Here is a 72,089-nt window from a genome sequence, read left to right as displayed (position 1 = left end):
CATATACCTGCCTTCTCACCATATTCTTCAATGCCCTGATCAATCAGGAATCCATCAACTTCTGTTTTAAATATACCGATGAATGTAGCCTTCACTGTGGTCTGCGACCGGTCATTCCACAGATTCATTTCTCTCTGCCTTAAATAAAGTCTGAGTTTGTTGACAACCTACACTTGGTGGTGTTGCATTGCAACTGGCACCTTAGCCCTTCTTGTAGAATTGTGGGTTTGGGGGTAGGAGAGGGATGTGGCTGTTTGGATGTTGTTGTCAGAGTAGTCTAGGCCAATAACTTCAAAATATAGAGCGGGAGAACACACTGTGAGATGGTTGTGGAAATAATGAATAGAATAGAATGCTGTTGAATTTGTATTCACTGAGAGTACTATATCATGCCTTACACAAGATAGTAAGGATTTGGCACATCAGGAGGAGATTCGTTCATGCGAGATACCCAGCTTCTAGTCTTCTTTTGTAGGTGTGATATTTATGAACTGGTCACATTGATTTTCTGGTTAATGGTGTCTCCATGATGTTGATAGTGGGTGACTTGCAAATTAAATATCAAGGGCTGCTGGTTAGATTGTCTCCTTGATGAAGGGGATCATTGACTGGTACATTGGGCATGAAAATGCCACTGATCTGTCCATGGCTGACTGTTGTTTAGTTGGAGCCTTAACTGATTCATTTATTGAGGAGGTGTAAAAACCGTGGAAAGGAGGTTTCTGATGAAGCCACTGACAATGGTTAACCCTGGGACACAACCTGAAGAACTTTCTGAAGAATCATTCTGGACTGGGACGATTAACCTCCAACATCACAAAGAACTTGCTTTGTATTAGATATTACCCTAGGCGTTGGCACCCAACAACCCCTCCCCTTGATTCCCAGTGACTTCAGTGGTTGGCACTGCTGTGGGGCCCCCTAAAAGGACTCAAAATTCAACAGCTTCAGAGTGTTGAATATACAAAATGCTGACTTCAATGTCTCCCAAAAATGAAAAGGACCGTGGCAAAGTGTGTGATAGGTGTAGTTCAGCATAAGAATCTGAAATATGAATTAGAGAGGCTGTTGGGTTAATCAAAATTAATCAAACAAGAAAGAGATCTGCCCATGTCAGAAATCTCTTCCTCATACCTTGAAATCTGTTCAAGCACATTTGCCAGGTGTTCAACCACTAACAAACACTCGTTCATACATAATGGTCTCATTCCTCCCTTAACATCTCAGCCCTGACATCTCCCTCACAGCCATTCATCTTATTTATCTGTAGGTACTCAATCCAAGCTCTATTTCTGCCCTTTGTTGGATCACTTGTTCTACATTTTTTCAAAGAATTGAAAGTAAATTTGAAAAGATTATTAAGCGGATGATGTGACAGGTCTGACAAGAACTGTTCTGATGAAGGGTCTTAGACATGAAACATCAACTCTGTTTCTCTTTCCACAGATGCTGCCTGATTTGCAGAGTATCTCCAGCATTTTCTATATTTATTTCAGATTTCCTGCATCTGCAGCTTTTTAAAATTTTGATTCAGTAATCAGATCACTTTTGCTACCCTGAGATTTACCAATATCTCCAGTCTTTTGAAGTATCCCAGTAAACCAGTAACAGACATCCTATGTTAGAGATTTACCCAGATGACAATCTCTGGGAAAGCTTTTTGATGGCTGTGTGCTCTCTTTAGTTAGCCTTACTGGACTCAACTAGGACCCAAGCATTAAAACAACCTGGACCTCATTACTCTATTTGTCACTTTCTGACTGCAAGCCTGCTGACATAAAGCCTATACCATTGATTGTTTTTCCACAGCAATGTTTACATTTCTAAAATCACAAAATCTCTCTTCATGCTCCTGTGCATCTATAAATTCTGTGGCAACACACAAAGGCTTACTTCCCACTGGTCAGTGAACTTCCAAATGCATGTTTTCCCAGGCCCTGCAGCTAACTTGCAAGATACCATCGCACATTCTTCACAAAAACAAGTGGCAGCTAATTTGAGGAACTCCAAATGCCCATTACCCTCCTACCACGCTTGGGAATGACAATTTTCTGCAGAATTTTACATCTGCTTAATGGCAAAACAGTGCTCTTGAATTATTTTCTTTTAAGAGCCAGAGGCCTTTTAACGATTGGTGGATGTTATTAGCTTTTCACTGTGGTGACATACAATGACTTCTAACATACCACGTGCAGATGAGGTTCTGTTTGTGCTATCCTTTCCTTTAATGAAACAGCGTCTGTGTACAAAACAAATTAATTAGAAGAAGCAGCAGACACTGTGGACTCTTGGGCCCAGCTTCAGCAGAAGACATGATCAATTTACCTAACATGTTCAGGGGAGTATCTACTTAAACTGACAGGGAGTGGTTTTTTTTGCACACCTACAATGGTGGTTCTGTGGCAGCTGTGGGCACAGGTGATTGAGTTGACAAATCTTGCTGGGAATAGACTTGGTGTCTTCGTGGCTCAAAAGCCTGGTGGCGTATTATTGCACCAATTTTTCTGTGTCGGTGGGGGTGGGGGAGTTGGAAACAGCAGTGATCTGAGCATGCATTGCCTCCCAGGGGATTGGGTAGATAAAGATTCAACAACGACTGGCGCTCAGATTGCTCGACCATCCTTTCAGCCTCCAGCCCTGAAGCTGAACGGGGTGCCAGAATCCTAATCCCAGGTATTTATTGCTTTTGACCCAGCCTTCTGCATAATCTGAGCAAGGCTCTGGAAATAGAAGCCAGACTTCCATTACCTGCTGAACCTGTTTGCTAGCATTATGTGTTCTGTGTACAAGCACCTTCAAATCTCCTTGTCCTGCAGTTTCCTGCTGATTTTTTAATCCAATTCCAATTCCACCATTTAAATTGAAAAAATATTTCATCATTTTTCCTTCTTTCCTACCTCCCTTCTTTAACAGGATCCCTGACTTCCTCATTGGGAGACCACCATGTCGATTAGTAATAACGTTTCCTCTTAGCTGACAATGAACACCAGTGCACCTTAAGAATGCACGCATAGCCCATTGCTCTACTCTCTCTCCACTCATAACTGCGTGGCTAGGCACAGCTCAAAGACCATCTATAAATTTGCCGATGACAACACTGTTGTCGGCAGAATCTCAGTTGGCAACCAGCAGGAGTAGAGGAGTGAGATAGATCGCTGGTTGAGTGATGTCACAACAACAGCCTTCTACTTACTGTCAGCAAGACCAGGGAACAGGTTATGGAAGGAGAATTTGGGAGAACATACACAAATCCTCATTGAGGAGACAGCCATGGAGAGGATGAGCAACTTCAAGTTCCTGGGTGTCATCATCTCAAGAGGGTCTATCCTGGGCCCAACATATTGAAACAATCACAAAGAACGCACAAGAACAGCCATACTTCATCAGGGGTTTGAGGAGACTTGGTGTGTCATCAACTGGCAAATTTCTACAGATGTACCCTGAAGAGCATTCTGACTGGTTGCATCATCACCCAGGACTGAAAGAGGCTGAAAAGAGTTGTGCTCTCACCCAGCTCCGTCACGGGTACCCCGTCACTGAGTCCATATTCAAAAGGCAGTATCCATCATGAGGACTTGCAGAATCCGGGACATGCCCTCTACTCATTCCTACCATCAGGAAGCAGGTACAGGAACCTGAAGACGCACACTCAACATTTTAGGAACAGCTTTTTCCCTTCCACCATCAGATTTCTGAATGGTCCATGAACCCATGAACACTCTCTCACTATTCCTCCTATGCACTGCTTATTTAGGTTATTTGTTATTGAAATTTATGATGACTTATGGTGACAAATGAGGGTAGATGAAAACCAGCTGTTTATTACCCTGAGATTACACAAACTACCATTGTGCATGGAAGTTACAAGCAAGAGCAGGTCTGGAGCAAACTATTTCCATTGAATGAGCTGTTCAGGGTTACAGAGCACAGTTCAAAAATTAGAACCATATTATTTTGAGTGTGACAGTAGGGGAGAGTTAATTATGGCAGAATGGATAAAGATCAGCTTCATTTGTCACATGTACAGTCCATTGAAACATCGAATCATTCAGTGAAATGTGTTATTTGCATCAACAACCTCTACAGTCCGAGGATGTGCTGGGGGAAGCCCACCAGTGTTGCCACGCTTCCAGTGCCAACATAGCATGCCCACAATTTACTAACCCTAATCCGTACAACTTTGGAATGTGGGTGGAAACCAGGGAACCCAGAGGAAACCCAAGCAGTCACAGGGAGAACATACAGACAGCGGCAGAAATTGAACCCTGGTCACTGTAAAGCATTGCACTATTCGCTACGCTACCTGTGCTGCCTGAGGTTCTTTTGCTCCAAGCTAGAAGACTCTGGGGCACAAATCTCAAATCAGTGATATGAAAGTGGAAACGAGGCTGGTACTCCAGCACTGAGGCAGAGGTGCCATATCTTTCTTTTGTAACCCACTGGTGCTTGTGTGAGCAACACACATCAAAGTTGTTGGTGAATGCAGCAGGCCAGGCAGCATCTCTAGGAAGAGGTACAGTCGACGTTTCAGGCCGAGACCCTTCGTCAGGACTAACTGAAGGAAGAGTTAGTAAGAGATTTGAAAGTGGGGGGGTGGGGAGATCCAAAATGATAGGAGAAGACAGGAGGGAGAGGGATGGAGCCAAGAGCTGGACAGGTGATTGGCAAAAGGGATATGAGAGGATCATGGGACAGGAGGCCCAGGGAGAAAGATAAGTGGGGGGGGAACAAGGAGGGTGCTTGTGTGAGCTTGCTGTTTGCAAATTGGTGATAATTCTCTTATATTACTTCACTGGTTGTAGAACATAAGACCATAAGACAAAGGAGCAGAAGTCGGCCATTCGGCCCATTGAGCCTGCTCCGCCATTTTATCATGAGTTCCCACTCCCCCGCCTTCTCACCATAACCTTTGATGCCCTGGCTACTCAGATACCTATCAATCTCTGCCTTAAATACACCCAATGACTTGGCCTCCACTGCTGCCCGTAGCAACAAATTCCATAGATTCACCACCTTTTTTTGAGATAAATCCAAGTTTTTCTTTCCACCTGCAGAAGGTGATAGATAATTGGACACCTTCATTGCAAAACTACTGGATAAATTGTTCATTCTAAATCGGAGATACATTTCTTTTAGTTAAGGGAAATGTACAAATCATGGAAGGAGTTCGGTCTGATCATCCGTGATCTCACTGAATAGCGGAATGGCAGAGTGTCCTACTCCCATTGCTAGTCACCCTAGCAAGAAAGCTGAAGACATCAGGTGTGGATTCGACCAGATTATGGGTGAAAAACTTGCAAACATTCACCATTATTCTTACTCATGAAAAATAGCTAGAGGCTAAAATGTTGCTGGCACCTGTGGATCTGTAACTCAGAAAGTTGGAACCATTCTCAAAAGAGAAGAGGGGAAGACAGCGTTGGGGCATTTGTTTTCAAATAGTTTGTCCAGCTGAATACATTAGATAATTCATATAATTTAGGTCAGTACATGTTAGTGAAGGCATTTTGAATATTAACATTCCTTTCCGTTCTGATCACATCTTTTTCAGATGATGAACGAAGAGTGCATGAGGAATAAATTCTTCATGAGTGGCTAGACAGTGAGAGACAGTAGGTTATTTAACTGTGATGCTTAACCTAGCCCCAGAGATCCAGCTGCAGACTTGGCTGAAAGTTTACATCTTATGTGGAACTGTCCCATCATTTCTCGACCACCTTAAAAAAAGCCATCTGGTCTAATCCAACTTTCACCTCTTGTTGCATAGGCTTGGAGATTAGAGCATTTACACTCATACATTCACAACATGGAAACAGGACCTTTGACCCAACCAAGAGGTCCATCTACACATTTGTGTAGATCATAACCCTCTATGTTTGACCCATAAACCTCTTAACCTTTCATGTCCATGTACCTGTGCAAACGGCCTTTAAATGTTGTAATTTTACCTGTCCCTGCAAGTAAATAAAATTTAGCTTTTAAATGTCTTTTGTGGAACCATTTGCCCCAGTTATGTGGTTTATTGCAAAATCAGACCTGCAATAACCAATTGCCTCTTGAAGGCCAATGAAATGACAAGCAAATCATACATTTCCAGGTGAATTAGAGATGGACAACAAAAATTGTTCCTCCCTCCAATATCCTTAACCCATGACTTAATGAAGAAACTCTTAATCATTTATAAAATATATGGATAAAATATGCATCCATTTCAAAAGAAAAGTTATCTGAGTATATTTCATAATGGTTAGGAAGAACTTTATTTTTAGCATGGTACAAAAGGCAGCATATTGTGTGTATTTATTACTATTTGTCCTTGGAACAAAGACAATTACCATATGATACATTTTCACTTTCAAGAAATGCTGAGTAAAAATTGAAGCAAACGGATGCCGTCTATTTTCTATGACCCTAATTTTGTTGTAATTCTGGTACGTGCCCTTTAGATTTTGATACAGAAGGCTTGTTTTATGATGAGTAATCACTTTCATCTCTCATAAATATCCTTATCTTCATTTTATTGGTTGTATTATGGTCTGTCATTGCTGCTCTGAGTTGCAATCCTAGGCTATACCATCATCTATACACTAGTCCATGCATCTTCAGAATGAAATCAAACCTTGCTGTACAGTAGTCTGCTCATTCTCATCCAAATCGCTAATATCTATGACAAAACAACAAAGGAGCCAGCACTGAATCCTGACAACACACCACTGATCACAGGACTCATTGCTCACAATCTTGTTGTGATATTCAGTTCCTGGATGAGCTTCTGACAACACAACCACACTTTGCAGTTTCTCCAGTTCTCCTGCATTACTTCAGCTCAGCCAATTTGTTGCTGTAGCTTCCCTGGAGTTTGTAACTCAAATCCAGCCTATCTTCCATGTTTAACTATCAGAAAATCTGGGCAATATATTCACGTGTACTGTTCATACTCACTGGAAATCCAAGCAACACAATCAAAATGCTGGAGGAACTCAGCAGGCCAGGCAGCACCTATGGAGAAGAGTACAGTCGATGTTTCAGGCAGAAACCCTTCGGCAGGATTGGAGTCTCTTCAGCTTTTTGTCTCCAGGACTAGGACTGCTCAAAATGGACCCTTTTTGACTTTGGGAATCTCACATGATGTTTTGATCTGCAGGTCCGTGTCTCAGCCTTATACAAGCCTCCACAGATGCTTCTGTAATGGCCGCCTTTGGTCACAGTAACCGGATGCATTCTAATGCAGTAACTGCTGAGCCACGGTGAAGTAAACCACGTGCACCCTTGCTGCAAACGTTTAAATGGCATTCTCAACAGCCTTGCAGAATTTGCACACACAAGACTGACTCATTTCTCACTGAATTTGCTTGTAACCTCCCCATAATATAATAGTGTGGAAGACCACACCACCACTACCAATGCTGCCTCTCCCAAGCATTATGTTCTGAAAGAGCATAATATTTTTAAACACCATTTAGATGTTATGATTTCTCTCTGCAGTCTCCCTCAAGAATTAGACCCAGCACACAAAACTGCTTTGTCTGATTTCTCTCATTTGCCAGACTACAGACAGAGCCTGAATGAGAGAGTCCAGCTTCGACACTATCTGAGTCTTCAGCAAGACCCTGCGTTCTCCAGCTGTTTCCTCTGGTGACAGGTTGCACATGTTAAACTTGCAACTCTTGAAAATCTCTGAAACTGTTATATTAAAATGTTCCTTCGAGACTTTTGCAACGTTCTTGTAAGAGACCACAGCTGCAGTTTCTGGCACATGTGTAGGCTCATCAATATCACACGTCTCTGCTGCACCACCACCAGCAATAAATATTACTTTTCTCTTCTTACAAATGTCTCAATTTCAATGATATTGTTTACAACCTTGTGATGCAGGAGGAGTCCAGGCCATTCAGCCCATCAAATCAATGCTGACTCCCATTACTCCTCTAGTTTCCCCTTTAGTTTCTTGTGGCCCTGGAACTTATTTCCACTCACATACCCATCAATTACCCCTGGATTCTTTTTTGCCACTTACCTACTCTGAAGGATAATACTTCTGTAGCCACTTAACTTACCAGCATGTCTTTGGGAGACTGGAGGAGACCTATATTACCAGCAGAAATCCACACAAGTACAGAGAGAACAAGTAAACTCCACAGTGGCAGTGCCTTTGGTCAGGACTGAACTCCCGACCATTGAGCTGTGAGACATCAGCCGCCCAGCTGCGGCCCTCAACAACGTTTGTCCTCAGGGATGTTCCCTCTTGTTTCACGTATGGGGCAAATTCCGGACCCTGACCATATTTCTGCAGTGATATTCACGCTTCCATTACCTGCCATGACAACCGGACTTCCTGGAGAACCCTGTTCTTCATAACCTCACACTTCATCGCTGCCTCATGTCGCGACATCCTAAGTGCAGCACTGGTGAAGACTATGAAGGCTTGTTGTTACAGAGGAAAGGATCAAAGATAAAGCCATCCAAAATACACCTTATATTGAAGACAATCAACTCTGAATTGATGGAATTTGCTGATGCAATAAGTTATCAAAGGTGATACTCTGCACGGTACACTCCTTCTCTTCTTGAAGAGATAAAGCTGTTGTACTCCATTTCTCAGGTTTGGTCCGACGGCAATGGAATGATATTTCAGAAGCAGAGCAGCTGCACGGAATAAATTTCTACCCACCTTGCTAATACTGATTGAAGGATAAATATAGGGCAGGACACCGGAGGTTGATCACATCAAAAGAGTGTCATGGGAGTTTTATGTATAACTGAGAAATCATACTGGACTTCATTAAGCCATTCCATCTAAAAGCTCAAACAGTGCAGTTTTTCATGAATCGAGATTCATCGTCACCGAGGAGGACGTTAGAAGGGCCTTCCTGAAGATAAATCCAAGGAAGGCGACAGGCCCAGATGCCGTCCCAGGACGGGTTCTCCGGGCCTGTGCAAGCGAGCTAGCTGGAGTGTTTGCTGACATCTTCAACTGCTCCTTGCTTCAGTCTAAGATCCCCTCATGTTTTATGAAGGCAACGATAATCCCAGTGCCAAAGAAGAGCAAGGTGGCACGCCTGAATGACTATCAACCTGTGGCTCTGACATCAATTGCTATGAAGTGCTTCGAGAGATTGGTTATGGCACACATCAACCACAGCCTACCGGTCAACCTCGACGCTTTGCAATTCACCTACCGGAGCAACAGGTCAACAGCAGATGCCATCCCTCTGGCCCTACATTCCTCCTTAGAACACCTGGAGAATAAAGACGTATACGTAAGACTCCTTTTCATTGACTACAGCTCTGCCTTTAATACCATCATTCCAAGTAAACTGATTCCTAAGCTCCGGAACCTGGGCCTTAGCACTCAGATCTGCAGCTGGATCTTCAACTTCCTCACAGACAGGACCCAGGCTGTAAAAGTAGGGGACAAGCTCTCCTCTACAATCACTCTGAGCACTGGTGCCCCACAAGGCTGTGTACTCAGCCCCCTGCTGTACTTACTGTACACCCTTGATTGTGTAGCCAAGTTTCCATCAAACTCAATATATTAAGTTTGCCGATGACACAAATGTGGGCTGTATCTTGGGTAATGATGAATTTGAGTACAGAGAGGAAATTAAGAACCTGGTGGCATGGTGCGAAGACAATAACCTATCCCTCAATGTCAGCAAGACGAAGGAATTGATTGTTGACTTCAGAAGGAGTAGCGGACCGCACGACCCAATTTACATCGGTGGTGTGCAAGTGGAACAGGTCAAAAGCTTTAAGTTCCTCGGGGTCAATATCACAAATGACCTGACTTGGTCCAACCAAGCAGAGTTCACTACCAAGAAGGCCCACCAGCACCTTTATTTCCTGAGAAAACCAAAGAAATTTGGCCTGTCCCCTAAAACCCTCACTAATTTTTACAGATGCACCATAGAAAGCATTCTTCTAGGGTGCATCACAACCTGGTACGGAAGTTGTCCTGTCCAAGACTGAAAGAAGCTGCAGAAGATCGTGAACACAGCGCAGCACATCACATAAACCAATCTTCCATCCTTGAACTCACTTTACACTGCACGCTGAAGGAACAGTACTGCCAGGATAATCAAGGACACGACCCACCCAGCCAACACACTTTTTGTCCCTCTTCCCTCCGGGATAAGGCTTAGGAGCTTGAAGACTTGTAAGGCCAAATTTGGGAATAGCTTCTTTCCAACTGTGATAAGACTGCTGAACGGATTCTGACCCAGATCTGGGTCGTACCCTCCAAATATCCGGACCTGCCTCTCGGTTTTTTTTGCACTACCTTACTTCCCATTTTTCTATTTTCTATTTATGATTTATAATTTAAATTTTTAATATTAACTAATTTTAACTATTTTAAATATTTTTAATATTTAATAGAGTGGGAAGCGCAGAATCAAATATCGCTGTGATGATTGTACATTCTAGTACCAATTGTTTGGCGACAATAAAGTATAAGGTATAAAGAATTTCTGGACAGGACTTAAATCCAAAATTCATTTACTCAAAATACTACTATAGGGTCGCAGTTTACCAATACAAAGCCCAGAGACTATTTTCCAGCTTTTGACAATTTTGTATGTTTAATCCTGTATTTGGTTACCTTATATTCCCTCACAGTTAGCATGTGGAGCATTCTCTGCTGTGAACCACCCAGCTCAGATACATCCTGCATCAATCCTGCACCGACGCAGCGCGCGCAGCCTCTCTGGTGAAATGATATCGTATTTGTTAAATAGGGTACCGTGCACAATTCTGATTTGATGGAGACAGCCGTGAGAACCACGGAGGAACATCTGGAGAAATTTCTGAAATGCCCGGTTCACTGCTGCTGCTACTGTGTGATCGAGAATCTCCGGAGGGAAGGCTCCAAATCCTCGGCTTTGCCTGCTGCTGGTGGCCGGGGCTGGGGTCGAAGTGCTCGGCAGAGATGGTGCTCGGTGCTCGGTGTTGGAGGGCTGGTCGGAGACTCAAAGTTTTCGGGTGACACAGAGTCGGACTGTGGTTGGGCATGGCAGGGAGAGTTTTCTTCCTTCTCCCGTCTGCGTGAGGTGTGGGACTTTCGAGAGACTTTGAACTCTTTTTTACCGTGCCCATGGCCTGTTCTTCATCAAGTTACGGTATTGCTTGCACTGTTGTAACTATATGTTATAATTATGTGGTTTTTGTCAGTTTTTCAGTCTTGGTCTGTCCTGTGTTTCTGTGATATCACACCGGAGAAATATTGTATCATTTCTTAATGCATGCATTACTAAATGGCAATAAAAGAGGACTGTGTGTCCTCATAACCTAATGTAATCTGCTGTCAGGAAACCCAATGTGCTAGAGTGCCTTCCCACTGATCTCACTCCTGGTACTTATCCTTGCAACGGGAACAAGTGCCACACCTGCCCCTACACCTCCTCCCTCACTACCATTCAGAGCCCCGAACAGTCCTTCCAGGTGAGGTGACACTTCGTCTGTGAGTCTTTTGGGGTCATGTACTGTGTCTGGTGCTCCCAGTGGGCACTCTTGTATATTGGTGAGACCTGATGTAGATTGGAAGACTGCTTCGCCGAGCACCTACTCTCCTCCTGCCAGAAAAAGGGGGATCTCCTGGTAGCCACCCATTTCAATTTTTCTTCCCAATTCCATTTCAACATGTCAGTCCACAGCCTCCTCTACTGCCGCAATGAGGCCACACTCAGGCTGGAGGAGCAACACCTTATATTCCACATGGGTAGCTTCTAACCTGATGGCATGAACATCGACTTCTCGAACTTCCAATAATTGCCACTTCCCCTCCACCATGCCTCCATTACCGTTTCCCTCTCACACCTTCTCTTGTTACTTGCCCATCACCTCCCTCTGGTGCTCCTTCTGCTTCCCTTTCTTTCATGGTCTTCTGTTCTCTCCTACAGATTCCCCTTCTCCAGCCCTTTATCTCTTTCACCTATCAACTTCCCAGCTCTTTACTTCACACCCTCCCCCTCTCTTGGTTTTACCTATCACCTACCACCTTGTACTTCTTCCTCCCCTCTCCCCAACTCCTCCACCTTCTTACTCTGAATTTTCATATTTTGTTCAAGTCCTGATGAAGGGACTAGGCCCAAAACATCAACTGTACTCTTTTCCATAGATGCTGCCTGGCCTGCTGAGTTTCTCCAGCATTCTGTGTGTGTTGCTTAGATTTCCAGCATCTGCAGATTTTCTCTTGTCTGTACAGAAGTGATAAATGCCCCTGAAATAATTCTTGTGAAATTGAATTTTAAGTGCTTTATACCTTAGGAACTGATGAGTTACAGTGAAGTATAACTACGATTTGTACTGTAAACTGATCAATAAAGGGAGCAACTGATGGCGCTACACAGTACTTACAGGAACAAAGTAAATGGTTGGAAACCGCTTCACAGAAGATCAAAATGAACTCTGACTGGATGGTGAAAAGAAGCTCATTTTATTAACCCTACAAGAAATGTAGAGTAATGAATACATTGGAAGAGACACATATTATATCATTTAGACATGTTATATTTATTCAAATATTATATCATTCAGACGCATCCAGACATGACAGATTATATCATTCGCACACTCTATCATTCAGACAAAAAATTCTGATGTCCCAAGCAATAGAGGCTAAAGTGTTGAAGTATATTAGAATAATTTTCATGATTGAACAGAAGAGTGAAGTAGGCTTTATTTTTAAATGCTCAAGACCTTTCGCAAAGACAGAAGGAAAAGGTTTGTGACAAGTGCTGCTAAAATAGTTGATTATGGTAGCTCATTATTTGCAATATGATATCACTGATTCACAAGGGAATTGAATTTATCATTTTAATTTGGCATACGTTTCAAAGGATTTTATTTAACATTACAATAAAGCATGTCATAACTACAAACGTAGCTACTCTTAGTAATATTGATCACAAAATTGATCCGGTTTAATAATGTGTTCTTCAGGGAAGGAAATTACCCAGTATGGCCATAATGCTACGTGCGAGCCATAGAAATGTGGTTGACTATGAAAGGACTAAGCAAGCCATTCTGTTCATAAACAATTCAGGGTGGGATGCACATGTTGGCTTTGCTAGTGACATGCAAATCCTGAAAAAAAATTAAGAAACTTTAAAAAGCTGCTAGTTGCAGGGCACCCAGCATTCTGCCTGTTTGAGGGCACAAAATTGACACCTATTAGACACTATGAGTAATGCACTGATTAACTTTTGTTTTAAGAAAGATGTCAACATCATTCTTTGACAATACTTGATAGAAGAACAACCTACCAGCTGTGCTTACTTACATCGATTTTCGCAAAGCTTTTGACTCCATTCACAGAGGGAAAAATGCTGAAGATCCTGAAAGCTTACGGAGTGCCAGGCCATCTACTGAGAGCAATAGAGTCCAGCTATACCAAAACCATGGCGAAAGTTGTATCACCAGACAGAGAAACAGCAGTGTTTGAGCTCCTAGCTGGTGTGCTGCAAGGAGACACTCTGGCACCCTACATCTTTATAATCGTCCTTGATTACGCTCTGTGTCAAGCTACCAAAGATCATGACAAGCTTGGTTTTACCATAAAACCAGGATGAACCAAAAAGGTCAGACCAGTTACACTCACAGATCTCAATTTTGCAGATGACATAGTCCTGTTCTCTGACCAGATGGAGGAAGCACAGCAGCTACTGACAAAAGTGGAAATAGAATGCAATAAAGTTTGACGTCACCTAAACGCTAAAAAGACAGAGCACATGGCGTTTAACTGCGACGAAGGTACTCTCAAGACCGTAGAGAATAATACCATTTATAAAGTCTTTGACTACAAGTACCTCGGGTCAAGAATGATGAGTTCAGAGAAGGACAAAAAGATACGGAAGATGCTGGCGTGGAGGGCTATGAACGACATGAAGGAAATCTGGAAGTCGAACCTGACCAGAGGGCTTAAAGAGAGGATTTTCATAGCAGCTATAGAGTCCATTCTCACAGACGGATGCGAGACGTGGACACTCACCAAGACGATGCGAAAGTCTCTAGACAGTTGCTATACACGAATGCTCAGGATGGCTCTTGATGTGAGTTGACAACAGCACATGACGAACGTTGAGCTCTATAACAACCTACCGATGCTCTCCACTAAAATTGAGGTGAGAAGACTGCAAATAGTGGGGCACTGTCTACACCACCCCGAGCTACCTGCCAGCCTAGTCATCATATGGGAGCCCAAGCACGGGAGGATGAACTCTGGGCGCCCTCCCAAGACTATGGTCAACACGCTCCTAGAAGACAGCGGCACGGCTAATGTAGATGAACTGAACACACTGATGAGGGAGAGGGAGAAGTGGAGAGTCTGTCATCTTGTCCGATGCTGGCCCCCTAGGCCTGAGTTGACATAGTAGTAGTAGATAGACTTTTAGTTTGAGCCAGCTGCAGCGGATCAAGGACATGGAAGCGAATTCTAACCTTGCCAGTACTGATGCCTGCATGAAAAAAACTAACGGGCAAGAATATAGAAGCTTACATTGAACAGAATCATAGGATCATCTCCTTGAATGGATATTGTAAAATTCAGACCACTGATATTAGAAAATTATTTTTGTAAATTATTATTTATTTTGTAATCATGGTTTCCTTGAATTGAATGGGAATTCATGACTCAACTAGGAAATAAGTTCACATTATAATTATGCCATGGACTTACTTATGAAACTATGATACAAAAATAAACAAAAACAACCATGTACATTCCTGATATCCGTTAGGCAAATATATTTATTTTACTTGTCAAAGAACAATTCAGTAACCTTTGCATCACTTTAACCATAAAAAGCTTTCAAAAGCTTTCTTACAACTCTTTCCTTTCATATTCTTTAAATTGCAGTGTGAATTAGCCTTTCTTCCCTTCAGAATCCTCCCCATGCAACGACAAATGCAGCTTGGCAATGTCATTCGAGATCTATCACATTATATATGACAAGGCAGCTGGAATTGATTCAAATATTATTATGGCTGTAGGGTATACAATGATATTTTTTTCCAAATGCATTTAGGTATTAATTATGAAGTAGCTTGTTTTGTTCACAGAAGGATGGTAATGTGATAATGGGAGAAGACTCATCAGTGTTAGTGAAGAAGACAAGAGTGGCTTTCGGAGGGAATGCAGCATCAAGGGTTAGAAACCATAGAAACCATAGAAACTACAGCACAGAAACAGGCCTTTTGGCCCTTCTTGGCTGTGCCGAACCATTTTCTGCCTAATCCCACTGACCTGCACACGGACCATATCCCTCCATACACCTCCTATCCATGTATCTGTCCAATTTATTCTTAAATGTTAAAAAGGAACCCGCATTTACCACCTCGTCTGGCAGCTCATTCCATACTCCCACCACTCTCTGTGTGAAGAAGCCCCCACTAATGTTCCCTTTAAACTTTTCCCTCCTCACCCTTAACCCATGTCCTCTGGTTTTTTTCTCCCCTTGCCTCAGTGGAAAAAGCCTGCTTGCATTCACTCTATCTATACCCATCATAATTTTATATACCTCTATCAAATCTCCCCTCATTCTTCTACGCTCCAGGGAATAAAGTCCTAACCTATTCAACCTTTCTCTGTAACTGAGTTTCTCAAGTCCAGGCAACAGCCTTGTAAACCTTCTCTGCACTGTTTCAACCTTAGTTATATCCTTCCTGTAATTTGGTGACCAAAACTGAACACAGTACTCCGGATTCGGCCTCACCAATGCCTTATACAACCTCATCATAACATTCCAGCTCTTATACTCAATACTTTGATTAATAAAGGCCAATGTACCAAAAGTTCTCTTTACGACCCTATCTACCTGTGACGCCACTTTTAGGGAATATTCCCAGATCCTTCTGTTCCACTGCACTCCTCAGTGCCTTACCATTAACCCCATATGCTCTACCTTGGTTTGTCCTTCCAACGTGCAATACCTCACACTTGTCTGTATTAAACTCCATCTGCCATTTTTCAGCCCATTTTTCCAGCTGGTCCAAGTCCCTCTGCAAGCTCTGAAAACCTTCCTCTCTATCCACTACACCTCCAATCTTTGTATTATCAGCAAATTTGCTGATCCGATTTACTACATTATCATCCAGATCATTGATATTGATGACAAATAACAATGGAGCCAGCACTGATCCCTGTGGCACACCACTAGTCACAGGCCTCCACTCAGAGAAGCAATTCCCTACTACCACTCTTTGGCTTCTTCCATTGAGCCAATGTCTAATCCAATTTACCACCTCTCCATGTATACCTAGCGACTGAATTTTCCTAACTAACCTCCCATGCGGGACCTTGTCAAAGGCCTTACTGAAGTCCATGTAGACAATATCCACTGCCTTCCCTTCATCCACTTTCCTGGTAACCTCCTTGAAAAACTCCAACAGATTGGTCAAACATGACCTACCACGCACAAAGCCATGTTGACTCTCCCTAATAAGTCCCTGTCTATCCAAATGCTTGTAGATTCTGTCTCTTAGTACTCCCTCCAATAACTTACCTACTACCGACGTTAAACTCACCGGCCTATAATTTCCCGGATTACCTTTCGATCCTTTTTTAAATAACGGAACAACATGAGCCACTCTCCAATCCTCCGGCACCTCACCTGCAGACAGCGACGTTTTAAATATTTCTGCTAGGGTCCCTGCAATTTCAACACTAGTCTCCTTCAAGGTCTGAGGGAACACTCTGTCAGGTCCCGGGGATTTCTCCACTTTAATTTTCCTCAAGCCAGCAAGGACCTCCTCCTTTTCAATCTGTACAGTTTCCATGATCTCACTACGTGTTTCCCTCAATTCCATAGACTTCATGCCAGTTTCCTTAGTAAATACAGACGCAAAAAACCTATTTAAGATCTCTCCCCCATTTCCTTTGGTTTCGCACATAGCCGACCACTCTGATCTTCAAGAGGACCAATTTTATCCCTTACAATCCTTTTGCTCTTAATATACCTGTAAAAGCTCTTTGGATTATCCTTCACTTTGACTGCCAAGGCAATCTCATGTCTTCTTTTAGCCCTCCTGATTTCTTTCTTAAGTATTTTCTTGCACTTCTTATACTCCTCAAGCACCTTATTTACTCCCTGCTTCCTATACATGTCATACAACTCCCTCTTCTTCTTTATCAGAGTTGCAATATCCCTTGAGAACCAAGGTTCCTTATTCCTATTCACTTTGCCTTTAATCCTGACAGGAACATACAAATTCTGCACCCTCAAAATTTCTCCTTTGAAGGCTTCCCACCTACCGATCACATCCTTGCCAGAGAACAACCTGTCCCAATCCACGCTTTTTAGATCCTTTCTCATTTCTTCAAATTTGGCCTTCTTCCAGTTAAGAACCTCAACCCTAGGACCAGATCTATCCTTGTCCATGATCAAGTTGAAACTAATGGTGTTATGATCACCGGAACCAAAGTGCTCCCCTACACAGACTTCTGTCATTTGTCCTAACTCGTTTCCTAACAGGAAATCCAATATTGCAACCCCTCTAGTTGGTCCCTCTATATATTGATTTAGAAAACTTTCCTGAACACATTTTACAAACTCTAAACCATCTAGACCTCTAACAGTATGGGAGTCCCAATCAATATATGGAAAATTAAAATCCCCTACCACCACAACTTTATGTTTCCTGCAGTTGCCTGCTATCTCTCTGCAGATTTGCTCTTCCAATTCTTGTTGATTATTGGGTGGTCTGTAATACAATCCCACTAATGTGGCCATACCTTTCCTGTTTCTCAGCTCCACCCATAAGGACTCAGTAGACAAGCCCTCTAATCTGTCCGGCCTGAGCACTGCTGTAATATTTTCCCTAACAAGCAATGCTACTCCCCCACCTTTCATTTCTCTGCTTTGATCACATCTGAAACATTGGAACCCTGGAATATTAAGCTGCCAGTCCTGCCCCTCCTGTAGCCAAGTTTCACTAATTTCTATAACATCATAATTCCACGTGTCAATCCATGCCCTCAACTCATCCGCCTTCCCCGCAATACTCCTAGCATTGAAATATATACACCTCAGAAGATTTTTACCACCACTCATAACCTTTCTATCAGCGGATTTGCTTGAACTTTTAACATCATTTATTTTCACCCCAGCCACACTGTCAGCTCTGGCACTCTGGTTCCCATCCCCCTGCAAATCTAGTTTAAAGCCTCCCCAATAGCATTAACAAACCTCCCTGAAAGGATATTGGTCCCCCTGTAGTTCAAGTGTAACCCGTCTCTCTTGTACAGGTCCCACCTGCCCCAGAAGAGGTCCCAATTATCCTGAAATCTGAAACCCTGCCCCCTACACCAGTTCCTCAGCCATTTGTCCTCCAGAGCATCCTATTCCTACCCTCACTGGCACGTAGCACAGGTAGCAATCCTGAGATTACCACCCTCGAGGTCCTGCTTTTCAACTTCCTACCAAGCTCTCTATACTCACTCTCCAGGTTGCCTTTATTCATCATGTACACTTACATGTTCCAGGGGTTTGCTGTGGCGTAGCGGTGCAACATGCAACAGAAAACAACATTCAACAATTATAAGGATTAAAGAATTACATAAAAATAAAGTTAAAAGTTTAAGTACAGATATTGAGTAAAATGTGCATAAATAGATGTATATTTTTACAATGCAAGCAGAATTATAAAAGTTTCGTGTTTACAGTGCAATGCAGTGGCTGGGGTGTGGAGTGGCTAACTAAGATGGTTGAGCAGATTGACTGCCTGGGGGAAAAACTTTTAAGATGGGTGAAGTTTTAGTTTTAATGGCCCAGTAGCGATTTCCAGAAGGCAGATTTTACAAAAGGCAGTTTGCAGGGTGGGTAGTGTCCACAATGAGTTTTTGCTGCCCCCTTTGTCCAGGACACATGCAGCTTATGACCTTTTCTGCTGACCTGATATTTCACTGTAGTCTTCATACATTGTAAGAGGACACTCACCAAAGCAGGATGATGTGAGGGTGTACTCTATGATGGCAGTGTAGAATGGCACCACTATGTTCGGGGGGGTGGGGGTGGGGGGAGACTGCTGCAAGAAGAATCCTTTGCTGAGCAGTTTTGTTGATGAAGGAGGTATGGTTCTTCCACATGATGTCCTGTGAAATAACACTGCCTAGGAACCTGAATGTTGAAACAGTGCTTCACGAGAGCGCATCAGCAAGGAAGAGTGGTGCATGATAGTATCACACACAAAAAATTGCTGGTGAACGCAGCAGGCCAGGCAGCATCTCTAGGAAGAGGTACAGTCGATGTTTCAGGTCGAGACCCTTCGTCAGGACTAACTGAAAGAAGAGATAGTAAGAGATTTGAAATTGGGAGGGGGAGGGGGAGGGGGAGATCCGAAATGATAGGAGAAGAGCTGGAAAGTTGATTGGCAAAAGGAATACGAGGCTGGAGAAGGGAGAGGATCATGGGACGGGAGACTTAGGGAGAAAGAAAGGGGGAGGGGGGAAGCCCAGAGGACGGGCAAGGAGTATAGTGAGGGGGACAGAGGGAGAAAAAAGAGAGAGAGAAAAAGAATGTGTGTATATAAATAAATAACAGATGGGGTACAACGGGGAGGTGGGGCATTAACGGAAGTTCGAGAAGTCAATGTTCATGCCATCAGGTTGGAGGCTACCCAGACGGAATATCAGGTGTTGTTCCTCCAACCTGAGTGTGGCTTCATCTTGACAGTAGAGGAGGTCGTGGATAGACACATCAGAATGGGAATGGGGCGTGGAATTAAAATGTGTGGCCACTGGGAGATCCTGCTTTCTCTGGCTGACAGAGCATAGGTGTTCAGCGAAACAGTCTCAAGCCTGCATCGGGTCTCGCCAATGTATAGAAGGCCGCATCAGGAGCACCGGACGCAGTATATCACCCCAGCCGACTCACAGGTGAAGTGTCACCTCATCTGGAAGGACTGTCTGGAGCCCTGAATGGTGGTAAGGGAGGAAGTGTAAGGGCATGTGTAGCACTTGTTCTGCTTACAAGGATAAGTGCCGGGAGGGAGATCGGTGGGAAGGGATAAGGGGGATGAATGGACAGGGGAGTCGCATAGGGAGCGATTGCTGCGGAAAGCGGGGGGGGGGGGAAAGAGGGAAAGATGTGCTTAGTGCTGGGATCCCGTTGGAGGTGGTGGAAGTTACGGAGAATTATATGTTGGACTCGGAGGCTGGTGGGGTGGTAGGTGAAGACAAGGGGAACCCTATTCCTAGTCGGGTGGCGGGAGGATGGGGTGAGAGCAGATATGTGTGAAATGGGAGAGATGCATTTGAGAGCAGAGTTGATGGTGGAGGAAGGGAAGCCCCTTTCCTTCGTCCTGGAATGAAGAGCCTCATCCTGAGAGCAGATACGGCGGAGACGGAAGAATTGCGAGAAGGGATTTTTGCAAGAGACAGGGTGGGAAGAGGAATAGTCCAGATAGCTGTGAGAGTCCGTAGGCTTATAGTAGACATCAGTAGATAAGCTGTCTCCAGAGATAGAGACAGAAAGATCAAGAAAGGGAAGGGAGGTGTCAGAAATGGACCAGGTAAACTTGAGGGTGAAAGTTGGAGGCAAAGTTAATGAAGTCAAAGAGCTCAGCATGCGTGCAGGAAGCAGCGCCAATGCAGTCATCAATGTAGCGAAGGAAAAGTGGGGGACGGATACCAGTATAGGCTTGGAACATGGATTGTTTCACAAAGCCAACAAAAAGGCAGGCATAGCTGGGACCCATACAGGTGCCCATGGCTACACCTTTAGTTTGGAGGAAGTGGGGGGAGCCAAAGGAGAGATTATTAAGAGTAAGGACTAATTCCGCTAGACGGAGCAGAATGGTGGTAGAGGGGAACTGGTTAGGTCTGGAATCCAAAAAGAAGCAGAGAGTTTTGAGACCTTCCTGGTGGGGGATGGAGGTATATAGGGACTGGACATTCATGGTGAAAATAAAGTGGTGGGGGCCAGGGAACTTAAAATCATCGAAAAAATTCAGAGCGTGAGAAGTGTCACGAACATAGGTAGGAAGGGATTGAACAAGGGGGGATAAAACCATGTCGAGGTATGCAGAAACGAGTTCGGTGGGGCAGGAGCAAGCTGAGACAGTAGGTCTGCCAGAACAGGCAGGTTTGTGGATCTTGGGTAGGAGGTAGAAATGGGAAGTGCGAGGTGTGGGAACTATAAGGTTGGTAGCAATGGATGGGAGATCCCCTGAGCGGATAAAGTCGGTGGTGGTGTGGGAGACAATGGCCTGGTGCTCCTTAGTGGGATCATGATCGAGGGGTAAATAAGAGGAGGTATCCACGAGTTGTCGCTGTGCCTCGACAAGGTAGAGGTCAGTGCGCCAGACTACAACAGCACCCCCCTTATCGTCGGGTTTTATAGTAAGGGTAGGGTCAGTGCGGAGGGAGTGGAGAGCAGAGCGCTCGGAAGGAGTGAGGTTGGAATGGGGACAAGGTGTGGTGAATTCAAGACGGTTGATGTCCCGTCTCTCTTTTGAGGAAAAAAAGTGTAGTAGAATTGAGAGTGTTAGATATAACCAAAGTTTGACCTAATAAAATGACTTCACTACTGCAACTTGTTTAAGCATGTTACCTCTGTACCCTTCTTGGATTGGAGAGTGAGGAGGTCACACTTACTTGGCTGGTGGCTTTTCAAATGTAGGAGTTTGTAAGCTGTATGACTGTACAGAAAGGTTGTTCTGCAAAAATTCATTGATAAATCTTAACAAAACAGAAGATCCTCATGCATTTACTATGTAATTAATCATTTCTATTATCTAAAGCTAGGGTTTGTCAGAGTATGCTATTACTCATTTCCTGCAACATTCTGTGCAATACTTCCTGCACTATTTCTACTTCATTCTTAACCATAGGTAAATTTATTTTAACCTATGCAAATCTTGTAGTTAAATTATTTCCACCATCAAAATAAGCTAAGATAATTATGTTCTTCAAACTAGGTGCAGATATAAGAAAGCTTACATTTATCTTAGCACTGGGACAATTTACTTTACGTGCTTGCAGATGCTATACTTTCCTGCTCCCTCTGAACAGGACATAGACTATTGTATGTGTTAACCAGAATGTTAATTAGGAAAAGGTTCTAATCTACAATCTGATTTGTAGATGACCAAAGTACATTTCAAGAATTTTCAGACTTAAAGGAAATAACATGCACACGTTGCTATATATGGTATAATATGCTGCCTTTATACACTGTGCATCCTGTGACTTACTGTGGAAGGTATCGCAGGAAATTCACTAGTGTTTTACTAAAAGATGCTGCATTAACTCATCCCTGTGAAAATGTATTAATGTTTCTCACATGATTCACCTGAAAGATCATCTCAATAACAAATATCCATGTTGTTGTGAACCAAGTTTATTTCTTAAACATGATTCACTTCTGTGCATATTTTTAGTGAAGGAAAGATAAGCAATTAGGTCACTAAAAATACTGAGATGTCTTTGCTCAACTTTCACCTACATGGTGTAGAGTTAGATAGGGTGAAGGTAACAAATGACAAAGAAGGGAGTGGTTCTTAGGGCCCCAAAAACCAACAACTATATTGGAGCAACATACACAAAATGCTCAGCAGGCCAGGCAGCGTCCATGGAAAAGAGGTCAGTCAACATTTCGTCAAGAGACCCTTCATCAGGACTGGAGAAAAAGAACAACTTTGGAGAGGTAAATTAATCAGGAAGTAAGAAAAGATGGCAGTGAAGATAAAGCATTAATCATGAGGGTTTAAATCTCCATTTAGGCTTGGCAAGTAACTGGTAGAAGTTGTCTGGGAGACAAATTCATAGAGTTCAAGAACAATATATCATGGAATCAACTGGGCAACTGGTTGTTTTGGGTTTTACCCTTTAGATACAAAGACAGACTTTTTCCCTTCTCCTTCATAGTGGAAAGTTCAAAAGGCAAGTGTAGTGGTTATCGTAATGTTATTACAGTGCCAGTGACCCGAGTTCAATTCTATCTCCCCCCCCCCCACCATTCCCACCCGTGACTGCATGGGTTTCCTCCCATGTTCCAAAGACGCATGAGTTAGTCACGTGAGTGTAATTGGTTGCCGTGGATTCGTCGAGCCAGATGGGCCTGTTACCATGCTGTATCTTTAATAAAAAAAATAACAAATTCAAAATAAATATATTATCAAAGTGTGTGTCTGTTCCTGCAAGCGTCCATAATCTTGCTGTTGGCTTTGGAGGCTTGTGTGCCTCAATGACCCGGAGAGCTCTGTTGGCCGGAGTCAGGGCATTCTGCTTTGGCTCTTGGTAGGGTCACACATGTCAAACAGTTCAAAGAGCAGAGGCTAGACTAAGAGTGGTCCACCGGTCCACCAGGTTTGTGGGCTCAGCTTAGAGCTAACAACCGTGAATGGTAAATCAAAATTGTTACAGAAACAGCAATGAATAATCCTTCTATAACTGTGTGCGACAGTATGGACAGACACGTAACTGGCAGTCAGTCAGTATATGGTTCATACCTCATTGATCATTTTCTTGCAGGCACTTGTAGGAAAAAAATAATTTTACAAAAAATCTATGCATAAACAGACACTGACAAACAACCAATGTGCAAGACTATTGTGTAAATAAAAACAATACTTAGAACACAAGATGTAAAGAATCTTTGAAAGTGAGTCTGTGGATCATAGTATCAGTTCAGAGTAGTGCTGAATGAGGTTATCCATGCCAGTTCAGGAGACTGATGGTTGTAGGGCAATACAGTAGTTGTTTCTGAACCTGCTGCTGTGGGACCTGAGCTTTTTGTGCCTGCTACCTGATGGCAGTCGTGAGAAAACCTCAATATCTGGATTTTTTAATATATTAAAAAATCTGTATGATGAGAGTCTTTGATGATGGACGCTGCTTTCTTGTGGCAGCCCTCCATGTAGATATACTCAATGGTGGGGAGGCTTTACCTGTGATGGACTAGAATGCATCCACCACTTTCAGTCGACTTTTCCATTCCAGGGCGTTGGTGTTTCTATGCCAGGCCATAATGCAACCATACTTTTCACTGTGCATCTATAGAAGTTTGTCTAAGTTTTCGCTGACACACTGAACCTACACAAGCTTCTGAAAGTAAAACTGCTGTCTTCTTTGTGATGACACCTATGTGCTGGGCCCAGAACAAATCCTCTGATATGTTAATGCCAAAGAATTTAAAGTGACTGACCCTCTCCATCTCTGTTCACCTAATCAAGACTGGCTCCTGGACTTTCGACTTCTTCCTCCTGCATTCGATAATCAGCTCTTCACTCTTACTGATGATGAGTGAGAGGTTGTCGTGGCAATGAAAAACGTACTTGCAGCAGCAAAGGTATATAGCATTATATAACATTATTTTTTTTAATTATGAGAACACTCAGTCCTCTTTTATTGTCATTTAGAAATGCATACATGCATTAAGAAATGATACAATGTTTCTCCGGAGTGATATCACAGAAAACAGGACAAACCAAAGACTAACACTGACAGAACCACATAATTATAAGATATAGTTACAGCAGTGCAAAGCAATACCATAATTTGATGAACAAACCATGGGCACGGTAAATAAGGTCTCAAAAGTCCCCGAGTCGATCGACTCCCGAGTCCTTGATAGCAGGCGGCAAAAGGGAGAAACTCCCTGCCATAAACCTCCAGGCACCGTCAACTTGCCGATGCCTTGGAAGCAGCCGACACTGAGTCCATCCGTCCGAAAACTTCGAGCTTCCGACCAGCCTCTCCAATACAGCCTCCTGAGTGCCATCCTCTGCTGAGTGCCTTTGACCTCGCCCCGGGTGGTGAAGCAAGCAAAGCCAAGGATTTCGGGGCCTTCTGCTCCGGAGACTCCGGTTACCACACAGTAGCAGCGGCAGGGAAGCGGGCATTTCAGAAGTTTTCCAGATGTTCCTCTGTACTGTCACATCCATCTCCATCAAATCAGAATTGTGCACGGTCCCCTACTTGACAGATAACAGACATCACCACCGAAGTGGCCACGCGCACTGCCATCTTCTCCTCCTCCTAATGCTATATAGCATTATATAAGCAGCATTCACATGAAAATAAAATTAAATAAAAATTATACACAATTTTTACAAGAAAGATCACAATTAAAACAAACAAGACACAAGGTTCAAAGTGATCAAACTATTGTTAACCTGTAGTGATTAGATTGCACCAGTTGGTCAAGAACTGAAGGGAGGTAGCTGTTCTTGAACCTGGTGGTGTGGTATGTCTGGCTTCTGTATCTTCTGCCCAATGGTAGTTGCAAGATGGCGAGGGCTGGATGGTGGGGATCTTTGATGATGGATATTTCCTTCTTGAGATAGATACTACCAATGGTGGGGAGGGACATGCCTGTGAGGTTTTGGACTGAGTTCATGAGTCTCTGCAGCTTCTTACTGAAAACAATTAAGGGTACTAAAACTAGAAGTGTTCTGATACCTGATATCTGTGAGGGGAAGAAATGTAAATGTAAGTGTATCTGGAAATTGAAAGTTTTGTTATGCTGAGCAAAAAAATAAATTTAATTAAATTTAAAAAAAACTAGAAAACTCCATTTAAAATAGGCACATTCCGGTATTGCAAAAGAACTAACATTGGAAATAGTGGATGCAGAAGGGATGTTTTTACAAGATTGCCTAGGCTTCAGAACAGTCTAGCAGACTTGTAGGTAGCAAATGAAACATTGCTATTTAAGAAAGGAGGGAGAGATAAGTATAAGGAACTCTAACTAAGTCAGACTAACATTAGTTGATGAAATCATAGAATTCTTCATTAGTATTCTGGCAGCAGAACATTTAGAAAATCAAACTTTGTTTATGCATAGTCAGCGTGATTTATAAAGGTATAATAATTGTTATTGATATATCTGAGTTTTTTAAAAAATAAAACAGGTTGGATACGTAATTGGAACAATTGGATTTAGCATCTTTGGACTTTCAAAAGAAACCTAATTAAGTGCTTCAGAGTCTGTTATTTGAAATAAAGCCTCATGAGATTGAGGGCAACATGTTAGTTTACACAAAGGATTGGTTAAAGAACAGAAAGCTGATAACATAAATCAATGAGTCAAGTTCAATTGTTATTAGTGAGAGTCCACAGGAAAAATATCTGAGCCCTCAACTGTTCACATGTAAAGAGCACGGTGTGTGCAAGAGGAGAATTGAGCTGTGGGGAAGTTGCAACATACTTGCAAAGGGATAATTCACCATTTCATTCCCACTCTAACCATTCTGCCTGTGACCGACAGCACCTACAACAAGGCCCAATACAAGGTCGAAGAACAACATCTCATCTTCCATCTGGGCACATTGCAGCCTGCCGAACTCAATTCTGAATTCTGCACTCTATGTATAATTCTGTCTATATCAACACCCTCCATTTCGGCTTGTGATAATTTTTCCTCATTATTTCTTATTCTGTTAGTACCATCTGGCTTGCTGGGCATGTCTCACATCCTTGCCATGAACAAAACATTAGACAGAGAACTTCTATCTACCTGCATCTGGGCTCATTTATTCACTGGCGTTCTGTTCAGCATTTCCTCACAAACAGCATTTGAACACAAGAGCATCCTATATGTATAAAATAGAACCGAAACCGGGTTTGAGAAGATCAATGGTGCCAAATTGCACAGCAAAGAAGCGGGCCCTTTGACCCACGGTGTCCATACTGACCTTCCTACCCATCCACATCTTTCACTTACCTTCATTACGTTCTATCCTTCTATGCCTTGCCGATTTAAGTGCCAGCCTCAACGCCTCTTGAATGAGCCTATTGTATCTGATTCTACCAACTCTGGCTGTCAGAATGGGGTGCTGTGAACGGACCCAAATGCGAGACACAGACACTGAAGTACAACGAACAGGACTTGACTGGCATAGAGATGTGACAGGATAGTACATAGACATGGAGCCGGGACTTATACTTAGACAAGCTTAGACAACTTCTCCACACCAAGGTGGGACAGGACCATCCGTCGCGTAACGGAAGAACGGCCAGACTTACCCAACAGAGGCAAAGACAAGACAGGTCCCCCGCAGGGCAACGGCAAAACAGCCTGACTTACCCCACAGAGGCGAGGACAAGACAAGACCCCCTGCAGGGCAATGGCAGATTGAGTATATGGCAAGTATTGAGTATAAGAGCTGGAATGTTATGATGAGGTTGTATAAGGCATTGGTGAGGCCGAATCTGGAGTATTGTGTTCAGTTTTCGTCACCAAATTACAGGAAGGATATAAATAAGGTTGAAAGAGTGCAGAGAAGGTTTACAAGGATGTTGCCGGGACTTGAGAAACTCAGTTACAGAGAAAGGTTGAATAGATTAGGACTTTATTCCCTGGAGTGTAGAAGAACGAGGGGAGATTTGATAGAGGTATATAAAATTATGATGGGTATAGATAGAGTGAATGCAAGCTGGCTTTTTCCACTGAGGCAAGGGGAGAAAAAAACCAGAGGACATGGGTTAAGGCTGAGGGGGGGACAAGTTTAAAGGGAACATTAGGGGGGACTTCTTCACACAGAGAGTGGTGGGAGTATGGAATGAGCTGCCAGAAGAGGTGGTAAATGCGGGTTCTTTTTTAACATTTAAGAATAAATTGGACAGATACATGGATGGGAGGTGTATGGAGGGATATGGTCTGTGTGCAGGTCAGTGGGACTAGGCAGAAAATGGTTCGGCACAGCCAAGAAGGACCAAAGGGCCTGTTTCTGTGCTGTAGTTTCTATGGGATAGCATTTTTACAGGACACAGGGTGGGAAGAGGTATACTGTAGTCAAGATGGTTATGGGAATTGGTAGGTTTATACATGATGTCGGTAAACAGTTTATCTCCAGAAATGGAAAAAAAAGCTAATTTTCCTGCCCCCAATACCTTGTTCCCAATATAAAAAGTCTATCCAAACTGAGCTACAATTAATTTTATTATTTCAACATACTCAACCTGGGCAAAAGACTTCCACTGGAAAATCAGAACGAAAAGACGATATGCTTCCAGCAGCTGAAAAGCAGTAGACGGAAAGCTGTAAGAACCAGTGAGCACATCTGAACAAAATGCACTTCCCAAGGGAAACTTAGGTCCCCTGAAGTCTGCTGCCGACTCACCAGACACTGCAGAGGTTGTGGGACAGTTGTATATCTTAGTTTTAATAGAGAAATATACTGCAGATCTTTGACCCTTCTCTGTTTGCTCCAGATTTATAGTGCTAGCATTCCCATCTCACAGTCCAGTCCAAACAGTATGGCATTTAGGAATAACATCATAAGTCTGTCTGTTCCTTATGGATGATCATGTGTTGCCACACCCACCATTGATCAGAGAAGGTGAGGCTCTGAGCTTGATTGTAGCCCTTGTAGCCAAAGGACGGCAATGGAAACTGCCACCTCAGGAAGGGAGGAGTGAAGAATCAACTACCTTATATTATGGAGGAAGGGTTAGTGTAAATAACTTCACTCACTATGACTTTAAACAGATTCTACAACCTACAGACTCACTTTCAAGGACTTCTTACAACTTAGATTCTCAGTATTAATTTATTTGCACAATTTGTTTTCTTTTCCACATTGGTCTGTTAATATAGTTCTTTTCATAAAATCTATTGTATTTATCTTCCTATAGATGCCTGCAAGAAAATTAATCTCAATGTCGCATATGGTAAACATATGTACTTTCATAACAAATTTTATTTTGAACTTTGATACTCTCCAAGATAAAGAATAATGGAAATAACACATTGTCTTCTGCTTTTAAAACCTCTGTTATACAATGCGAGTATAATGAAAAATATGTCAAGTGATTTAATGTTTAATCTCGATGGCAAGGATAATGGAAATAAGACCATGAGACACAGGAGAGGGATCAGGCCATTTGGACCATCGAGTCTGTTCCAGCATTCAATCACGGCTGATTCTTTTTTCTCCTCCTCGGCCTCTCCCCGTAACCTTTGATGCCATGTCCAGTCCAGAACCTATAGAGTTCTGCCTTAAATACATCCAATGACCTGGCCTCCACAGCTGCCTGTTGCAATAAATTCCACAAATTCACCTTCCTCTGGCTGAAGAAATTTCTCCGTATCTCTGTTTTAATGGATGCCCCTCTATCCTGAGGCTGTGCCCTCTTGTCCTAGACTCCCTATTCATGGAAACCATCATTTCCACATTTACTCTGTCTAGGCCTTTCAACATTCGGAAGGTTTCAATGAGATTCCCCTCATCCTTCTAAATTCCAGCGAGTACGGACCCAGAGCTATCAAATGTTCCTCGCATGATAACCCTTTAATTCCCGGAATCATCCTTGTGAACCTCCTCTGAACCCTCTCCAATGTCAGAACATCTTTTCTTAGATGAGGAGCCCAAGAACATTCACAATATTCAAGTTGAGGCCTCACTAGTGCCTTATAAACCCTCAGCATCACATCCCTGCTCTTGTATTATAGACCTCTTGAAATGAATGCTAACATTACATTTGCCTTCCTCACCACCGACTCTATCTGCAAGTTAACCTTCAGGGTGTTCTGCACAAGGACTCCCAAGTCCCTTTGCATCTCAGATTTTTGGATTTTCTCCCCGTTTGTAAAATAGTCCACACATTTATTTCTTCCACCAAAGTGCATGACCATGCATTTTCCAACATTGTATTTCATTTGCCACTTGCTTGCCCATTCTCCTAATCTGTCTAAGTCCTTCTGCAGCCTACCTGTTTGCTCAACACTACCTGCCCTTCCACCAATCTTCATATCATCTGCAAACTTGACAACAAAGCCATCTATTCCATCATCTAAATCATTGATATACAGCATAAAAAGAATCAGTCCCAACACCTACCCCTGTGGAACACCACTATTCAGCTCCAGCCAACCAGAAAAGGATCCTTTTATTCCCACTCGCTGCCTCCTATCAACCAGTCAATGCTCTAATCATGCCAGTAACTTTCCTGTAATACCATGGGCTCTTAACTTGGTAAGCATATGTGGCACCTTGTCAAAGGCTTTCTTAAAGTCCAAATATACAACATTCACTGCATCCTACTTGTAATCTCCTTAAAGAACTCCAACAGGTTTGTCAGGCAAGATTTTCCCTTAACTAAACCATGTTGACTTTGTCCTATCTTGTCCTATGTCACCAAGTACTCCATAACTTCATCTTTAACAATTGACTCCAACATCTCCCCAACACTGAGGTCAGGCTAACTGGTCTATAATTTCTTTTCTGCTGTCTTCCTTTCTTTAAGAGTGGAGTGAGTGATATTTACAGTTTTCCAGTACTCTGGCACCATGCCAGTGTCCAATGATTTTTGGAAGATTGTTACTAATGCCTCCACAATCTCTAACGCTACCTCTTCCAGAATCCCTAGGGTACAGTTCATCTGGCCCAGGTGACTTACGTACCCTTAGGTCTTTCAGCTTTTTGAATACCTTCTCCCTTGTAATGGCAACCGCACTCACTTCTCTTCCCTCACACCCTTTAACCTTTGGCACACGGCTAGTGTCCTCCACAGTGAAAACTGACGCAGTTAGAGATGGAGTGAGTGAATGCCTATGGATAGGAGTGTCTATCCTCCAGTTAGTGATGGCGTGAGTGAATGCTTATGGATAGGAGTGTTATCTTGCAGTTAGTGATGGAGTGAGTGAATGCCTATGGATAGGAGTGTTATCCTCCAGTTAGTGATGGAGTGAGTGAATGCTTATGGAGGTGAGTGTTATCCTGCAGTTAGTGATGGAGTGAGTGAATGCTTATGGAGGTGAGTGTTATCCTGCAGTTAGAGATGGAGTGAGTGAATGCTTATGGATAGGAGTGTCTATCCTGCAGTTAGAGATGGAGTGAGTGAATGCTTATGGATAGGAGTGTCTATCCTGCAGTTAGTGATGGAGTGAGTGGATGCTTATGGATAGGAGTGTCTATCCTCCAGTTAGTGATGGAGTGAGTGAATTGACTTTAGTTCAGCATTCAATACATCCCCTCCAAGCTGATTGCCAAACTTCACCAGCTTGGTATCAGCTCATCCCTCTGCAATTGGACCTTGGACTCTCTGACTAACAGACCTCAATCAGTTAAGTTAGACAACCTCTCCTCCTCCACTCTCACCCTGAACACCGGCGTGCCTCAAGGCTGTGTGCTGAGCCCTCTTCTGTACTCCCTTTTCACCTATGACTGCGTTTCTGTACATGGCTCTAACTCCATAATCAAGTTCGCAGACGACACCACGGTGGTTGGCCTGATCAGAGGGGATGACGGGACGGCCTACAGGGACGAGGTCCAGCACCTGGCCACATGGTGTACCACAACAAGCTGGCCCTTAACACCCAGAAGACCAAGGCAATCATTGTCGACTTCAGGCATGCTAGGAGCCACACTCACATCCCCACCTACATCAACGGAGTTGTAGTGGAGCGTGTATTAAGCTTCAAATTCCTTGGTGTCCACATTTCCGAGAATCTCACCTGGTCCCTGAACTCCTCCATCTTGATCAAAAAGGCGCAATAGGGGTGTCTATCCTGCAGTTACTGATGGAGTGAGAGAATGCTTAAGGATAGGAGTGTCTGTCCTGTAGTTAGTAGTGGAGTGAGTGAATGCTTATAGATAGGAGTGTCTATCAAGCAAGCAATATCCTATAAGATGTCAAACTTGAGCGTTGTTGAAACTGCACTCGTCTAGGCAAGTGGAGAGTATTCTAATACACTCCCGACTTGGGCCTTGTAGATGGACAGGTTTTGGTAAGTTAGGAAGTGAGTTACTTGCCACAGGATTCATAGCCTCTGGCTTACTCTTGAAGACACTCAAAAGGCCAGATGGCCTGCAACTTATACCTCTTACTTCTTAGAGTAACATTAAGCCAATTAAACAATAAATTCTTAAACACACATATCAGTAAAGCTCTTCACCTTTTGAGATATAGGTGGTATGGTTTTCTTTTTGATGATGTTTTCGAGAGCTTTGAAAGAAGACATATTCTTCTCCACATGAGCTAAGGTTAGTGGATTCAGGCTAGCGGGGGTCAACCGTGCCCTTGACTGTGATTCTGATGTACTGGAGCTCCCTTTGCCCTTTCTTTCAAAATTAAATGTTCGTTTCACTGGATTTAGTAGTCCCTCTTGAGTATAAAGTTTTGTGAAAAGTCTTCCAGAGAATGGCATCTCCTGCAAGCAAAAAAAGTATTAGGTGTATTGAAGTTATCAACATAGGAATTTGTGATAAAGATCTAAACTAGATTTTTAAAACTCCATGTGGGAAATTTGACATTGAAGCAGCTTGTGTTGCTATTCAGAGAAAAGTAATTAATATTTTAGCTGGAATTTTACATCAGAACTAAATCTTACAAGACAGACATACTTGTTGGTATAATATGTATACCTAAATTAATAATTAATGTTTAATTTATTTTAATCACAATTAGTTTAAAAACTTCACCTGCTTTGTATGGTCAAATTGATAATCCTACACTAAAGTCCCAAGGGTGCTAGATTATCAGAATTTTACTTTACATTTTAAAACTTTGGCGAATGACATTGAAGTCCACAGAAAAAAAAATGCTTTACAGAATATACGTTGTTACTGCTGAGACAGATCTCACGCAATGAAAGGGGCACATGCCCTTTTGAAAGCTGGTTAAATTGCATACAGAAGTCATCAATGCTGCAGTATCTTGGGCCACCTGAAGAAATATTCTCCAAGAATATTGATGCTTCGACTTCCCAGTTGTCAACATCTCAGAGGATCTATTTTGGGCCAAACACATTGATACAAGCACCCCAGTGCCACTATTTCATGAGGAGAGTTGGTAAGTCACCAAAAACACAAATTTCTACAGGTGTACAGTGGAGAGTACGCTGACTGGCTTCATCACTGCCTGGTATGGAGGCCCCAACGAGCAGGATTGAAAGAGACTGAAGAGGGTTATACGCTCAGCTAGCTCCATCACTTGCACAATGCTCCTCATCACTGAGGATGTCACAAGAAGATAGCATCCATCACCATCCAGGACATGCCCTCTTCTCGTTAGATGGTATAGGAGCCATAAGACTCACACTAAACATTTTAGGAACAGATTTATCCCCTCCTACATCACATTGCTGAATGGTCAACCCATAAACACTACCTCATTATTCCTCATTTAGTCTATTTATTTTTGCAGGTTATCACATTTTTTTGTTTTGCACTGTACTGCTGCAGCAAAACAGCTAATTTTATGACGTCAGTGTTAATAAATCTTACTCTGATTCACATCAAACTTGTTACTGAAACCACTAAATCCATCAAAGTCCCAGGCAATTTTTGTCAGCCATAACTGTACAGACTACATTTCATTCACTGATCCTTTCTTCACTGTTAGATATCAGGAAAAACATTGAGGAATGTGGACTCAAAGTTCCAGTGTGGCCAGATCTTCTGCTTAGAATATAGTTTAGTGAATAAACTTCAAATTCTAGTGTTTTTGCTTGAATGTGGATGATGTAATACTTGCTAATGAAAAAATACTAACATACCCCATGATCTCATGAAATTTTAACTGTATAAAGAAGTTCCATTAACAAATATATAAAATATCTACGTATACCTAAGTTAAAATAGGCAAGAGTACTGATGGCTAAAGGAACAATGGGCTATCACAACCATTAAATGTTTTTCTGCTGTTGCAAAGCCAGACATATAAGAAAATCAAGCACTAGGATTCATTTCCAGAGGGATATATAAATGAAAAACAGTTAAGGTATGCTAAATCTGCAACAAAACTTGGTTAAAACACACTTATGAGTGTTGTGGTTACTTTAATAAAAGAATAAAGGGGCATTGGAGACAAGGCAGGGAGGATGTACGTTAACAGTATCATTTCTATGTGGTGTATGTATCTGGAAAGAATGAACAGATTTTCCTGAAAAGAAAGCTGAACACACAGTTGCCTCTGAAATTATTAAAGGTTTTGATGAAGTGGATTCTGAGAGAATGTTTCCATTTATGGAGAACAACATAACTGCAAAAAAAAAATCGCCAAGAAACCAACCGGGAATTCAGAAGGAATTTCTTTACCTAAGGAAAAGTGAAAATATGGAACTTGCTTCCAGGAATGGTTGAGATAAACAGTAGAGATGCATTTAAGGGGAGGCTGACTTATCAGACACAAGGGGTCCTGTTGACAAATGTAGATGGTAAAAGATGTGAAGAAGTTCATCTACTGCATAAATCACGGGCAGAGATTAGGTTCAATTTTTGTGCCAAAAATTATATTAAATGACATTCGAGATAGGTAGGTGCTTATTTTTCTACCATGCAGGTGTGATTATGATCTTGTAACATGTCGTTAGATTTAGTTCTAAGCTTTCTACACTTACATCGACAGTTTTTTGCCACCATTCTCCTTTAGATGATTCTTGATCTTCCGTGCCCGAATTACTTTTTTGCTGGAATGATCAGTGAAAATAATTTGACAATTATTGTATTTCTCAATAAATGTGGCATTACAATCTACCAGAAATGTTAGAACTTCCCATTTACTACCTTGTAATTACGATTGATTTTAACATTATTGACATAATTGGTTCTGGGTTTTATGTTCAATGTGTTGCTTGGCCCGCTTTTCCACTTCGATGTTTTTTCAGGTGGGCTGGAAGACGCTGTGTCCATGCTTATGACATTACCGCGACCGTATTTACCAGCACAGTACGACTGGTTGAGTTTCCCTTATCCTCAGACCTTAGCAGCATTGCATTTGGGTTACTGACCACTGCCCCTGTTCAAACCAAAATAATCGCAAAAATATTCAGATTAAAATCAAACGTTACGATGAATGAACAGCCCTTTAGCATCGGTTCATAATAATTAAATTAAGAGTTGCTTTTAATACGGCTGAGAAAACCCCCGCGGTCAGTGATGCACCCATATCACGCACTTTTACTTCATGGATACAATTAATTACTTCTGCTGGTAGTCTACTCCCTTACGCCGCAAAGCAGCCAAGATCTCCGTCGCTTGTCGGATTTGCAATTTGTTTTTTTTTAATGAGTTGACTACAAGCGGCTACCTAGCACGTTAGGAATCTGGTTAGATGTGATCATTAAAATATGAATGCTTAAGAAACGATCTTTGTTGTGTTAATAGACGCCCCTTCTAGGAGTCCCTTTCACGACCTCCACGAATAACTTGGCGCCAATGAAGTTGTAAAGGATTTCCGGTCTGTGAAACTAAAACGCCCACTTCCTCATCGCTATGAAATCAGTAAGTGACCCGAAGCACGGATAAGACCAGGAAAATGTTCGGCTACATTAACATTGCTGGTAACTGACATCAAGTGATCTGAATCACTGTTAAAAGCTATCAGCAGGAAAGAAAGGAATGTGCTGGGGTCAATTCATTTATCTGAATAGTCACAAACGCGGAAGGAATCATAGTTCACAACGTTTCCACATTCCGTATAATTTGGAAACTGAGCGCTCTGCACCCAAAGATCTCGCCAGCTCTTCGCCTCCCTCTGGCGCTCCTCCCCCTTTTCTTTCTTCCGCGGCCTTCTGTCCACTCCAATCAGATTCCCCCTTCTCCAGCCCTGGATCGCTGCCACCAATCAACATCCCAGCTCGTTACTTCACCCGCCCCCCTCTCCCGGATTCACCTATCACCTTGTGTTTCTCCCCCTCCCCTCCCCCACCTTCTAACGCCGACGCCTCATCGTTTTCCCTCCAGTCCGGCTGAGGGGTCTCAGTTGAAACCCCGGCAGCGCTTTTTTCCCGTGGATGCTGCCTGGTCTGCTGAGTTCCTCCTGCATTTTGTCGGTGTTTCTCTGCACCCAGGGTGAAATAATAAGAGAATCAGTAATCCTGTTGATTCAGAGAACGCCATTGTACACTTACTTTCAGTTTGGGAAAGGAACGTTCGCTGCTATTGTATTATTTTGGCCAATTTTCTGCCTCTATGCTGCTGCAGTCCTTTATTCCATCAGATTTGCTGATAAGCTTGTAACACCTTGACCAAATGCTATTTTTACAAGTCCATATAACCCACGTTTCTCTCACTGATTCACTAAATAGAGCTAGCCTCCATCAATTTTTAAAAACTAACATCTCAACTACATGTTCTTTTGCTGCACGTCTTCCCTGAAGAAAGATGTAGTTAGTCAATACCTCAGTCGTGCACACTGCCTCCATAGGAATCCCGTATAACCAATCTGATGGAAATGTTTGAAGAGCTATCAGAGTTTATTGATTAGAGCAGTGCATTCGATGTAGTTTACATGGGTCTCAGGCCTTTGCCAACCAGTCCAAAGGGTTAGGGTCCATAGAATCCAAGACAAATTGGACTGAAAATGATCTTGATAAGAAGTGACAGAAGGTGAAAGGTTTTTGTGAGTGGATGTCTGTGAATAATAGTGTTCCACAGCAACCAGTGCTGGGACTCTTGCTGTGCAATAGTTGCAAATGATTCAGGTCCAGATGTTAGAGGCACGATCAGTAAATTTGCAGATGCTGTAGAGATTGGTGGAGTTGTTGCTACGTGAAAGGTAGCCTTAGGCAACAAGTACAAGTTCAGTTTATTGTCACACATGGGGCTGCTTAACAAGATACTAGAATGGATCAGCCAGCCGGTGTTATAGTGGCACCCGCACTGGACTTTGAGGCAAGTGGTCCCAGGTTCAGATCTGGCTGGCTCTTTGCACACTTTCCATCCGTGCTGGATTGAGCTTTGAGCTAACAATTCAGCCATGTAAAAGACAAACAAACACTAAGATTGCTGCCCACAAGGCGCAGAGAGGAACAACAACTAGAATGGATAGAAGTTTGGCTGACTGACAGGAGGTTGGCTGCCAGTGACGAGCAGTGTTCTGCAGGGGGTCAGTGTTGAAACACCTTATTTTCACGTTGTATGTGAATGATTTGGGTGACGGAATTGATAGCTTTATGGCCAAGGTTGCGTATGATAGGTGGAGGGGCAGATAGTGGCCGAGGAAGCAGGGATTCTGCAGAAGGACTAGACTGATTGGGAGAATAGGTAAAGGGGTGGCAGATGGAATATAGTGCAAGAAGTGTATGGTTATGTACTTTGGTGGAATGAATTAAGGCATAGACTATTTTCTAAACAGGGCGAAAAAAAGTCAAAGATCAGAGGTGCAAAGGGACTTGAGAGTCCTTGTGCAGGATTCCAAAAGGTTAACTTGCAGTTTGAGTCAGAGGTAAGGAAGGCAAATCCGATGTTAGCAGTTATTTGAGGACTACAATATAAAAGCAAGGGTGTAATGCTGAGGCTTCATAAGGCACTGCTCAGATTGCACTTGGAAGATCATGAGCAGCTTGCCCCTATTTCAAAGATATGCTTGTATTGGAGAGGGTCCAGCAGAAGCTCACAAGAATGATTCCAGGAACAGAAGGGTTAATAAGGAGTTTTTGATGGCCTGTCCTCTGTAGAGTTTGGAAACACGAGGGGGCATCTCATTGAAACCTATTGAATATTGAAAGGCCTAGATAGAGTGGATTTGGACAGTATGTTTCCTGTAGAAAGGGTTCTTGAACCAGAGGGCACAACATAATAGAGTGACATCCATTTAAAAAAAGAGATGGGGAGGAATTTCTTTAACCAAAGGTTAGTGTATCTGTGTAACTCATGGCCACAGACAGCTGTAGAGGTGAAGTCACTGAGTATATTTAAAGCAGAGATTGAGAGGTTCCTGATCAGTCAGTGCATCAAAGGTTACAGGGAGAAGACAGGAGAATGGGGTTGGGGGGGATAGTAAATCAGCCATGATGGAAAGGCAGACCAGACTCGAAGGAGCAGAATTAGTCCAATGTCTGATGGTCTCTAGAGATTTGTGCACAACTTATGTCAACACTTAGATATTACCCAAGATGGATATGATTCCATACAAATTGATAGCCATTACTGAAGTTGTTCATCATCATATATGCACATTTATGCACAGGTGCAATGAGAAACCTACTGGCAGCATCACACAGGCACATCAAGAAGCGGTATTCAAAAAGAAAAACATTTTAAAACTATGCAATTTTTACAAACAAATTTTTAAAGTTCATTTTGGTGCAGTGTTGATAGTGTTGCTAAACTGTTGTGAGTAGGGTTTTCCCAGTTGGTTTAGAAATCAAATGATTGAAGGGAAGTAGCTGGTTCTCTACCTGGACTCTGCTGTCGCTTTAAAAATGCCATCCCCTCTCTCAATTCCTGTTTCCATCGCATCTGTTCTCAGGATGAGGCTTTTCATTCAGGAACTAATGAGATATCTTTTTTTTAAAGTGGTGGGGGGCTTTCCTTCCTCCACCATCAATGCTGCCCTCACCTGCATCTCTTCCATTTTCTGCAAGTACATCCTCACCCCATCCTCCCACTGTTATACCAAGGATAGGGTTCCTCTTGTCCTCACCTACCTAGCCTCCATGTTGAGCTCACAATTCTCCATAGCTTCCGCCATCTCCGACAGGATTCCACCCTCCTCCAATTTTTCTGCTTTGCACAGGAATTACTCCATACACAACTCCCTTATCCAATCATCCCTCCTGGCACTCCTCTTTGCAAGCCAAACAAGTGCCATACCTGTCCCTACACCACTTCCTTCACTACCATTCAGGGCCCCAAACACTTCATCAGCAGTCTGTTGGGGTCATCTACTGTATCCTGTGCTCCTAGTGTGGGCTCCTGTATATCAATGAGACCTGATGCAAAGCACCTATGCTCTGCCTGCCAGAAAAAGCAGGATCTCCCAATGGCCATCCATTTCAATTCTATTTCCCATTCTGAAGTGTCAGTCCACAGCCTCCTCTACTGTTGCAATGATGTCACTCTCAGATTGGAGGAGCAACCTTGTATTCCATCTGAATAGCCTCCACCTGATCACACGAACATCGATTTCTCAAAATTCCAGTAAATGTCTCCTTCACCATTCTCGTTTCCCTTTCTCACCTTTCCTTACCTGCTCATAATCCCCATCTGGTGCTCCTCCTCCTCCACTTTCTTCCATGCTCTTCTACCCTCTTCTATCAGATTCCCCCTCCTCCAGCCCTTTATCTTTCACCAATCAACTTCCCAGCTCTTTACCTCCCACTTCCCACCCTTTCCCAGTTTCTCCTATGACCTGTACTTCCTCTCATCCCCCCACCTTCTTGCACTGGCAGAAACATTGTTTATACATTTTCATAGATTCTGCCTGACTTGCTGAGGTACTCCCCCATTGTGCACATGTTGCCCTGGATTTCCAGCATCTACAGATTTTCTCATGTTTGATTGTTTCTGCCTCCATGGGCACTGCCTGAATTGCTCACTTTCTCCACCATGTTATGCTTTTATTTTAAGAAATCGTTGATGGTTAAGAGTCATTGTGACTCTTTACTATAATGGTATTTAATGATGGAAGGGTAGCAGTTAGCATAATACTTTACAAAGCTAACAACCCAGAATACAGCATCACTATGTAGAAGTTAAGGATTGCAACACAAAGATTCAGCTATCAGTTTTGGGGAAGGTAGGATTAAATTGTGTTACGTCTTGCCTGTCTTAATTTTGTAAGAAATGAAAAAAGTATAATTGTTTATTTAAAATTTGAGCTTAATTTATCATTCCTTTCACTCCAAATTAAAAGTTTATCAAAATTTAAAACCGTATTCAATTCAGTTGCTACCTTGTGGTAGCAGGATAATGATACAAATCACTAACGTGAGTCATCTTCATTAGAAGTTGTTTTCTTTACAGTATTGATGCAGTCAATGATACTATACTAATTTTCAAGTCTGAGAAACAAATGTGGTAAAGGAAGTAGTTAAATATAGTCAGGCTAGTTTAAAATTTTAATCAGCTGAGAAATTCTTCCACATACAAATGAAGTGCTATTGAACATCTAAGAATCAAGCTGAACACTGTCATGTTTTTAAATTGTACATTATACAGCAAATACTACTTAAAATGAGCCTTTTAAATCCGATAGCCAAATTGTTAGAGAAAACCAGATTTTTGCATCATGTAATTTCTAGGTGAGGCTGTCCCATGCACTGATAATTAGGGACTTTTGGTTTCTTGAAATTCTTTGTGATTTGACTGAAATCTGACTGAAACATCCAAGTGGTAGAAGTTTGAAATGAATCAGTTTGCAAAGAAAATACATCTTCATGGCAGATGTATCTTTATGCAGAGGTACTGGTAACCAGAAAACAACTGAAAAAGTATTAGTTTAAAAAAAAAGGGAGCCTTGAGTAATTGGCATTCTAGAACAGGTGCAAGATTTGTTGGAAGTTAGTTGCATGGTGCAACTTGACACTTAAATACTTAATTTTGAATTCAGTTCAAAACTTCAGTGGCAAGAGTTAGCCTGGGAATAGTGGCAGTGTTTAGTTCCAGACAAATAAAGGCTGGACAAAATTCAAATTTAAACCCCATGGTTTGAATTTAAAAAATTTGACTTTGCAATCTTGAGATAAAATGGTTAAGTCAAGTTATGTAAAGAAAAATGCAGTCACTTCCTGATGAGCTTTATGCAACTCTATATGGACAATTTTGAATCTTAAATGCTCTTCTACATGTCCTAGCACACTAGTTACATTAAACACTTGGAGTCTGCATCAAGCTACATAGGATTCAGACATGCAAAGTTGCTTACCTAGTCTTCACAACCCTCAAATAGCTGAGAACCAGTGTATTAGGAAGGCTGATATGACAATTCTTCGACAGTTTATGTTAATGAAATATGCCAAAAATTGCAATTCAGCTCCACAAAAATGATTGGGAATAAAAAAAAACAGTAAAACTGGTCATGCCCAATAACATATTACTGCCAGAATACTCCATAAACCCACCAGAATGGCCAATGTTGTAGACAGGGACGGTCGGCTTTGAAACCCTTGGCTCCAGACCCCATGTAATGTCAATCCCAAGTAAATAAACTGATTACTTATTTTGAACATTAAAATGTAACCATGGTTATGAAGTACACTCTACATGAAAAACAAGTTACCAAATTTTAGGCCCTCCATTTGGTCAGGATGAATCATGGACATTGCATCCTAGCTATCAATGATAGGCAAGCAGAACAGTACAATATAGACAGCAAGCTGTTGGCCATGAAGCAGACTCTCCCTCTCCATACAGAGGGTGAATCTAAAGGAACAAACAGCAGACTGATACAGTTTGGCACCAGCAGCATTGCAGGAGCTGCCAGAGTTGAACTCAATGAAAGATTGCCTTAGGGACTTTAGCTCCAGATTTTTCCCACTGGGGTTTACTCCTGAAGCCTTCATCATGAGTGGGTATAGCTGCAAGGCAGTAGAGGTTTGAGGTACACTTTGTGTCCAAGATGGCTGCTTACCACGGCTGATGAGCCCCTTTTGTCAGTAGAGATGATTTTGTTGGGCTTAGTAGCTAAGCCACACGTGAAAGCCAAGAGCTAGACTTGGCCAGAGTCTATGAGACACACACCATTGGGGGTACTTAATAGGTGGTGGGAGCTTATCCCCACTATGTCTACGACAAACTTACGGAACCAGCTAGTAAAGAGAACTTACAACTTATTCGTATGCTTAATTTTTTTTTATATATAAAAAAACAGGGGAAAAAAGCTGGAAGACAATTAAAGGCTTTCCATGCTAAACAAAGCATCTAATCTGAGGCTCCTGGTATCAAGGAATTATTTGAAGTACAATATTAAGACACCACACAAAACACAAATTATAACTTGGACCAGGGAAATACAAGGTAGAAGTTAGAGGCAAGTCATTCCAGTAACATTCCCATGGAATATTGTTCAGGGCAATATCCTAGGCCCTGCGATCTAGTTTCCTGCCATAGGTCAATGAGAACATAATTTGCAACTGGTATCTTAATGCAACAAAACCCAAATGTACAGCCTAAGTGTGACTTGTCATTTAAAATTAAAGCAACTCATTCTCCCTCAGTGCACAAGGACATTCAATCCATGGACTATGCCAGCTGTGCAATCCCATCAGTTTCCCTCTACTCCACTTGCCACCAACTTATTTCTGCTCAATTCCAGGTTCTTCTGTAACTCGCCTATAACAGACTATAATTTACCTCTAAAGTAGTCTTTGGGATGGAAGAAACCAGAGTACATCTCTGGTCAAGACCAAACACAAGTCATTCAAATTCTACAACAGTAATGTGTCCCTATGGCACTCACTTTCAGTTTAAACCATTCTTTAATAGTTTGCATCATTTTGCCAAACCCCCAAGAAATCATCGACCCAGACTTAGCCAGACCACCGTGTAAATAATGCTATTGGTTGTCATAACCTGGGAATCTGCAGAAAGTGACACCTTAGCACCACCTCCAACTCAAAGTGTGCTCTATTTAAGAACACTTAAAGACACCAAGCTTGACAACAGAAACCATTTAACCTAACCATTCACACCCATCACCAATGTACTGCAGCACTATAGATATTCATTTATACCCAAGCACAATCCTTCACACAAAATCAAGTCCAGAATTTAAAAGCTTTAAACTACCCCACTATTGTTAATGCTAAACTAAAAATCTACAGGATCATAGGTCATTCCTATGCCATTATTAAATAAGAACCATTCCAAATTGTGAATACTTTAACTACAGAATAAACTGAAGGCAAATTAATATGAGCATTTAATTTTGGCATCACCATTAAGATTACAGCATCACTTCCTCAAGACAGTCTTTCCCAATTACCATGAACATTAAAGCAGACCAACTTTTACAGAAAGCATGTGGTAACATCCAGAAAAACTTGTTGCATGGAAATTGATGTAAAGCACTGGCATCAGGCTTTTTCAGTTCCTTATGAGAACTTTTTTTTTTTTTAAAAATCATCCATCTTCCCCAAAGTAGACTTCAAATTGTTCAACATTGACAGTTAATTTCAACATACAAGACTAAAACAAGCATGCCTGTCTTTAACAGCGAGTAATTTACAGAAAGCCAACACTAATCAACGTAGCAAATTCCTATGTTTTCTGTACCACCAAGTTTTGGGGAATAAATGTCAATCACAAAAGTGGTATTTTGGGTAAATTGTAGTTTTATTGGAAAAAAATATACAACTTGGAATGGATTTCAGGCATGTATTGTGCCAAAGCAGATTTCAGAGAGAACTCAATGGCTAAACAAAATTATGAAAGCACAGTAAGAAAACATGAATGCTTCATCGTATGGAACAGCAAATACAAAAAAGGTTTTAGTGTACGAGTACCTGGATGATACACCCGTTTTGCTATAGTGCAATGCTGAGAAAATTTAAGCGTTGCCCTCATTCCATGCAGAGTGATAACTCTGCATATTAACAGCAATGCATTACATGTCAGCCACTTCCTCATAGCAACATATCCAGATGATCCCTCATTAAACCACAAGTCCTTATTGTAGCTCTTAATGTGTAGAAGAGCTTAGATGCACTTCAAGTTAAAGCCACATGCATCTTTTGTTACACCAATAGTCTTCTCAATTGCAAAGGAAAACAATGACAAGATAAAGGAAAGTAACAGACTAACTACCCACTATACATGCAAATGTTTTACAGTTAGGGCAGGGAAGAAACATTACAGAAATTACAAACAAAGGAAGGCAAATAAACAATGTTTTTTTTACAAGAAAATTAAAACAATTGTCTGTACAAGATCTTCACTTCGCAGTCATCATTTGTACGAACTCTGTAAAGAAAGGAGGAAATGTTTGAGTTTCTAAAACAGTAAATGTAACTGATTTAATTATCACCATACTCAACTTTCAACCTGCTTGCTGCCACCTCAAAGCCATCGGAAAAAGATTGGGCAGGACTTGTGATTCAAAAACACATACACACACCAAGTCAGCTGTTTTAGTACTGGTGCTTTCACAGCAGTTTGCAAGCTTTATTCTCTGAACTAAGATTAAATTGCTGGAAATTTAAACTCTGTTTGAAATAAAATTGCAAGACATTCAAACAGTGCCATCCTTAGTTTCCAACATAAAGCAATACAATTGTATTGGCTTGTAGGTGTTGAACGGTTCAACAAATCCAAAGAAAAACAGTTCAATAACTTACATAAAATAACAAACATCCAAGTTTTTCCATTAAAGCAACGTAGCTTCACCACATAATCAATTTTACTAGATAGTTATTTAATGATATATTACTGTTGAGCCCAAGTTAAAATATTCCAGTCAAAACCTCATCAGGATTATTAACTGATCCAACAATTAAATTTATTCATTTTATCATAGCTCACATGTTATGCAAGTGTCAAACACTCAATTGACCATTCTACAGCCCACATCATGGCATGGAAGGGTTTCCATCCTATTCTAAGACATTCTAAGCATTGAATTCCTATCTGGCTGCTGGAGACAAGTGATGTTCCACAGGAACTGGTATGGAACCACTTTTCACATTATATGTTATGATTTGGATGACAGAACTGGTGGCCTTCTGTTTGCAGGCAATGCAAAGATGGGGGTTATGGGGCAGGTTGATGAAGCAGAGTTTGCAGAAGGACTTAGAATAGGAGAAGTGGCATCTGGAACAGTGTAGAGAAGTACGTGATCATGCTCTCTGATAGAAGGAATAAAGGCATAAACTATTTTCTAAATGGGGAAAATTCAAAAATCAGGTACAAGGCACTTGTGCAGGATTCTCTACAGGTTAACTTACAAGTTGGGTCAGTGGTAAGGAAAGCAAATGCAATGTTAGCATACATTTCAAGACTAGAAAAAAGAACATGCGTTGCTGAGACTTTGTAAGGCATTGGTTAGACCGCAAAGATTATTGAGCGGTTTTAGGCCCTTTACCAAGAAAGTGTGTGTTGACATTAGAGGGCACAGAGGTTTGAGAGAATCATTCTTGAAATGAAAGAGTTAACATACAGTATGAAGTGCACTTGATAGCTCTGGGCCTATACTTGGAGTTTAGAAGAGGGGATCGTATTGAAACCCATCCAATATTGAAAAGCCTAGATAGAGTGGATATATCCAATAATACATGAGTCTAGGACCAGAGGGCACAGCCTCAGAATAGAGGGACGCCCATTTAGAACAGACAAGAAGAATTTTAAGCCAAAGGATGATGAATCTGAAAATCATTGCCACTGATGGCTATGGAGGCCAAGTCATTGAGTATATTTAAAGCAGAGGTTGATAGCTTCTTGGTTAGTTAGGGTGTCGAAGGTTACAGAGAAAGCATGAGAATGGGATTGAGAGGGATATTAAGTCAGCAATGATGGAATGGTAGAACAGACTCAGTGGGCTAAGTGGCCCATTTCTGCTCCCATGTCTTATGGTCATGGTAATAATACTTACATTAATTTCTAACTTAGTCAAATCAGAATTCAATAAATTGACACTAAAATTGTGTTCACTTAATAGCCTAGTGCATAAAATGATTATTTTTTAATTTTTAGTTAGAAACAAAATCCAAAACTCAATCTCTTAGACTACTTGCATATTTAAGTTGATGATCCAATGTTAGATGATGCACTGGTGGGAAACTACAATTATAAAGAACAATTTATGAACTATTTTCTGATTTAAGGGACTTCTGGGGGTTAATGCAGACAACCTCATACTAGCTCAACTAGGAATACTGCAACAACCATTTAGTGATGTAAATCTAATCTGTTTCAGAGATCAGAATCTTACTTTTCCTCACCATAAAAGGGTGAGCATGGGATTAGTATTAATGGGTAGTTGATAATCAGCACAAATTCTAAAGATTGGATTTGTCACATGTACAGAACAGTGAAATGTGCCAATGTACTGTACATCTGAGGCAAATAACCCAATTCTGTGCTGGACCCGAGTACATGTTTAGAACTATTAACCGGCATTCCACACCATTGCTAGAGAAACCCAAATGAATTGCCTACACTGATGAAAATATTTCATTTACACAAGGAGCAGACAAAAGTGGATTTGCATACATCTACAAAGATTTCCTGTGTCATAATGATTTGCTGGGACAATTAAGAACTGTCTCATATGCAAGTGCTTGAGGAACATGTCAGGTTGCAATTCTCATCACAAACAAGAGAAAATCTGCAGATGCTGGAAATCCAAGATGAAGGCTCTCAACCCAAAACATCAACCATACCCCCCCCCACCCCCAAATAGATGCTGCCTGGCCCGAGTTCCACCAGCATTTTGCACTGCTGGTAATTCTCATGATTGTTTCCTCCTACTTCAGGAAAACTGAATTTGGAAATGCATTCTGTCAGAGGCTGTAACACCTGAAACAAACTATTGCATACAATAAGCAGCTGAAAACCCACCTTCATAGTTCACTTGACCATCACCATCAATATCTGCTTCTCTGATCATTTCATCAACTTCTTCATCTGTTAATTTTTCTCCAAGGTTTGTCATTACATGACGAAGTTCTGCAGCACTGATATACCCATTACCATCCTGGATACAAAAGTTATAGATTACTCGCCAACCTTGTTTCAGGCAATAAGGTTTCTAATGAGCACAAGGTAGATATATGTTAAACACCCTACCGTTAACACCCAAGCAGTTGTATGCCAATAACCCCAAGGGCATTCTTGATTGTAAAATCATGGATGATTACTCCAAAATACTGAGTATTGATGGTAAAGTCGCAACATTCTTTAATTTAGTCAATTTAGGCTCCTCTTCAATCTAACTTGAATGTTAATTGAGCATTGCAGGAAACCCTACAATTGCTTTATACAAATTGCCCACTGCATTTAAAATTATGAGATCTTATCTGCTTGAAGATGCAGAATACCTCATTGTTTCAGAACAAGGTTGCTCAACCAGATGCCCAGCTCCTCAACCTGAATTTTTTTTTTTATTATTTTCTCATTATAGTGAACAATTACCACATTCCATTCCAACAGGAACCACAAATTAACTAGCTTACAAGTACTTCGGTAGTCAAGGCTGTGAGAGACTAAAAACTACCCAGAGGCCCAAATTAAAGCCTTGTCTATATTGAAAATCTCCTTTAAAAAAAACACATGCTCCAAGTCCAACTTGAATCCCAAGAACAGATGAACTAGGCTCAGTTTGACAGTATTAAATCAGACAAATTCAAATGTAGATTTAAGCATGCAATTTTAACATCTGATCAATACCTTATCAAACACTCTGAATGCTTCTCTGATTTCTTCCTCACTATCTGTATCTTTCATTTTTCTTGCCATCATTGTCAGAAATTCTGGAAAATCAATTGTTCCATTTCCTGCCCATCACAAAAAAGAAAATTAATAAAACCAAATATGCAATTCAAGATTAATTTCAATGCTCCCTCTTCTTGCTTACCATCAGCATCCACTTCATTTATCATATCCTGCAGTTCTGCTTCAGTTGGGTTCTGACCTAGTGATCGCATAACTGTTCCAAGCTCCTTTGTTGTTATGGTACCATCCCCATCTTTGTCAAAGAGTGAAAAGGCCTCTTTGAATTCTATAACAGAGCAGAAAAATAGTCTATGTACAGAAGTATAATGGTACAAAATGTATTTCAATAAGAGCTTTATCAATACTTCAAGATGCCTTTACTTTCATGAAAAAGTGCATTAACAGACATCATTGGCAAGCCAGCACCTGATCAATTGCAGAAGCCTTCCACAAGACTAGACCAGAGATACAGCCACAGAAATTCTCCATTATTTAGCTCAGCCAGTGATCAGGCACAAGGAAATTCAACTAATTTCAATGGAGCAGACTTGGTACATCCCTTTTAAGAATTTGAAGTTAGTAATGACAATAACAGTAAGCTCAACTTACATGTTATAAATTTCAAATAAAGTACTGAAGTTTAGATGCTTTGAGATAATCTACAGGGCCCATAAATCAGCAAGAGCATAAAACCACACCCTAGTTACTCAAGTACTGGGCCATTCAAGAGCAAATTTATTTCTTGCTCAAGCAGAGGCATTTATTTTTCCCCAGATAGGGAAATTTATGCACTTACCAGCAATCTGCTCTTCTGTTAGTTGATCAGCCTGAAAAGAAACATTTGCAAATTATGCACTTTTCTTACACAAGATTACAGCATTGGATGTGTAGAAATTCACAATTAGGGTGATTTAATCCCAAGATAAATGCACATCTCCAACCAGTACACGTGCCACATGATAACGAACCTTGGAGTCAAAGATTTTGCACTGCATTAAAGCCACTAAAATATCAAGATAAAACATGTTGTTTGTGAGAAAATGTCCATTTCAACATTTATACCTCCTAGCATTAGAGGAAATTGTGGTCATTTGGTATTAACTGATAACTGGAACACTGGCAAGATGCAGGTTTCCAGAAAACTTCAATATATTAACCCCCTATATTAAGTCCAGCTAAGAGCTATGCTGCTCTGTAGAAGTAATGACTACAAGATTGCATCCTAATTAAGCCTGTAACGAAAACATTCCTTAAAACCAATTGTTACATACATACCATCAACAGTAAAGGTTTAGAAAGTCAAACATTTAACCAAGTCAAAAACCCAGAGACGTGCAAATGATGCCAAGGGAGGCAAACAAAGCAAAATCTGATCAAATTTCACCAAACCATCACAGATTTCAATGCGATCTTAGTAACCAATGCACGCATCCTTCCCCGACCCTAAAACATGAAATATAGGGAAACGATGTGGGAGGGTAGTGACAGAACACCAGACCCCACGTGGTGGAAAGGGGTACAACCTATTGAGGATTTTTCGAAAAAAACGTCAAGATCTTTGTACGTTAAAAATAGTGCACAGACGTCAAGTTACTTTTCTCTTGTAAAAGCTAATTGGCCAAAATCGTGCAGTGGTGCTACAGACGATGGAGACACATGCTCTGCAGTTGTCTCTGCCGTCATTTCTGCATTGCGCGTCTGCAGCCGGAAGTGCTGATAATTTAAAATCACCCGTCATCGGAGACCGGCAACCCTACCCGCCTTCACCATCCAAAATGTGAAATAACTTCCAAACCCAAACCACGGCAGAAAATAACAGCACGCACCGTGGGCTGCGCTGGCTTTCAGGGCGGCAGCCGGGGGTGGCCAGGCTCGCCTGCGGCCGTTGAGCTTTGTCTCGCCCCCAGCTAACGGTCCGAACCGCTACCGCAGTTTGAACCGGCGAGGGCGGACGGGGGCAGCGCAGCGCAGCGCCGCACCGCGACCACTCCGCACGCCGCAGTCCGAGCCACCGCCGCCGCCCGCGGAGAACGCCGTGCAGATCCCGGTAAGGTCACAAAGAGGCGACCGAATGTGACACGCCCCAGGCAGCCACTGCTCTGTGGGATGTATAACTACCCCCCGCTCCCTCATCACCTGCCCTCAGGACGGCGGTGGGGACACGGGTCCACGCGAGTAAAAAAGCCGGAGCAAATGGGCCGCGGCAGGCTCTACGGTGGTCGCATCTTCCCTCCACACACCCAGCCCACGCTCCCGACGAGGAAAGCAGAAAACAAAAGTACACTCAAATTAACGTGCTTTTGGAACAGCCGGCTTTTCTGCCGCGCTGGAGTTGGGGGGAGGGCAGACTGTGAGGAGAACTAACTGTAAATTGGAACTCACCATTTTACTAGGTTAAGTCACCACCGGCTGCTCAGTAACGCCTTAACTCCTCAGACGTTCAACACCACTGACTATAAACACCCCGCTCACCGCGGCTGCTTAACTCCTCTCCGCTCCCGTATCCTTCCGCCTAGCCCCGCCCACCACGCACTCCGCGGATCACCTCCCGTCAACCCCCCCCCCTTTCCCTAACCGCCATCGACACTATCACAGAGGCAACTCAAAGGTCCGCCATTGCGGGACCGCGTATGAGACCTCCAGCCAAACTCCCATTCCCATTTCGCCGATTTCGAAGTTGGCCGTAGGACACCGCCGGGGATTATTTGATTCCCGCGGAAGGAGACGAAGCCCGCATGACGCTGGCGCGGTCGAAGCTTCGGTTCTTCTGCGGCCGCTGATTGGCTGGACCGTACCTGCAATGCGTCAGTGCAGGGCAGCGTCGGTGCCTGGCGTCCGCTGGTTTCGCTCCCTCCGTTATTCCGAGCCTTTCAGTTGGTGCTCGCACCGAGGGGGTGGCTGCCTTCCTGGCGCAGTACCGGGTGCTGTCTGTGCTCTGGTTCGGCGCAGTGCAGCGCTTGCTGTAGTAAACCGAAAAAAATAGGAGCACTACGGATGGGATAGATGCTGATTTAACATGCACATTACAGTTTTAACACATTAACTCAACTTGTTCCCTTGCATCTTCCTGGTACAAGCTTGCTGTTTCTCAAGGGTTTTTTTAAAAAAGCATTTGTTTAATTCCATAATGAATGAGATTTGTTTTTAATACACATCTAGTTATGGTGGATTTCATTTTATTCTTGTAACAAAGTTTTTGAATTGTTTCCTAGAGTTTGGGGATAATATGTTCGCGGTTCCTGTAATAGATAACACGTGTATATCTTTCTTGTTGCTATGGATATTCACCAGACGAAATTTTTATATTATGAATAGCTTTTGACAGCTACATTTTGTAAAAATCTTTCATATTTCTGTATTAGATTGTAGTTTCGGGCTGTTTTAATGTTTGTGTATTGACTAGTAGCTGAGTTATTCTACTCCTACGACATTCCAATATTGCACAGTTGCAATTACTTTTGTTATTTCCTTACAGATTTAAATCTTTTTTTTTAGGATCGAGTTGTTCTAAATTTTTGCTATTTGGCTTCAAGTAAAATCGTAGATGCAAGTTTCTGAATAGTTTTCAGTTTTTAATTTCTAAAACAATAGTTAAATGTGAAGTACTTATTAACCTCAACTTCCAAAATTAACATTAAAAAAATTAAGGTACCATTTAGTCTTGCAGTTCTGCACTGTACATTTCTCATCATCTTTTATGATAGACTTGCTGGTGTACTACAGGTTGTAGGCCTGTTTGTAAGAGTTGTTTGTCGCAGATAATAGTGCCTTTTTAATAATGTGTCAAAGCAAACCATTTCAATTTTGAGGCCCTAGTAAGTGATGTATAGAATTAATTTTGGGTGGTTGTTTAGTAATCAAATACATTTAGGTAGGTAACACACATCAAAGTTGCTGGTGAACGCAGCAGGCCAGGCAGCATCTGTAGGAAGAGGTGCAGTCAACGTTTCCTTCTCGGCCTGAAACGTCAACTGCACCTCTTCCTACAGATGCTGCCTGGCCTGCTGCATTCACCAGCAACTTTGATGTGTGTTGCTTGAATTTCCAGCATCTGCAGAATTCCTGTTGTTTACATTTAGGTAGGTAATCATTTGGACTACTACTTACAACATTATTTCCGAATGGCCTACTCCTGCACCTATTTTCTATTTTTCTATGTTTCGCCATCCACTATTTTTGTTTACTTTTCCAGTGTACAAAAATGCCAAATTATTTAAGAGGAAGGGATTAGATATCATCTTGCTTTCTATAACCAAATTGTTGCCTGATTAGCTGTTGATACTCGTAAATGCACAAAAAAGTACTTAATATAATGGTACTGATTGAAAGTCTGATTTTTTGTTAATCAGCTTCCTCCCATTAGTGCCAATAATGGTTTTGCAACCAACTGCTAGCCTTCTTGTGTATTTCAAAATAACTTCCATTCCTGACCATGAATTGGGTTGTACTTCCTCACAGACAATAGAATACTAGAATTACCTGAGACCTGAGTTTTTTTTTTAATGGAACACATATGCATTGTTGTGTGAAACTTTACATTCTTGATATTAAATGTTATTAAAGTATCGAATGTTAAGGTATGTCATGGTGTTAAAGTTCACAGAGGTTAAAGTGCAGTATTCACAACTGGTTATGAAGCCGGACAATACCAGAAATAGCCAGTTATTTAGCAATTGACAGATCCAAATTATACTGACAACAACTTATTATTCAGTAATAAAGGAGCTGTGCTCAGCCATTCCTGAACACGTGACTAAAGCTTTTTGTTTGGTAGACATTTCTTAGAAAGAAGGACTTATATTTACATAGAAACACTCATGATCTCTCAAAGAAGTATGAAGTTACTGTTGCAATGTAGGAAACATGGTAGCCACTTTTATACATACAAACAGTGCTGTGATAATGAATCAATATATTTTGAAATTAATTTGAGGTCAAAACTTGTTCTTTGAAGTAGTTATGTAATTTCTTTCATTTCCATGTGGAGGAGCAAATAAGATTGATAGTGATTCCCAGAACTAGAAAATTTGACAACAGAGAAAAGGGTTCATGAATTCCAATTTTTGTTAATTGCTCACAGATCTGTATTTTTTTTGCCATTTTGATAATTTATCCATTTTCCTTTTCGAGTACTAGTTTGGCATAACATTGTGGGCTGAAATGCTGCTGTTGTGCTGTTCTTAAAGATGCAATTTATTTGTCACATACTGTACATTGACGCATACAGTAAAATGTGTCGTTTTTGTCAATGACCAAAACAGTCCAGGTATGTGTCGGGTGCAACTGTTGCCATACTTCCAACGCTAATATAGCATGCCCACAATTTACCCTTAGTAGCCCTTACACCTTTGGAACATGGGAGGAAACCGAAACACCCAGAGGAAACCCACGTGGTCATGGAGAGAATGTACAAAATCTACAGACAGCAGTGGGAATTGAACCCAGATCGCTGCTGCTGCAATAGCATTCTGCTAACCACTAAGCTACTGAGCCTGCTGTACCATGTGACTTTTTGTTCTGAAGTTACAACTGAATCTGTTCCGACCACACTTTCAGGATTTTGAATCTATATCATAAATACCTTCTGCATAATAACATTGCACTCTGAACAGATTCAACAATCTACAGACTCACTTTCAAGGACTCTACAACTCATTCTCAGTATTTTTTTATTTGCACAATACACCTTCTGCACATTGGTTGTCAGTCTTTGTTTAATTGTAAATTCTTTTGTATTTCTTTTATTTTTCTGTAAATGCCTGCAAGAAAACAAATCTTAAGATAGAATATGGTAATACATACTTTGATCATAAATTTTACTTTGAGTTTAATTTTTCCTCATATCACCTGTGGATGTTTTAGAAGTCACTTGAAATATGTGACCTCTGGCTCTTGCAATTTTTCCTTATTTCACCTTCCCAAAACCTGTCATGATTTTTTGTCAGATCTCCAGGTCCTCTATGCTCAAAGGAGAACAAGCACAGAATTTACCATCATAACTGAAACCCCTCATCTTTAGGATTATTGCCACACACTACTTACTCATTTAATTTTACAAGTGTTGGCTTAGATTTTTGTGCTCAAGTCTCCAAAGTGGAATCCGCCACAGCGACTACCAGCAAAACCACGAGTGATGCTTGAATGTTCCAAGTGACAGAAAGGTCTAATAGATAGAATTCTTAATATGAACATTTCTATCAGGATGGAGCCATTGCACATCATCAACATAATATTGAAGATGCAAAACTGCAATTCATTTCTAAATATTTGGTTTAGTGTACTTGCAAGTCTGGTCACTAAGTTGAGTACGCTACTATTTATCGATCAGTTTTTAATGAAATCCAAAAGGTTAATTGTATGAAATGGCATTTTGAAGTGACTTCAATATCTCCAACTTCAAAACACGACATTTCACAAGTGGTCCTCACTGAAGGCAAACCTTTGTTTGAGATATCTATATCAATGACCTGGATGATAATATGGTTAACTAGATCAGCAAATTTGCGGAACACAAAAATTGGGGGTGCAGTGGACAGCAAGGAAGATTATCATGGCCTTCTGTCAGCAAGATCTGGACCAGGTGGCAAAACGGGCTGAAAAGTGGCAAATGGAATTTCAGTAAGACCAACCTGGGTAGATCTTATACAGTGAACATCAGGGAACTGAGGAGTGCTGTAGAACAAAGGAATCTGGGAATACAGGTCCATAATTCATTGAAAGTGTCGTCACGGGTTGATAGGGCTGTGTAGAAAGCTCTTGGCACACTGTCCAAGTATTGAATACAGGAGATGGGATGTTATGTTGAAGTTGTATAAAACATCGATGAGGCCTAATTTGGAGAATTGTGTGCAGTTTGTTCCTCTGCCTACTGGGAAGATGTAAATAAGGTTGAAAGAGTACAGAGAAAATTTACAAGGATGTTGCTGGGACTTGAGGACCTGAGTTACAAGGAAAGGTTGAATAGGTTCGGACTTTGTTCCTCGGAATGTAGAAGATTGAGAGGAGATTTGATGGGGTATACAAAATTATGAGGGGTAATTTCAAGCAGGCTTTTTCCATTGAGGTTGGGTGGGACTACAACTAGAGGACATAGTTTAAGGGTGAAAAGTGAAAAGTTTAAGGGGAACATGAGGGGAAACTCCTTCACTCGGAGAGTCATGAGTGTGGAAGTTTCTGCCGGCACAAGTGGTGAACGTCTCAGTTTCAATGTCTAAGAGAAGTTCGGATAGGTACATGGATGGTTGGGGTATGGAGGGCGATGGTCCTGGTGCAGGTCATTGGGAGTAGTCAGTTTAAATGGTTCAGCACTGACTAGCTGGGCCTGTTTCTGTCTATGACCTAGATAAAAGAACTCAGAATGAATTACTTGGAGAGTTGAATTTGGAAATTAGTTTCTGCTTTGATTAGTTTGTAAGCTGCATTACGTGGTGACAAACAGTTGCTGAAGTAGCTGTTTACAAAAAGCCCTTTTTCATTTGCTGCTGTTCGGATAACACAGGCAGTACACTTGCACATTTTGATTGAGCTGCTCTTGATCATTGTACTATTCGAAAGGTACTTTATTCTCACTGCTTCTTCGTAATGGACTAAGCTTATCAGTTGTCTAATAACCCACAAGGTCATATCCTCTTCTTGAGTAAGGAACAATTTTTTTCAAAATAGGCATCTCGTAAAGCTAAGTGAATTGATGCTTGATAACCTAGTATCTCAAGCAGATCTTCAGGACTTCCTGATAATTGTGAGTTTTTGACAATATCTGAAGTGAATCTGTCACTTAAAAGTTGTTGCTTCTGCTGATCTAAATCAACTCAATACCTTGTGGTTGCTTTTAATGACTGAGCCACCTGGAGTCAAAGTTTATGGTAAATTCCGAAATTAAGTATGAAAAAATCTGCCAGTTTGAGACTCAGTAACTAATCATGAAAGTCATTGTTTGTTCTAAAATATACTTTGCAAATTACCTTCAAAGAGGAGAATCTGAGTTGCTGTACAATGATTCCAATCTTTTTGGACAAAATGGTAGCAACGTCATTGTCGACCAGGACCCAAGAAAAAGGAGACAAAATTGTGCAAGGTGTTTAACTGGATACACAAAGCTGATAGGTTCACAAATTTTATTCAGTTAGATATGAGCAATATATTTGGTAAAGCCCATGTCTTGGCTGATGCCAGTTTGCACTAATATTTTCTGGATTTGGGTATACAGTATTCAATTTGATACGTATATAAGCATTTCATGTCAAGGAAGCTCAATTTATGTGAAGTGTTTATAGTTTAGCAACTCTTGGACATATTAATGGGTGTAATTATCCATTCAATGAAATGCACAGGGTTATATAATTAAATGTTTTATTCCTTTAGTGTATTTTATATCTCAAACAAATTTATACAGCACATGTATAAATGCTTGAACAGATACAGAGCGTTCAGTTCACTTTTCACTGATTCATCTTGTACCACCATTCTAATCAAGGAAATTTCTCCCTCTTTCTGAAAAGGCATTGATTTATTCAAAGTTCTGAACGACAATACTTCAATCAAATAGATTTGCTGAAATAACGATATTGGATTACAATGCATGCAGACAAATATCAAATTAAATTAAACCTAATTTCTGATATTATGTATATCTTTCTGGTTCACCAATATTGTCTGATATTGACTGTTTACAAATTTGAGAATCATTCCAGCAAAAAAATCATATAAAACACTTCATAAAGTAACGAGTATTTATGGTTATGTGATGTTTAGAAATTGTTTTATCTCTTAAACTATGTTGATTTAATAATTGAGTGCATACAGGAATGGTTGGTTTTCGCACGACATACGTTGGCCGATGGATCTTGTTGATTTTACATAACTTTCAACATCCTTGCTTATAAGAATGATGTAAATGGTTAAACGAAGAAGCCTGCTTAATGGTGTGCTCATGACTTTGTAAATTCTGATATTTTCTCGCTGATTTTTTTCCCAGCAAGAAGTACCAAAGCTTAACTACGATGGCAATATATGTTGCTAAGTTATTTATTATTTATCTGCTTGTTTTATCATATATTATTGAACTGGAGACGAACTTCTCACATCTGCGTTCAGTTGTTGGGTGATGTTTGTTACCGTGAGTCAGTGGTGCAATGCAGTAACCAGGGTGGAAACATCACGCATGCGTAAAGACAGTGGAAAGTATCTGCTGTGAGAACAGTTGGAGAGTTCCGTGGTTGAAGATTAAGAGCGGGAGGGAAGTAGAGAGCACCGTCGCAAATTGGGGAAGTTGAAAACCGAGTTGAAACCTCTTGCCCCTGAACTATTTATAACTCCCGATGTAGTATATTGGTCTTATCTGTCTTAAGGAGAACGGGTGAAGATGTCAATGTGCGCCAGGGAGAAGATCAAGGGCTGAAGTTCTAGATAAGATGACATTTTAAAAGTAAAACACCTTAATAGTGTCACAGACAAAGGCACCAGGATTTGAAAAGGTATCCACTCTTTCCCCGTAAAATTGAAATAGGAACGCTGAATAAACAGTAAAACAAAAAAAGAAAACGCCGAACTTCACAAGGCGAATTTAAAAAGGCAAACGAAAGACACAAGACCACAAACGCAGTACGAAAAGAAATATATTCTATGGAATCTTTATAAATGCTGAAAGTGAAGAAACTGCAATAGCTGAAAATCTGAAATAAATAAAGCAATGCTGAAAACACATAGCAGCTAAGACAGCAACTGTTTGTGAAAAGAAAAACTGCATTTACTGTTGCCTGCCACTTTAATTCTCCATCCTCTCAAATGACTATCTACGGTCTCCTCAACTCTAATGAGAAAGCATGAGAAACAGCACTTTATCTTCTGTCAGAGTACATTTCCAGATCCAATACCAGTCCTGATGCAGGGTATTGGCCTTAAATATCCTTTGTCTCCACAAATGCTATTTGACCTGCTGAGTTCTCCAGATTCCAGAATTTGCATTCTGCTGCCAACCATCTGTGAAGTTGGCTGGCTCTCCATTTGCAAAACAGGTCATACTGGGACTGTCCTGCAGCCATGCAGCTCATAACTCTTTGTGTGTTATCTCTCCAACTTCTCTCATTTCAGAGTTTTTTTGAGCAAAGAACTATATTCTCCCTCACCAACTGCTCCAATGACCCAATGAACACATTTACTGGTCCGGTACAATGTTGGTCTTGCCTGCAGCAGAAAACTTAACTTCCTTTCTTTCACAGTCTGGAAGTGTCTTTCTCCTGTAATATTAATTTTGTTTCTCATTCCACAGATGCTGCCTTTCCTACTGACTGATTCCAGCATATTCCAAGTTTGTTGCAATGAAAGGTTAACTAGGTATGAAAGCACTGTAGACAGCAAGCTTGGGGTGAAAGGTATCTGCAATAGAGAACAGAACAGGCCTTGAGTCTGTTCAGACAGTCAGAGTGAGGGATTGTTTGAGAATAGGTGTACATTGCAGTGCTGTATTAGCAAAACTAGGAACCCATAACCTAGTCTCTCATAAATGTACAACTGAATTGTATAACTTGAGACTGAAATGAATTGGAAATGGGTTTAATATCACTGATATATGTTATGAAATATGTTGTTTAATGGCGGTAGTACAATGCAATACAGAAAATATACTATACAGTAAGAAATAATGTACACTGAGAACATGAGTTGTAGATTCCTTGAAGGTGAGCCAGTAGGTTGTGAAATCAGCTCAGAGTTGTGGTGAGTGAAATTATCCACACTGGTTCTGGAGCCTGATGGTTGCGGGTTAATAACTTTTCCTGAACCTGTTGGTGTGGGATCTCAGCCTCCTATACTTCCTGCCTGATGGTAGTAGTGAGAAGGGAACATGGCCTGGATGGTGGGGGTCCTTAATGATGGATGCTGCCATTTCGTGGCAGTGCTCCATGTAAATGTGCTCATGAGACTCACGGAAAAGTAAGGTTAAGGTCAGTTTGGGGGGAAATTGTTTTGTCTTGCTCTGGATTTCCAGCATCTGCAGAATCTCTGATGAAGGTTCCTGATGAAATGTCTGGGCTCAAAACGTCGACTGTTTATTCATTTCCATAGATGCTGCCTGACCTGATGAGTTCCTCCAGCATTTGGGGTGCTTTGCTCTGGATTTCCAGCATCCGCAGGATCTCTTGTGTTTACCCTTTAAATCTCCCCCCTCTCACCCCAAATCTTTGCCCCCTAGTTTTGGACTCTCCTATCCTAGATAAAAGACTGTTACCATCCACCTTATCTATGCTTCTCATAATTTTAAACACTTCTATAAGATTGTCACTCAACCTCCTACGTTGCAAGGAATAGAGATCCAGTCTCACCAACAGCTCCCTATAAGTCAGGCCTTCTAGCTGTAGCAACATCTTCATATCTTTTCTGCACTGTTTCCAGTTTAAACACATTTTTTTATAAAAGGGTGAACACAATTGTACTCAGTACTCCAAGTGCAGTCTCAGCAATGAGCTGTACAAGTGCAACATAACAGCTCAGCTCTTGTACTCATTGCCCTCATTCATGAAGGCCAGTGTACTAAATATACTTTTCATCACACTATCTACCTGCGATGCCATTTTCACAAACTATGCACCTGTACTCTTTAATTTTTTCTGTTCGAGTACACTCCCTAGTGTCCTACAATGGTATCTAGTGTATCACGCTTGTTTGACTTCCCAAAATGCATCACCTCATACTTATCTCTATTGAAATCCAATTGAACACTTCAGGTCATCTACCTAACTGATCAAGATCTTCTTGTAATCTGTATTAAGCTTCTTCAGTATCAACAACGCCTCCCAATTTCGTGCCATTCCATTCACAAATTTACTGATCAAACTTTGTGCGTTTGCATCCAAATAATTTATATAAATTATTTCAGTCTTGGTCTGTCCTGTGTTTTGTGATATCACACCGGAGGAAATATTGTATCATTTCTTAATGCATGCATTACTAAATGACAATAAAATAGGACTGCGTGTCTTCATAATAGAACATAGAACATAGAATAGTACAGCACAGTCCAGGCCCTTCGGCCCACAATGTTGTGCCGACCCTCAAACCCTGCCTCCCATATAAGCCCCCACCTTAGATTCCTCCATATACCTGTCTAGTAGTCTCTTAAACTTCAGTAGTGTATCTGCCTCCACCACTGACTCAGGCAGTGCATTCCACGCACCAACTGAGTAAAAAGCCTTCCTCTAATATCCCCCTTGAACTTCCCACCCCTTACCTTAAAGCCATGTCCTCTTGTATTGAGCAGTGGTGCCCTGGGGAAGAGGCGCTGGCTATCCACTCTATCTATTCCTCTTATTATCTTGTACACCTCTATCATGTCTCCTCTCATCCTCCTTCTCTCCAAAGAGTAAAGCCCTAGCTCCCTTAATCTCTGATCATAATGCATACTCTCTAAACCAGGCAGCATCCTGGTAAATCTCCTCCGTACCCTTTCCAATGCTTCCACATCCTTCCTATAGTGAGGCGACCAGAACTGGACACAGTACTCCAAGTGTGGCCTAACCAGAGTTTTATAGAGCTGCATCATTACATCGCAACTCTTAAACTCTATCCCTCTAAGCTTTCTTAACTACCCTATCCACCTGTGAGGCAACTTTCAGGGATCTGTGGACATGTACCCCGAGATCCCGCTGCTCCTCCACACTACCAAGTATCCTGCCATTTACTTTGTACTTTGTAAATAAATAATAAATTACAAAGGTCCCAACACCCACCACTGCAGCACACCACTAGTCACCATGAAACACCATCTTCTGTTTCCTACTTCCTAGCCAATTTTGAATTAACCTAACTAACTCAAGACAAGTTATTGTCATATACATAAGCAAATGTACAGTATGCATAGATAGAATGAAAACCTTACTTGCAACAGGTCCACATGAACAGAGCATTACACAATTTTTACAAGAATGAACACAATTAGAACAAGATGAAGTCCATTTTAGTACAAAGAGATTATAGTGTTGTGAAACTGTAGCACAAAGGGTTTTTCCAGTTGGTTCAAGCAGATGTTTGAAATGAAGTAGCTGTTCTGGAACTGGTGGTGTGGGAATTCAGGCTTCTGAATCTTCTGCCCAATGGTAGCTGAGAAGAGATGGGATTGCCTGGATGGTGGTGACCCTTGAAGATAGATGCTGCTTCTTGAGGCAGTACCTCTTGTGGATCATTCTAATGGTGGAAAGGAATGTGCCTGCATGTATTGGGAAGGGTACAGTACCCTCTGCAGCTTGTTGTATTCCTGTGCATTCGAATTGCCATACCAGACCAAGACGAAACCTGTCAGGATACTTTCAACAGTCCAGCTGCAGAGGTTTGTTATAGTATTCGGTGACAAGCCGAACTTCCTTAACCTAAGACAGTAAAGGTGCTGGTGCGCTTTCCTTATGACTGGGCCCCGGACAGGTCATCTCATATATTAATGCCCAGGAATTTAAATCCACTGACTCTCTCGACTGCCTGTTCTCCCAGTGTAGTAGAATAGTGCATCTTCACACTCCTTCCCCTTCCAGGAGGCAACAATCAGCTCTTTGGTTTTGCTGACGTGTAAGAGTCTGTTGTTGCTGTACCACCCAACCAGGTGTCCCATCTCAGCCCAGTCAGCTGACTCAGAGCCACCTGTGATCTGTCCGACAACTGTGCTGTCATCAGCGAATTTGAAGGTGGCTTTGGAGTTGTGGTTAGCCACGCAGTGATGTATTCGCAGAGAATAGAGCAGGGGCTATGCACACAGCCTTGAGGAACACCTGCATTGATGATCAGCAAGGAGAAGATGTTGTCGCCAATGCTGACTGACTGATGTTCTGCCGATGGAGTTGAGTATTTAGTTGCAGAGGAAGGTACAGAGGCCCAGGTCCCGAAGCTTGATGATGAGTTTGGAGGGGATGATTGTGTTAAATGTAAAGGAGCAGTCGATGAACAGCAATCTGATGTATGACTTCCTGTTACCTAAGTGGTCCAGAGCAGAGTGAAGAGCCAGATAAGTTGGAGCAGATCCTGGTCATCTGAGGCAGGAGTTGATTTGCACCATAAGCACCCTCTCAAAGCAACTCAGGATGGTAGTCAAGGCAGTCTTCTTGGGCACTGATACAATAGGTACCTTTTTGAGGTTAGTGGAAAAATCAGATTTGCAGAAGCAAAAGGTTGAATGTGCCTGTAAGCACTCTGGCCAGTAGGTCTGCATAGATCTTTAGTACTCAGCCAGGCACACCATCTGAACCAGATGTCTTTCATCGACTCACCCTCTTGAAGGATAGTTCGATGTCTGCCTCAGAGATTGAAATTATAGGGTCATTGGAGATATAGGGGCTCATGTGGGTGTGTCATGGTTCCATGGGACAACACCGTCCAGAAGAATCTACCATGTAGAGTCTTGTCAAATGCCTTGCTGAAGTTTGTATAGACAACAGACACTGCCCTACCCACGTGTACGCTTTTGGTTAAGTCTTCAAAAAAAAACCTCTAAAAGATTAATCAAACATAACTTTCCATGTACAAAGCCATGCGGACTCCTCCTAATCAAACTCTGTTATCCAAATGCTGGTAGCTTCTGTTCCTCAGAATTCCCTCTCGTAACTTCCCCATCAATGACGTCAGGCTAACCAGATGTAGTTCCCTGGCTTTAAATGTAGAGCATAGAACGACATAGCACAGGAACAGGTTCTTAGGGCCACAATGTTCTGTTGAACTAATTAAACTAGTAATTAAATGCCTAACTAAATTAATCCTTTTGTTCACACAATGTCCATATCCCTCCATTCTCTGCACATTTATCTTAAACACTTCTATTGTATTTTCCTTCACCACCATCCCTGGTAGTGCATTCCAGGCTCCCGCCTTTCTGCGTATTAAAAACTCTTGCTTCGCAAGTCTCCTTTCAACTTAACCACTGTCACTTTAAAATCTCCCACTAATACAACCCTATTGTTCTTACAACTAGGAGCAATTTTCCTACAGGTGCTTCTCTAATTCCCACTGACAATTGGGGGAGGGGGTGTCTGTAACACAGCCCCGCTAGAGTTACCCTCCCCTTCCTAATTTCTATCCATATATCCACTGTACAATTCCACAAGAATGTTGCTCTAAGTCCTCCCTTTTCAAAAAGGCAACAGCTCATCCTCCTCCTCACCCCTGTAGCATCTTATCCTGGAATATTGAAATGCCGGTCCTGCCCTTCTCTCCTGTTTTTGTTATGGCCATAACATCCCAGTCCCCAGAGCTAATCCATCCTCTGTATTCATCCATTTTATCTGTTAAGCCTTGCGCATTGAGATAAGTGTAATTTAACTGAGTATTCCTTTCCCTCCCTTTACTGTGTCACCGGCTATGCTTATTGTTAAACTTTCTCTTGCGTTCTGACAGGCTGCATCACTGTCTGGTATGGGGGTGGAGTGCTACTGCACAGGACCAAAAGAAGCCCCAGGAAGTTGTAAAACTAGTCAGCTCCATCTTGGGTACTAGCCTCCGTAGTACCCAAGACATCTTCAAGAAAGTCAACATCCATTTTTAAGGACCCCCATCACCCAGGGCATGCCCTCTTCTCACTTTTACCATCAGGAAGGAGGTACAGAAGCCTGAAGGCACACACTCAGCGATTCAGGAACAGCTCCTTTCTCTTGGCTATCCAATTTCTGAATGGACATTGAAACCATGTACACTACCTCCATTTTTAATATATATTTATTTTTGTGTTGTTATAATCTATTCAACATATATATACTTACTGTAATTGATTTATTGATTTTTTTCTTCCTTCTATCTTGTATTACATGTATTGCATATCACGTATTGAACTGCTGCTGCTAAGTTAACAAATTCCATGACACGTGCCGGAGATAATAAACCTGATTCTGATTCTTGCTGGCTACAGCTCAAATTCCTAATTCCTGCCAATCTGGTGGCAAAAACAAATTTCCCTGCTAGGATACCAGTCTCTCTTTGGTTCAAACGCAGCCCATCTCTTTTCCACAGGTTACTTCTATCCTAGAAGAGTTCCAAATGGTGAAAGAAAGTAAATCTCTGCACTCGGCACCAGATCCCCAGCCATATGTTCATCTGGCCTATCTTTATATGCGGCACAGGGAGTAATCTTGTGATCATTAACCTTGGTCCTGTTTCTTATCATATTCCTTAACTCCCTATATTCATTCTGCAGGACCTTTTCCCTTGTTCTATTGATGATAGAACATGTGTAATGATCTTTAGCTGTTTGCCCTCCCCCTGTAGAGGTCTGCAACCAGATTACATCCTGGGCGGTAACACACCATACTGGTGTCTCTTCTGCAGCCACAGAACCTCCACTCTGTCTCCCTCACTATCAAGTCACCTATCTCATTCTGAGCCCTGTCTGACTTCAGCCTTTTCCTCTGAACCTCAGAGATGGTCACAGTGCTAGAGACCTGACGACTGCCCCCTCCGAAAGTATCCAAAGAAGTAGATAGATAGATACTTTACTGATCCCAAAGGAAATTACAGTGTCACGGTAGCGTTACAAGTGCAGGGACACAAATACCAGAAGAGAAGTAGAAAGAATAAAAAACAAGATACCTCTAACAGTCTAACAGGAGGGAGTCATCACTTCCCCGGCTGTAGGTTGACTCATTATGGAGCCTGATGGCCGAGGATAAGAATGACCACATATAGCACTCTTTGGAGCAGTGCTGTTGTCTTAGTCTACTACTAAAAGTGCTCCTCTGTTCAGTCAAGGTCGCAGGCAGAGGGTGAGAAATGTTGTCCAGAAATGCCAGGATCACCCATGTTGATGCCATTGCCCCAGCGCACCACCACACAAAAGGTTGTACTGGTAATAACAGACTGTAGAACATGTGGAGCAGAGGCTTGCATACACCAAAGAACCTCAGTTTCCTCAGGAAGTAGAGGTGACTCTGGCCCTTCTTGTTCACAGCCTCTGTGTTAGAGCTCCACTCAAGTCTTTCATCCAGGTGCACCCCCAGGTACTTGGAGCTCCACACCATATCCACATCCTCACCATCAATAGTAACAGGGAGCAGTGCAGGCTTGGTCTTCCTAAAGTCCATCACCATCTCCTTTGCCTTACTAATGTCGAGCTGTGCAACATTTGATAAAGTCCTCCACCAGGGCCTTGTCAATGAGGGGAATGGCTTTTGGTGAACCTTGCCCTGCCAGTCCATTCCCCTTTTCCTAGTGGTCACCCATCTTTTTGAAGCCTGCGCCATGGGTGTGACCACCTCAGTAAAAGTCTCACCCATGTTACTGACAGTATCCTAGATGATTCTGTGTACTTCCAAATCCTGCTCCAAGTCCTTGACCCAGTTTGTCAGGAGTTGCAGCTGGATGCACTTCTCACATATGTAGTCATTCAGGAGACCATGAGGTTCCTTCACTTCCTACACCTTGCAGTGGCATACCACTGCCATCCTGCCAACACTGAGTCATGTGCAAAGGATGAACACAAAAATAAAACCTGACCTGTGCCCATTGAACCAAAGCCTCATCTTGCCAATCTTACACTGGCCCACTCACACAATTACTGCCTCACCTAACCTTCCCTACCCTTTATTGCTTAAAACACCCTCCAATTAGCCAACAAAGAGATATGTGTATTTAAATGTCCCTGTACTCGCTTCTGACTCCTGTAAAAATGAAACTGAGACTTGTCTTTTTAGATTCCCATCCCTGCTCCCAACCGCTGTAAGAATGAAAATGACAAGCAATGAGATTTGCCTTTTTATTGTTCCCTCTTTCTCTTCTGACTCCTATAAAAATGAGACTAAGAATTGATGAGATTTGCCTTTTTAAAATGCAAATTTAATTCCAATAATGCATCTTGGCAAATGGAATGAAGAGAGACAACATAGATTTAATGCACCATTCTGAAGTGTGCGCAAGGAAAAAGGGACTGTTTTTCCAGGAAGCTGTAAAAGCAATAGTTATAGGAGTGGGTGATTTTAATTTTCCCAATATTATTTGGGATTATTTTTGTGAAACGTTATTAGATGACACAGAATTTGTTAAGTGCATTCAAAATAGTTATTGAGAGAAAGTTTAGATACCCTGGTCAGAGAAGGGACTGTACTTGTCCTTGGCTCCTGGGCCCATGTTGGAAATTTTAGTAAGGTAACTGCTTCACTCTGGCAGCAGTGAACATGATTCTGTAAATTTCATGTTAGTTATCGGAAGGAATAAGATTGGTTCTCATTGTTAAGGTTGTGATTTGGGCTAAACCAGAACCGAGAACAAGTAGGCTTGAAGCAGATGCTTGTGGGTAAAACAACATTAAACAATTGGGAGTCTTTTAAAAAAGATGAAGTGTTTAGGGCCAGGATGTTCTGGTAAGCATGAAAGGTAAAAGATGGCAAGCCTGGATTATCAAGGGCATTAAAGGCTTGATCGGGTATAGACATCTACAGTCAAGTGAATTGATGAATATTGAGAATGCAGGAGCTTACATTGAAGAAAGTAGAAGGACAAAAAGAGGCCATGAAATAAATATCCTTGGCAGGTAAGATTTTACACAAGAATATTAGGAACAAAAGAATAGCTAGGGAAAGAGCCGGTCCTCTTGGGGACTTATATATAGGCATCCGTTAGTCTTGTGCTGCAGGCCTGGGCAAGGTTGTATGGAAGACCAGCAGTTGCCCATGCTGTAAATCTCCCCTCTCCACGCCACCGATGTTGACCAAGGGGAGGGCATTAGGACCCATACAGCTTGGCACCGGTGTCGTCGCAGAGCAATGTGTGGTTAAGTGCCTTGCTCAAGGACATACACGCTGCCTCAGCCAAGGCTCGAACTAGCGACCTTCAAATTACTAGACAAACGCCTTAACCACTTGGCCACGCGCCAACACTAAAAGGGTAATATAAGCATAGAGCCAGGGAATGTGGTGAGATCCTAAATTGATATTTCTCATCTGCATTCACCAAGAAGAATGATATGGAAATAATGAGTTTAATGTGGGGATACATTGATGGTTTGGAGCACATTGGTAAGAAGGTGAATGTGTTAGATGTCTTGGGACGTGTAATGATTGATAAATCCCCTGGGCTGGATGAGATCTCTCTGAGAATGCTATTGGAATCAAGGGAGGAATTATTGAGGGCCCTGATAGAGATCGTTCCATCTTCATTAGCCCCCAATGGGGCCAGATAATAGCTAGTTTTCCTTTATTTAAGAAAGGCAGCAGGGATAAACTAGATAATTGTAGGCCAATGAGCCTTACATCAGTGGTTGGGAAATCAATGGAAACAATTGTAAGAAAGAGGATTTAAATACATATGGAAAGACAAACTAATCAGGTACAGTCAGCATGCCACTGGCAAGGAAAATTTGATTGCCATTTTTTTGTGATGGTGACAAAGGACATTGATGGAGGCAGGACAGTAGTTATTTTATATACTGTGAGGTATTTGACAAGGTCCCATGTGGTAGCTGGTGTACAAGGGATCTAAATGAGCTGGCTAATTGGTTCCAAAAGTAGCTTGGAGATGGGAGGCAGAGAAGAAAGGGTGCAGAGGAGATCTACAAGGATGTTGCCTGGATTGGGGAGCATGCTTATGAAAACAGGTTGAGTGAACTTGGCCTGTACTCCTTGGAGCGACAGAGGGTGAGAGGTGACCTGATAGAGGTGTATAAGATGATGAGAGGCATTGATTGTGTGGATAGATCAAGAGGCTTTTTTTGCAGGGCTGAAATGGCTGCCACAGAAGAGCACAGGTTTAAGGTGCTTGGGTGTAGGTACAGAGGAGATGTCAGGGGTAAGTTTTTTTATGTAGAGTGGTGAGTGCGTGGAATGGGCTGCCAGCAAAGGTGGTGGAGGCGGATACGATAGGGTCTTTTAAGAGACTTTTGGATAGGTACATGGAGCTTAGAAAAATAGAGGGCTGTGGGTAACCCTAGTAATTTCTAAGGTAGGGACATGTTCAGTACAACTTTGTGGGCTGAAGGGCCTGTATTGTGCTGTAGGTTTTCTATGTTTCTATAATATTGTAAGGCTGTTAGTGGTATACTGCAGAGATCATTGATGGACCTTTGCTGTTAGTGATGGTGATTGTCCATCATGTCCGACAATGACAGGAATCCTGTGTAGGAGAGTTCCACTCTCTTGACCTCAGAAGTCCCGGTGCAGTGGTACGAACAAGCGTCACAAACTGAGGTCTTCCTTGGTTGCAGTGGATGATCACGATATTTTCTGTGCCTCGTCATGCCCTTCGCTCTCCATGGAGTATTGAAGTATCACCTTCCTAGCCATCCGATCTCACTGTAGATCTCATCCACCCAGTCTGCTAGAGCTAAGTTCACATGCTAAGACAAGCATGTCCCTATCTCACCGGGGTATGAGGCCGCCAGCTACCCTCATCTGCTTTAGCCAACCTGTTGAAGTGGTGTAGCGGGGTGTCGCTGATGTCACATGCAAACAGCTACTTGGAGCCACAGGGGACAGCTGAGTGTCTGGTGGGAGCCAAAGGCCAGTGAGCTGCCCCGGACTAGACACAACTAACCCCTTCACCAGAGGTACTATGCATATATCCCACTGTTTGTGATATATATATATAATGTTATTGTGAAGGTAGGGATTAAAATTAGCAAGTCTATGCATGACAGGAACATTGGAGGGACTGCAGACTATGAGGGACGTTGTCTAAAGCTGCAGCAGGAAGTAGATTTGATGGAAACTTGGGTGACGATTGGCAGATGGAATTTTATCCTGAGAAGTGTGAGGTGATGCATTTTGGGAAGTCAGACAAGGCTAGGGCATATGTGATAAAGGGACAATGGCTTTTGTGTTGAGAAATCTGTGTCCACTACAATATGTTTAATCACTTTGCTTTCCCCACCACCTATGGTGCAGAATGCCACAGGAGCTGGTGGGGATTCTGCATTCTCCTCCTTTCACTCCTGTACAGCTTGACAATGTAACTCTGAGCAGTCCTGTGAGGTCCCTCCTCATTCTTCTAAACTTGAAAGAACACTGGCCTGGTATAGTGCCCTAACTGATACACTTAAATTTTGCACATCATCTGTGGCCAAGTCAATGGTTGTATTTAAGGCAGAGGTTGATAGGTTCTTGAGTGGTAAGGGGTGAAGGGTATAGGAAGAAGCTGGGAGAATGGGATTGGAAAAAAAACAATCAGCCACGATTGAATGACGATGCCGTTCAATGGGCCAAATGGTTACTTTGCTCCTACACCTTATGGATTTTGGGGGTAGCTTATGCTTGTGTCTGTAGCTGAGCTTCTTTCAGTAAAGTTGTGATGCCACAATCTTATTGACAATATAAAAAAAACTGCCCCAAACTGTCTTGTTCAAAAAAATAAAGGACCTTTCTAATTTAACTGCTTATTAACGTCAGCAAGATGAATAAAAGTGTGGCCAATCCACATTCTAGACAACAGTCTGGCATGGATGTCATATTGCAACTAACATTTACACCACAGAAATACCTGCACTAACCATGTCCAACAGGAGAGAATGTGGTCACTAACCACTAACATTCAATGACACTACCATTGTTGTGTCTCTGCTGTGAACATCTTGGAGGCCACTGTTAAGAGAAACTTGACTGGACAATCACATAAATATGGTGGTCGCTAGAACAAGTCAGAAGCAAGGTATCCTATAGCATGATCTACAAAGCAAATGTCAGCAGCATCAGAAGTATGATGAAATAATGGATACTATTTCAAGAACACTCAGAAAGCTCGCCATAATCTAGAACAAAGTAGCCCGCTTAATTGATACCATATACCTTATTCTAAGGATTTATTCCCTACACTATCATTAGTACAGGGTGTGACATCTGCAAAAAGCACAGCCGTTACTTGCCTGCCTCCTCTAGCAGCTCCTCCTAGAACCACGACTTCCACCACCGACAATAAGGATAGCAGGAGAACACCATCAGCAGATTCATTGTTTCACCTGTTATCTTAACCTGGAAATGGTGTCATTGCTACATTTAGATTATCTTAATATTGGAAGTTCATTTTCAATGGCCTTTTGGGAGTGCGTCTTTTGGAGGTCCACTGGAAATTGCCAATAAATGGTGGACTTGTCAGAGAAGCTGGTACCCAGCAAAATAAATAAAAATAGTGGGGAGTGCTGAAAATGATGTCATATTGGAGCTTATTGCTGCGATAACTCTGCCTTTTAACCTAACAGAGTTGGATACATCCGCATCATTACAAATTAAAGCATTCATCAACTATTTGAAGGTCAGCTGGTGACTGATTAATATAAACGGTTGCTACAGTTTTCCATGTGTGTGTACTGTCTAGAATTTTTTTAACTGTTGGAGTCTGAAAGAAATGTCACAGCAAGTGTTAAAGGACATTTTCTTGATGTTGGCGATTCTGCATCTACTTGTAGTTTTCAAAAATAAGTACAATATTTTTCATTCCCTTTGGAGTACTACGTGCCTAAGAGATGAGTGGAGGGGAAGAAAAGCAGAACGAGCTACTCAGAAAGGGTAGGCGTGTGCGTATGTGTGCGCACCTATTGAGGGGAGAGTTGAGAAAGGGGCTTTAAGTAGGAAGCTATGTCTACAAAAGGTCTTCAGTGACCAATCCTCATACCAAGCATCATAGAGGAACAGGTTGTGAGAAACATTCAGTAACGTCCGCAATTAAATATACCACCTTCAGTCATAACTGTAACCCCGAGCAAAGCAGTGAATGCTTAGCCACCAGTTGTCAAGGTCATCGTGATCATAAACTTTTATATGGTTAGAATTCTCTCACACCAGAACTAGATATTTGCCCGCCACTGGCGCATTTCTGCCTGCGCCATGTTATCCTGCAAGGGAGAAAGGGATAAGATTGTGCAGGCAGAAATGCACCTGTTCTTGGCAGAAGCAGGTCCTGAAAGGGGACGGGAAATGTTATAAACTGTAGTGACAATTGTCTGTTGTGTTTGTCAATTTGCTTGTCTTGAAATGAAAAAAATACTGAAGTCACTTTGTCGTCATACCTGCTCCATTAAATAAGACCATGGCTGGTCTTTTATCAATTCCAGTTTCTTGCATTCAATCTTTATGCCTTGATTTCCTTAATATCTAAACATCTATTGATCTCTGTCTAGAATATTGAGCAACTACCTCACAACTGCCTTTTCAGTGGAGAATTCCAATTATTCACTCTCTTCTGAGTGAAGACATTTTAGTTCAATGCAGAATAGCTGAACTCTTAGACTACGACTGTCCTGATACCACGACCCCTAATTCCAGTCACATCAACCAGGGGAAGAGTCATCCTTGCTTCCTGCCTATGAAGCACGGAAGGATACTATATGTTTCAATGAGAACTCATTTAATGGGTTCCTTAAGGTTGTTTTAGCTGGATGTGGTAGTGGGGATAAGCTCCCACTACCTTTTAAATGCTCCCAACTGCGTGCACCTGAAATGGGCTCTGCAACCAAGTCCAGTTCCTAGCTTCATGTGTGGCTTACTACTGAGGCCAGCAGAACTATTTCTACCGACAGAGGAAGGGGGAAAGGCAGGTTACTGAAGCCTTAAAACTAGTTGCTTTGGGCAGAAGGGGCTCGACAGCTGGTGGTTGGCAGCTCACCGAGGAGAAGGAAAATTTTGATCTCAAACCTGCCTTGCTGCAAAACTCATTTATGAGGAAAGCTCTGGGGGTAAACCCCATGGAAAAATCTGGAGCTGCCGTCCCTAAGGCAGTCCTACACTGAGCTCAACACTGAAACACTGACAACTTCTGGGATGCTGCTCGTGCCAAACTGTATTAGCCTCTACCATTTCTTCGGATTCATCTCTGCATGGTGAGGGGCAGCCTGCTGTATTGGCAACAGCTTGCTTTCCACATTGTACTGCCCTGGCTTGTGTATCACTTAGTCAGCTGGGATGCAGCAATCATTATTGACCCCAACCTACAAAGGGACTCACCAATGAGATCACTCGCTAAACTCAGAAGTATAGGCTAGACTGGTCACTCTCATGTAAAAACCAGCGAGCCCAGGAATCAGTCTGGTGACTCAACACTCTACCACCACTTTTGCAACTATATCTTTCAGAATCAGAATGAGAATCAGGACTGAAAATGGGCCTCTGCTGTTCCAGTAATAGGAAGGGTGACCGGACTGACACTGGTAACCATAGACCAGTAACCTTAACCTGTATCGCAGGTAAGATAATGGAAACGTTAATAAAGAATGAAATGCAAAGGCAGCTGATAAGAACAGGCATGTTAGCAGAAAGATGGTATGGGTTCAAAAAGGGGAAATCATGTTTTACTAATCTACTGGAGTTCTATGAAGAGGCAACTAAAATGTATGATAACAATAGAGCGGTTGATATAATTTACTTGTACTTCCAGAAGGCTTTTTTTAATGTACATTAATGATCTAGATAAGTACATAACAAATAAACTAGTAAAGTTTGCAGCTGACACAAAATGAGGGGAACGGGTTGATAACATGCAGGTAGCAGAATCAGGTGACAGTTAGATCTAAACAAAATCCAGATGTGGGCAAATATAAATGGCTGATGAAATTTAATGTAAGTAAATGAAAAGTATACATAAAAGTAGAAGTACTAGATATAATTGTTCAGTGGGAGGTCTTGAGTTAGAAAGTACACTGTATGAGAGGGATTTGGGCATCCTAGTAGATTCATCACTATCAACATCTACACAATGCACAGGAGTAATTAGGAATACTGATAGAATCTTGGGCTATATGATGCGCTCAGTGGAGTTCAAGTCAAGAAACATTTTCCTTAAGCTGTATAATGTGTTTGTGAGGCCACACCTTAAGTAGTCTGTACAATTTTGGTCTCCATATTTTGTGAGAGATGTGAAGGCACCAGAGAGAGTTCAGAGAAGGGCAAGGAGACTCATGCCAGGCCTGCAGGGTATGAGCTGCGAAGAAAGATTGAAGGAATTAAATCTTTTTAGCCCAAGTAGACGTAGAATGAGTGGACACATGTTAGGAGTGTTCAAAATCATCCAGTAAGTTGGATACCAGATGCTACTTCAAAATTAATACATCAATGAGGACACGGGGCCATAGGTGGAAACTGGTTAAAGGGAGGTTTCAGACTAACATCAGGAAGCATTTCTTT

The 72,089-nt window shown here is 41.9% G+C and overlaps 2 protein-coding genes across 5 annotated transcripts; both read right to left on the bottom strand.

Annotated features, from left to right (window-relative positions):
- Nucleotides 1-24,336: 24,336 nt before the first annotated feature.
- Nucleotides 24,337-35,351, bottom strand: stpg4 (sperm-tail PG-rich repeat containing 4). 4 transcript variants are annotated; one of them, XM_072267039.1, is made up of 6 exons: nt 34,838-35,351; nt 34,447-34,678; nt 34,281-34,349; nt 31,836-32,090; nt 25,111-25,403; nt 24,337-24,979 (listed from the first exon to the last, which is right to left on the bottom strand). In XM_072267039.1, the coding sequence occupies exons 2-6, from the start codon at nt 34,570-34,572 to the stop codon at nt 24,931-24,933; spliced, it is 792 nt and encodes a 263-aa protein (XP_072123140.1). In that variant the 5' UTR covers nt 34,573-34,678; nt 34,838-35,351; the 3' UTR covers nt 24,337-24,930. The 4 variants fall into 4 exon arrangements, with proteins under 4 accessions (XP_072123140.1, XP_072123141.1, XP_072123142.1 ...); XM_072267040.1 differs by having other exon boundaries at nt 34,865-35,351; XM_072267041.1 differs by having other exon boundaries at nt 34,970-35,351.
- Nucleotides 35,352-42,920: 7,569 nt separating this feature from the next.
- calm2b (calmodulin 2b, (phosphorylase kinase, delta)) lies at nt 42,921-49,520 on the bottom strand. The gene is made up of 6 exons (XM_072264959.1): nt 49,414-49,520; nt 47,828-47,858; nt 47,174-47,317; nt 46,987-47,093; nt 46,159-46,294; nt 42,921-43,566 (listed from the first exon to the last, which is right to left on the bottom strand). Exons 1-6 carry the CDS (start codon nt 49,414-49,416, stop codon nt 43,538-43,540), a joined length of 450 nt encoding a protein of 149 aa, XP_072121060.1. The 5' UTR covers nt 49,417-49,520; the 3' UTR covers nt 42,921-43,537.
- Nucleotides 49,521-72,089: the final 22,569 nt, after the last annotated feature.

This window comes from Mobula birostris, chromosome 8 (genome assembly GCF_030028105.1).
Source record: "Mobula birostris isolate sMobBir1 chromosome 8, sMobBir1.hap1, whole genome shotgun sequence".
Lineage (NCBI taxonomy): Eukaryota > Metazoa > Chordata > Chondrichthyes > Myliobatiformes > Myliobatidae > Mobula > Mobula birostris.
Note: the sequence above shows the minus strand (reverse complement) of the source record. Positions and strands in the feature narration are given on the sequence as shown.

Excerpts from the sequence above, each read along its gene's own strand:
- calm2b (XM_072264959.1), bottom strand. Across the intron at positions 46,295-46,986 it reads CATTCAGAGTGTTTGATAAG|GATGGTAATGGGTATATCAG; the intron begins GTATTGATCAGA and ends TTTTGTATCCAG. Across the intron at positions 43,567-46,158 it reads TGGTCAAGTGAACTATGAAG|AGTTCGTACAAATGATGACT; the intron begins GTGGGTTTTCAG and ends CTTTCTTTACAG.
- stpg4 (XM_072267039.1), bottom strand. The coding sequence starts at position 34,572 with ATGGACACAGCGTCTTCCAGCCCACCTGAAAAAACATCGAAGTGGAAA. Across the intron at positions 32,091-34,280 it reads GGTGGCAAAAAACTGTCGAT|GAGATGCCATTCTCTGGAAG; the intron begins GTAAGTGTAGAA and ends TTTTGCTTGCAG. Across the intron at positions 24,980-25,110 it reads GTGCAATCTAATCACTACAG|CATTAGGAGGAGGAGAAGAT; the intron begins GTTAACAATAGT and ends AATGCTATATAG.